The sequence below is a fragment of the Zingiber officinale genome, chromosome 9A, assembly GCF_018446385.1.
Source record: "Zingiber officinale cultivar Zhangliang chromosome 9A, Zo_v1.1, whole genome shotgun sequence".
NCBI lineage: Eukaryota > Viridiplantae > Streptophyta > Magnoliopsida > Zingiberales > Zingiberaceae > Zingiber > Zingiber officinale.
In genome coordinates, this window is record NC_056002.1 from 128,429,455 (window position 1) to 128,501,543 (window position 72,089).

Sequence of the window (72,089 nt, forward strand, 5' to 3'; positions counted from 1 at the left end):
GAGAAATGCAACGCAATGGCCGCCGGAGAGATCAAATCGTGGTCGTCGGCTTCAAGCTAGGGCACGGCGTTGGCTGTAGGGTGTCGCCGCTGCTACGTGTGACGGTGGCGGCGGCAGAGGCGGAGCGACACAACAAGAGGGCGACAGTAGGTCGGCTAGGGCACAACGTCACTCGGCTGTGGAGAGGGAGAAAATATTCGGGAGGCAGAGGAGAGGAGAAGTGGCCGAGGGATTTCAGGTTTCGGCGAGGAAGAAACCGCCGGGGCCGGCGGTTAAGGCACGGAATCGCGACAGGGAAGAAAGACGAGCGGGGTTCAGCGAGAAAAGAAAAAGGAAACAAATTATAAAAAGAAAAGAAAAACCAACTTTTCCTCACTTAAACGGGGTAACCCAAAGAGGCTTTCCCGGACCCCTTTTTTTCCCCCGTTAACTCGTCCGTACGAGCTCCGAAAATTTCCCGAAAAATTTCCAAAAATTCCAGAAAAATTCCCTTATTAATATTCGCTTATTTTTGATATTTTACATTCTCCCCCACTAATAAAAATTTGGTCCCCAAATTTCGTTATCTACCATCAGCAAATACTAATAACAGGTAAAGCGTATAAATGCTGAACGATAAATAAATCACATACCTCAAGTGAAAAGATGGGGATATCGAGCTCGGATAGTATCCTCAAGCTCCCAAGTAGCCTCCTCATCTGAATGATGCTGCCATCCAACTTTAACCAGCCGGATAGTCTTGTTCCGTAACTGACGCTCTTTCCGGTCCAGAATCCGCATCGGAATCTCCTCATAGGTGACGTCAGGCTGAACTGGAATTGAGACATCTGTCAGCACATGCGTCGGGTCAGGTACGTATCTCCTCAGCATAGATACGTGGAATACATCATGGACGTCTGCCAGGGACGGTGGTAGTGCTAACCGGTAAGCTACCGCTCCGATCTTCTCCAAGATCTCGAAAGGGCCAATGTACCGCAGTGCTAGCTTACCTCTGAGGCCAAATCTCTTCACCCCTTTCGTGGGTGAAACTCGCAGAAATACATGGTCACCAACAGAGAACTCTAGTGGTCTGCGTCTCCGATCAGCATAACTCTTCTGACGGTCCTGCGCCTCTGACATCCGCCGTCTGATAGTACAGACCAACTCTGCATCCTGTTGAACTCTATGAGGTCCCAACAATTGGGTCTCTCTAACCTCATCCTAGAGGACGGGTGTCCGACAAGGTCTACCATACAACACCTCAAACGGTGCCATCTGGATAGCCGAATGAAAGCTGTTGTTGTAGGCAAACTCTACCAACGACAGATGGTCCTCCCAACTACCTCCGAAATCCATAACACATGACCTCAGCAGGTCCTCTAAAGTCTGAATAGTCCGCTCTGACTGTCCATCTGTCTGTGGATGGAAAGCTGTACTGAAATAGAGCTGTGTGCCCAAGGCCTGCTGCAGACTCTGCCAGAAATGAGACGTGAACTGTGGATCTCTATCCGAAATGATACTCAACGAAACACCATGTAGTCTGATGATCTCCCGACAATACAAATCTGCCAATCGATCCAGGGGATCAGTCCTCCGAATCGCTAAAAAGTGCGCAGATTTGGTTAATCGATCAACGATTACCCAAATCGCGTCATGACCTCGTCGTGTCCTCGGCAAACCCACCACAAAGTCCATGGTAATGTGATCCCACTTCCACTCAGGAATAGAAATCCGCTGAAGTAATCTTGCAGGTCTCTGGCGCTCAGCCTTCACCTGCTGACAAACAAGACATCTAGCTACGAAATCCGCGATGTCTTTCTTCATGTCGTTCCACTAGTAGGAACGCCTCAAGTCTCGATACATACGGGTTCTGCCTGGGTGGATCGTAAATCGAGAGCGGTGAGCCTCCTGAAGTAGCTCCTGTAAGATCGGATGAGACTGAGGTATGCACAATCTGCCTCGGAAGTATATAATACCCTCCTCGTCTCGTGTAAACTCGGTCTGCTGCCCGGAAGCTATCTGACTGCCAATGAACTGAAAATGTTGATCACCAGCCTGGGCCTCTCGGATCCTCATCCTGATCGACGATTGAGCAACCATGGTAACCAGAATACCCTGCTCTGTCGGTCCCTGCTCCTCAAGATCTAACTCAGAGAAACCATGAACCAAGTCTGTAACTGAAACTCGGTGGCAAGCCAAAGTCCCTCTGGACTTCCTCCTGAGTGCATCTGCAACCACATTAGCTTTCCCCGGGTGGTAGCTAATGGTACAATCGTAGTCCTTCAGGAACTCCATCCATCTCCTCTGTCGGAGATTAAGTTCCTTCTGAGTGAAAATATATTTGAGACTCTTATGATTAGTGAGAATCTCAAATGTAATACCATATAAATGATGCCGCCAAAGCTTCAGAGCAAAGATGATGGCAGCTAACTCCAAGTCATGAACTGGGTAGTTCTTCTCATGCTCCTTCAACTGTCAAGAAGCATAGGAGACTACCCTGCCGTGCTACATCAGAACAACGCCCAAACCCTGAAGAGACGCGTCGGTGTAGAGTACAAATCCATCCTCTCCAGAAGGTAAAACCAAAACTGGAGCCGACACTAATCTCCGCTTCAGCTCCTGAAAGCTGGTCTCGCAATCCTCGGACCACATGAACTTCACGCCCTTCCTGGTAAGGCGTGTCAGCGGCATAGCAATACGCGAGAAACCCTCGACAAAATGTCGGTAATATCCTGCTAGTCCCAGAAAATTACGGATCTCCTGTACTGATTTAGGCTGCTCCCAACTGGTGACAGCCTCGATCTTCTGAGGGTCAACTGAAATACCTCTGCTTGAAACCACGTGTCCCAGAAAATCGACTGAAGATAGCCAGAATGCACACTTGCTGAACTTCGCGTACAGCTGATGCCGTCGAAGAGTCTCCAAGACTGTACAAAGATGCTGTGCATGCTCCTCCTCGGAACGAGAGTAGACCAATATATCATCGATGAAAATGATAACAAACTGATCAAGATACTCTAGAAAGATGTGGTTCATCAAGTCCATAAACACCGCTGGAGCATTGGTAAGCCCAAATGGCATTACCAAAAACTCATAATGATCGTATCTCGTACGGAAAGATGTCTTCTGGATATCTGAGTCTCTGACCCTCAACTGATGATATCCGGATCGCAGATCAATCTTAGAATACACTGATGTACCTCTGAGCTGATCAAACAAATCCTCGATCCGTGGTAAAGTATATTTATTTCTGACGGTAACTACATTCAACTGTCTGTAGTCAATACATAACCTCATAGTCCCGTCTTTTTTCTTGACAAACAGAACTGGAGAACCCTATGGTGAAACACTAGGGCGTATAAATCCCCTATCCAAAAGCTCCTGGAGTTGAACCTTCAGCTCGTTCAACTCTTTTGGTGTCATACGATACAGAGCTTTCGATGTCGGCGCGGTTCCCGGAATCAGCTCAATAGCGAACTCCACTGGCCTTCTGGGAGGCAAACCAGGTAGCTACTCAGGAAATACATCCAGGTACTCACGGACCACAGGAACGTCGGAGAGCTGCGAACTACTGCTGTCTTCAGTACTAATCAGAGATAATAGGAAACCATGACAGCCGTGAGACAGCAGCTTCTGCGCCTGAATCGCCGAAATAATCGAGATGCCGTCATCTCTGATGCAGTGAAACTCCATGAGGGTTGGTTCGGAGGCCGGAAGGTGACCACCCTCGTCTGGCAATCAACGGTAGCATAATATACTGACAGCCAATCCATGCCAAGAATGATATCAAACTCGACCATCTCCAATACTAGAAGATCTACCGTAAGTATCATGTTGCCAAAGTCTAACGGGCAACCTCTGACCTCCTGGGTGACGTCTAAAGTATCACCGGACGGTAGGGAGACGGTCAATTGCTGCAGTCTAAAAGTAGATAATCTACCAATCTCCCACACAAAGGTACGGGATATAAAAGAGTGCGAAGCTGATCAATCAATATATCGAAAATGCATAAATGGAAATCGTACGGAAAACGGATCCGTCGGCTCACTGTGCATCCTCTCGTAATCGCATGAACACGTCCAATCTCCGGAGGAGGAGGTGGTAGCCCGGTCTGGCGAAGCCTTGGTCTTGGATAATGTGCGAGAAGACTAAGAGGACGGTGGTGATCTTGTCTGGGTGGGATGAGTCTGCATCTTGGCCTGAGGCCGAGGCATCCGATCACGCCTGCGTCGGATAATAAGGTCCTGGAACAGAACTCTAGGGTGCTATGGAAGCACTGGAGTACTCCTGTCCAAGCATGCCAAATGTCGCTGCTGCAGGTGAAGCTATCCCCTGCTGACGATGTGAAGATTGGGCTTTCTTCCCTCCTCGATATGCTCCTGACTGACTAGACTATCCCCTCTGACCTGACCCTCCGGAAGCCATGTGCTGAGCCTTCAGCTGACAATCTCGGCTCTGGTGCCCAGGCAGTTTGCAATAAAAGCAAACTGGCTGTCCCATAGAGCAAGCTGGGGTGAGGTGATCTCTGGATCCACATCTGAAACAATGAGTATCACTGAGAGGTGGTTGTCGGTTCTGCTGAGAAAACTGGGAACGTCCTGAAGAAGACCGCCCTGACCTGACCGACTGCGACTACTCTGCTACTATCCTGTCGCCGGTGTCTGCTGGATCTGTCCGGATGCCTGACCCGTATGCTTCCTCTTCCTATCCGGAAATGCTCTCTGCTGAGCTAACTCTATCATCAAAGCTGATCCAGTGCATCTAAGTAAGATACGATCCCTAAACCGGCAAACTGTACTTGCAGATAACCATCTAGTCCCTGTATAAACTGCATCATACGAGATCTGTCCTCCGCAACTAACTCTGGACAAAACTTAGCCAACCGGTTGAATTCAGTATTATACTCTGTCATCGAGCGATTGTTCTGACGCACACTCATGAAATCCTGCCGGCGAGCCATCTGATATGATAGTGGGAAAAAACGGCTTTCAAAAGCCTCTCTGAACCTGGCCCAAGTAGCGTTCCGCTCGCCGATGATGGAACGCTGAGTAATCCACCAGGCGTTAGCCTTATCCCGTAAGTGGAAAGTGGCCAGCTCTGCTTTCTCCCACTCGGAGCAAGCCATATAGAAGAAGCTCTGCTCCATAGTCTCTATCCATGATAGAGCCATACTCGGATCAAGGTCTCCTCGGAAGAGTGTGAATCGAGTCTTCATCGACTCTGCTAATACTAGAATCCTAGCTCGTGCTGCGACAATGTCAGTGAGCTGTGTCGGGACGACTGCAGGAACTGGCGGAACCACTGGAACTGGTGCTACAAGTGGTACTGCGGAATAAACCGGAGGAGGAACTCCCGGTGCTGCTGTATAAATTGGAGCATAAGCCGTCAGTGGTACTGCCGGGTGAACAAAAGTGGCCGCAGTTGGAGGTACAGTAGGTAATGGTACCGGATGTGGAGTAGCTACTGCTACTGCAGGCACTGGGGGCACAGGTGCCATTGGTGTCGGGTACACTGTAGGTCCAGGTGGCGGTGGTGCCAGGTACGCCGTAGGCTGCGCTGGAGCAGATATCGGGAACGCCAATGGTACCCCTGATGGTACCGGAACTACAGTAGGGATAGGTACACTCGGCGTAACCGAGGTAGTTACCTCTATAGGAGCCATCGGGGTCTGAGAGCCCGATGCGCCCGCAATATGCTGAGTCTGTCCCTGACTGACAGGCTCATCAACAGTAGGCATCTCTGGCATATCCAGAGATCCCGTGGTCCTCGTACGTGGTCGTCCAGCATCATGTCTCGCCGCAATATGCGTAGATCTCCTCATATCTGTTAAGTTATATTACAGATATTACTACCAATATAACAATCATAAAATAAACATTATACCTATTTGTTGTCTGGAGATGTTCCGTCGTTGTCCAGTCCCCAAATTGACCTCAAAATTCCGAACGAGAAAATCGTCGGAAATCCATATAAATCTAAAATGGAAATCCGAAACATAACCATAACGAAAATCCGAAAATGCCCAGTTTGACTCGCAAACTTTGCTCTGATACCAAATAAATTGTCACACCCCGGAGGAATCCCTGTCCGAAGAAATTTTGGCAGCATCTCCCCTGTACGGCGGACAATCTGAAACTTTCTACATCTCCATATACCTCAGCCACATGCGGCTGGAATAATAACAGAAAATAAAATACAACACACGGACATTCCACGCAGTTTAATAAGCAATGATAAGAAGACTCAAAATCCACCCTACTCAACTACACTCATAAAACACAAATCCGACGATAAGATCAATTTACCTCTTCTGCCGTCTAGGCAGGCATGTAGTAAAAGCAAAACCAAACCAAATCCATCGACATTACAAAATCCATACCATATCCATACCATCAAACAAGACAAATTTAGCATAGTCTATGTAAGAAAACCAAAAGACCAATAATATCCTCGAGGTCTGTAGGGACTAACAACTAGAACTCTCTCCTGACAGCATCAACCTGAAAAATAACAACAATGGAGGCGGGGTGAGTCCAACACTCAGCAGGTACAACTGATATGCAAAGTAGGGAAATAACAGCTAGCACTAATCATGCGTACAGTCTCCTGATATAAAATGATGAAATGTAACTGAAATAAACAGGAGAAAAATTGTACTAACCAGGACCTGGGTATAAGGACAAACAGTCCGAGTGGCATAGAAATCCTGTATGCATGTCAAACATAGGCGTCTAAACAATATACAGCATATAAATGCAGCAAACACAAACACAAGCAATAAATGCATCATGCATAAGATGCCAATGATGCGTCCTGGTCACCCCTAACGCCAGTCGATCATCTCACACATAATAGTGAGGCCGAGTGGGTAGCGCTGTGACAACCGTACACTCTGTCGTCACTACTCCTGATGAGTGACCGAGTGGACGGGATGCTGTCGGAGTACACCTATCCTCCTACCCCAAATCATAAATGGGGGAGCGCAATGCTCTCAACTCCCGGTACACGATGACGGGGAGGAATCCCTGCCGGCTAACACATTGTGTCACACTACCCATGAGCGGACCAACGGATCCAAACAAAGTCCCTGCTGCAACACACTCTGCCTGAATCGACCACTAACCCATGAGTGGTGGTATGTGTAGATCCATGTAACTGGCGATGTGCTCAACAATAATGGAGCGGACTATCGCACAGCATGCAATCATACAAATGGTGCATAACACTAACCACAAAAATATCCTGAGCTAATCCTCATATATATAAAAGTGAACCATAGGTCAACGAATCAAATCAAAGGTACACAGAAGGTATAAAACCTAGGTCCTGAACATGGTGAAGCATGGTATATCACTACCCCTATAAACATGTATCAACAGGTAAGGAATACATGAGATGCAAAACAAGCAATCAACCAATCATGTAACAGGTATCGGGTAGTGATTAACTGAAACAAATAAGAGAACATAATTATTGCTACTTGTTAAATTCACTACTATGCATATCAAAGACATAAAGTCAAAAGTACCCGCCTCCAATAGGAATGTCCAAATCTGACATCGAGATACTCGTCTCACGTCAAAGTCCTGTATCGAACATATAGATATATTTTATTTAGCTACAATTCTTATAAATAGCTAAATAAAACCTCTAACCCTAAATTAGGGCAAAAATCCTAATTAACACAGTAATATAAACCTAATCCACAGTCCAACTCATAACAAATTCAATATCTATACCAGATCTACAAAACAAAATCTCACCTGTTGAAACACTTACACTGATCGGATTAAAGATGGATATCAAGGAAACAACTAGGCGTTCCGTGCTGTGGTGGTCGGAATCCAGCAACCCCACACCACTGTCCACTGCCAATTGGACAACAAATTCCCGATCTAACAAATTAGAAATCCTTACAGTATCATACCACAATCTACATCACTGCTGATGTTAACAAAAATCCTTACCTAACTTCCTCTTCCTCTTCTTCGATGATGGTAGTGCAATGAATCCGACTGCCGGAAGAATGAAGAGGGGAAGGCAATGGCGTTGGGTGGCAGGTCGTGGTCACAGAGATGCTAGTCTCGGACTGCTCTGCTTCTGTCCACAACCCGGAGAGATATCTAAGGCACAGGGAAGACGGAGCAGAGATTAGGGCAAGGGAGGCAGTGGCGCTAGGCAGAGAAATGCAACGCAATGGCCGCTGGAGAGATCAAACCGTGGTCGTCGGCTTCAAGCTAGGGCACGGCGTCGGCTGTAGGGCGTCGCCGCTGCTACGTGTGACAGCGGCGGCGAAGCGACGCAACAAGAGGGCGACAGTAGGTCGGCTAGGGCACAACGTCACTCGGCTGTGGAGAGGGAGAAAAGATTCGGGAGGCAGAGGAGAGGAGAAGTGGCCGAGGGATTTCAAGTTTCGGCGAGGAAGAAATCGCCGCGGCCGGCGGTTAAGGCACGGAATCGCGACAGGGAAGAAAGGCGAGCGGGGTTCGGCGAGAAAAGAAAAAGAAAACAAATTATAAAAAGAAAAGAAAAAACAACTTTTCCTCACTTAAACGGAGTAACCCAAAGAGGCTTTCCCGGACCCCTTTTTTATCCCCGTTAACTCGTCCGTATGAGCTCCGAAAAATTTCCGAAAAATTTTCAAAAATTTCAGAAAAATCCCTTATTAATATTCGCTTATTTTCGATATTTTACATTTATAGCACTGGAAGGTAAGGAAAAATATCAGTGGACGAAAAAGGAGCAGGTCGACTACGTGGCAAACAGCAAAGCAGAGTTCCATCCGTTGAACGTCCTTCGGCCACAAGAAGTCAACCAGATCAACAACTACGACTCGGCAAAGGAGCTTTGGGAGAAGTTCCTTGAGCTATACGAAGGGATGTCCGAAGTCAAGCTCGCGAGAGACGGGACTTACTTCGCCACCACCTATGGCTTGAAGAAGACAAAATAATTGCACATCTCCACTCGAGGATTAAGGAGCTCATCACCGGACTATCGAATCTCGGAGAAAAGGTATGTAACCGAGATTCGCTAAGGTACGCGTTAAATGCATTCCCTAGGAATACGAAATTGACTTCACTAATAGATTCTTTTTATATCTCTAAGGACATAGAAAATACTACCTTAGAAGAATTATTTTCTACGTTTGAAGTGCATGAATCGAAATGTGTAGGTACGAAGGAGCCGAAGCACAACATCGCCCTTAAGGCAGCAAGAGATGAACATGAGTCGGAATCTTCTCTCAACGACGAGGAAATGGTAATGATGGTAAGGCACTTTAAAAAGTTGTTTAATTCAAGTAAAACTAACCATCCGCAGGGTAGAAAGAAAAGGACGATTAGATGCTACCACTGCAACGAAGATGGGCACGTCAAAGACAACTGTCCCAAGCTAAGGAACAAGGACAAGGACAAAGGAAAGAAGTCTGTCCAAACAAAGAAGTTCAAGACACTAAAAGTGACGTGGGACGATACGTCGTCCAAATCGGAAGTCGAGGCCTTCTCCGGACTTGCATTAATGGCAAGTCATCAAGATGAGGACTACGATTCAAGCCCGTCCGAAATGAGCATCGAGAGCATCGATTGAGGGGGAGCTACGTCGGAAGAAAGCAGCAGTTCAAGGGGAGCCACAGATAACGAGAACGACAAGGTAAGTCAGGTACGATCTCTTCCTCCTGATAAATTATTTAAGTTTGTTAAAATATTAACTAAAGATTGCTGCAAATTAGAAAAAGAGATTAAAAATTAAAAATTAATTCTAACTAAATCTTGCCCATTAGAAGAGTTTGACAAAGTAAAATTAGAAATTGATAATTTGTAAAAAGAAATAAATAACTCAAAAAATCTTGCATGCTCATCTAATACAGGTTTTAGAAAATTCATTAATCTAAATTGGTATTTTAGATATCACAAGGGACAAATTAAAAATATTTCAAAGAAATATATCCCTAGGAAATACCTAATTAATCCAATTGGCCAGAACCTATATTGGGTTCCGAAATCTTATCTAACTTAAACCTTAACTTAGACTTAGCGCTTTCAGTGAGAAAATTAAATATTTAATTTCCTTATGAGACTTTGTCTAGAAGTGGTTGATGATCCTAGTGCCTAGTGCCTCACCACATCCTGGAAGCCAAATATTGAAATAAAGTGTTTAATTGACTAACTGATAAAGCATTAAATTGAAATTAGATAATACTATAAAAGGGTTACTCAATTTTTTAAAATTTACCAAAAATATTTTTTGAAAACTTAGAAAAATTCTCAAATTTTTGCAAAGTTGTCTAACTTAGAAATTTTTGTTTAACTTAGACAGTCTTATTCTCTACTTGAAATTTCTTTTACTTAAAAATTTTTTTAAAAAGGTTTCTAGAAGTATTGCAAATTTTTTTGTGATAATAAAATTTCCAAAAAAAAAATTCAAAGTTTTTTTTAAAATTAGTACCCTTAGATTTTTCTTGGTACGCCATTTTTATGTGATCAAAAGGGGAGTAGGAAAAGATTAAGTTTAGGGGAAGGTAGATTCAAATTTTTTATTTTTTGTACTTTATTGCAGAATTTATTATTTTAACTTTATGTCTCTTTACCCTAGCTTAACTTGGGTTGCTCGGATAAAAAAAGGGGAGATTGTTGGAACCCCAAGGTTGTTTTAATGTGATCAACCAAGTTAGGTTAAGTCCTGTGGTGTTTTAACCTTGTGTCTAAGTGTGCAGGAACTTAGGAACACAAGAAGTCGAGCAAAAGACGCAGCTAGCGAGAAGGACGACACGGGAGAGAGCCGACGGGCTCGGTGCGTCCGAGGGGCGAGGTGCTGCGGAAGAGTACGTGGACGAATGAGAAGGAAGCGTGTAGTGTTTCCGAGGGACGAGAAGCCGGAGCGGAAGGTTGCTCGAGAAGGTCGAAATTGGATTCGGATGAGCCTTATTTTGGTTGGCCAAAATCACCCAAGCGAATGGAGCCGGAGCGAAAGACTCGAACAAAAGCGAGCGGAGCCGAAGATGGAGGCTTGGAGAAAAGGTCAACAAAATGTTGACTTTTTCATTCGGGGCGCCCGGACCAGTCCGAGCGCCCGAAACCTTGTTTTTATCCACAATGATGTGGATTTTGACCGTTGCGTTGGGGATAACTTTTTATCCCACTCCAGGCACCTAGAACCCTTCCAGGTGCCCCAACCAAGACTATAAATACAACCTTGGTCTAGAAGCTAATCAATTCAACAAGAAATTGTAACAACACTTGTGTGCTTCTATTATTTTGTTTAGCTTCCTTCTTTCTATGCCTACACTGTTGTAAAAGAGGCTTCTCCACCTGAAGGAGAATTTAGTGTGATCATCTTCCTTGGATTAACAACCTCTCCGGTTGTAACCAAGTAAACTCCGGTGTCTCTTTTTTTTTAAGTTCAGTCTTTAATTATTTATGCAAGTGTTATTTTAAAAGTCCAAGAAGGATTTCATTTTTATATTTGTATAGGACTATTCAACCTCTCCGACAGCCAGCCACCAACGGTCCCCAACAAAGATAAGTCGCGAGATGTAGGGAAAAGAAATGACCTTAAGTGTTCTGACAAAATTCTTCCTTTATCTCCTCCAAAGTTGCTAAGGTTTGGATAGGGGGTGTGGGGAAGCCGACGACATCAAGGTGAGGGGAGAGGGAAAAGTTAAAAAGAAAACCCCAAGGCATGTATTTAAAAAGGTAAGCCAGGTTGGGTTGCTAACAAATTGGGCCGATTTCATTAACATATTAATTACTTAAACCTTTTAGTATCAATTTGAAACATAAATCTTGATTTATTTAACTGGTTTTTTTAATCACTACAATTCCCCCCCCCCCCCCCCAAATGAATTCCGTCATTGAAATTTTTAAAACTTATTGAATAGCTCCAAGTAACGACTCCTCATGTCAGACTTGATTTCCCAAGTGGCCTCCTTGTCGGAGTTATTTAGTTATTTGACTTTGACCATCTTGTTCTGCAGCTTCCTCTCCTGTCTACCTAAGATTTGCATAGGCTTCTCCTCGTAGGACAAGTTTATAATAATTTATTTTAATGGCATCCTAATGTACAACAGAGAGCATCACAACCACCTTGAATATATTCTTATCCTATGAAACTCTTTAGATTGGAAAGTTAATTATCAACCCAAAGAAATAATATCCTTTACAATCGAAGATTCACTTCATAGGTGGGTTTATTCTCATCTTAGAAAAATAAAATTTTGGCAAACTTGAAAACATTTGGGCAATCAAGGATTGGCCTAAACCTCGTACCCTTAAGAAAGTTCAAAGATTTCACAATTTTGTGAAATTTTTTATAGATGTTTTATTATGAACTTTTGTATCATTATGACTATCTTCACAAATTGCCTTAAAAATAGGGAACTTGGCTAAGTTCAGCGTATTAGCCTTTCAAAAAAAAAAACTAAATAAAAGATAACTACGGCTCATATCCTTAGACAACCTTCTTGGTCATTCTACCATTTGAGGAAAATGTAGGAATTAGAGGTACCCTAAGATAAGAAGGGAACCCTATTGCATCCTTTAGCAAGAAACTCAATGTAACTCGGCGGTCTTACTCTAATAAGTTTTACATTATCATCAAATCTTTAAGGCATTCGTAATGCTATTACCAAATAAATTCATATTGTACTCTAACCATAAGACACTTATGTACATCTAATTACCATTGAAGTCATAAGCTAAACACTCTCATTGAGTTAAATGTTGGTACCCTAAGGTTGTTTTGATGTGATCAAAATTAAGTTAAGCTCTGTTATGGTTTGATCCCTATGTCTAAGTGTGCGGAAGCTTAGGAGCACTGGAAGTCAAGCAGAAGATGCGGCTAGCGAGAAGGACAGTACGGGAAAGAGCCGACGGGCTCAGTGTGTTTGAGGGACGAGGTGTTGCAGACGAGAAGCCAGGGAGGAAGATTGCTCGAGGAGAAGGCCGAAAATTGAGTTTGGGTGAGTCCTATTCCGTTGGCCGAAATCACCCAGAAGATCAGAGAAGCGGAAGAGCTAGAGTGGAGCTATGGAGCTACAAGAGGCGCCTTCAATAGGAGTTGAAGGCGCCTCCCCGACCTTCAGGCAAAAAGCGCCTTCAATAGCTGAAGGCGCCTTCAACCAGCCATGGAAGGCGCCTTCCATGGCCATGGAAGGCACCTTCGACCAGGCAATCTGGTCGTTGCAGAAAAGGATAAAGTTTTATCCTTTGTCTCGATGGAGGTGCCTTCCAGCCCTATGGAAGGCTCCTTCAGCCTGTGAATAAGATTTTCCAGGGGCAATAAAAAGACCCCTGGACCTAGGAAAGAGACAACAACTTTTGTATTCATTTCCTAACAATAGTTTGAGCTATTAACAAGTGTAAGAGGCTTCTCCGCCTTCACCGAAGGAGACTTTTTAAGAGCTTTCATTTAGCTTGGATTAACAACTACCTAGGTTGTAACCAAGTAAATTCTGGTGCTTTCTTTAGTTTCTTATTATTTAATTTTGTTTGCTATTGCTGCTAACCTAAGTTGAAAGATCGAGAAGGTGTTTAGTTTTTCTGTTTCAGGCAACTTAGCCCTCTCTAGCCGGCCTACCCGGACCAACAAGTGGTATCAAAGCCTAATAGCTTCAGGAGGACTAACCGCCGAACGAAATACACGAGATGGTCAGTTCAAGCATCCACCCACTAAAGTTCAAGGGGGACTTCATCAACTTGAAAAAGAAGATGGAGGTATTTTTCAAGACTGATTTTGACTTATTTTTAATAATGGAGTTTGGTTTTGTAGCACCTCAAGGTAAAGATAAATACCACTGGACCAAAAAGGAGCAAGCTAATTTCGTGGCAAACGACAAAGCAGAGTTCCATCTGCTAAGCGTTCTACCGCCATAAGAAGTCAATCAGATCGGAGCCTACGAGTCTGCAAAGGAGCTCTGGGAGACGTTCCTCGAACTACACGAAGGAACCTCAGAGGTGAAACTTGCAAGATGGGATCTGCTCAGAAACCATATCAGCAACATCAAACTGGAACAAGGCAAAACAGTTGCACACCTTCATTCAAGGATCAAGGAGCTCATCACAGGACTCACGAATCTCGGAAAAAAGCTAAGTAACCGAGATTCGCTAAGGTACGCGCTTAACGCATTCCCTAGAAGTACTGAATGGGCATCATTAGTATATGCTTATTACATATCTAAGGATTTAGATTCAACTACGTTAGAAGGATTATTTTCTACCTTTGAAGTCCACGAAACAAGATGTGCATATCCGAAGGAGCTGAAGCATTATATTGCCCTTAAGGAAAAGATGGACGAACAAGACTCAGAATCCTCTCTCGTCGACAGCGAAACGGTAATGATGGTAAGATAGTTTAAGAAGTTATTTAAAACTAGAAAATCTAACTATCTGCAGGGTAGAAAGAAAAGGACAATCAGATGCTACCACTGCAATGAAGAAGGGCATGTAAAAGACAACTGCCCTAAATTGAAGAAAAATGACAAAGGCAAAGACAAGAAGCACATCCAAATGAACAAACATAAGACCCTAAAGGCGAATGGGACGAAACGTCATCCGAATCATATGTCGAAGCCTTTTTCGGACTTGCGTTGATGGCAAGTCATCAAGAAAACATACACGAAGAAAGCTCGTCCGAAATGAGCATCGAGAGCATCAATGAAAGGGGAGCTACATCAGAAGGAAACAACAGTTCAGGGGGAGCTACGGATGACGGATCGACAAGGTAAGTCAGGTATGTTCTCTTCCACCAGATAAGCTATTCAAATTTGTTAAGTTCTTATCAAAAAATTATTGCAAGTTAGAAAAAGAAAACATAGACTTGAAAATACAATTGTCCAAAGCATGTCCGCTAGATTTATATAATAATTTGAAAATAGAAAATGACAAATTGAAAACAGAGATAGAATATCTGAAAAATCGTGCATGCTTATATAATAAAAATATTAGGAAATATAAAAATCTAAACTGTATCTTAGATTTCACAGGGGTCAAATCAGAAAAATACCCAAAAGTTACATACCCCCAAAATTTCTAATTAATCCAGTTGGAAGGAACCTATATTGGGTTCCAAAGACTTGTCTAAATTAGACTTAGGGTTTTTAGAAAGTACATTAAATATTTAATTTCATTATGAGCCTTTGTCTAAAAGTGGTTGATGATCCAATAACTAAGAAGGTCAGTGCTTCGCCAAAGCCTGGAAGCCGATTAACGAAATAAAATGTTTAATTGTCTAACTGATAAAGCATTGAATAACTATTAGATAATGCTTTACATAGTTGTCAGCATTTCTTAAATTTTTTTTTTTTGAAAAAATTTTTGGAAATTCCTTTTGCAAAACTTAAGTTTCTAAATCATTTATGTTGCAAATTTTTCTAAGTGATATCAATTTTTTTTACAATTTTCAAAGCACTTGATAAGTTTTTAAAATTATTGAAAAATCATTTTTAATTACCCTTAGATTTTTCTGCACCTCATTTTTATGTGATCAAATGGAGAGAAGGGAAGATTAAGTCTAGGGGGAGGTAGTTCAATTCAATTCAAATTTTAAATCTTTTTGCACTTTATCGCATACTTGTAATTTTATTGCTTTATCTTTATATTTGTTTACCCTAACTTAACTTGGGTTGAAGAGAAGATTAAGTGTAGAAGGAGGTAGTTCAATTCAATTTAAATTTTAAATCTTTTTGCACTTTATTGCATACTTGTAATTTTATTGCTTTATCTTTATATTTGTTTACCCTATCTTAACTTGGGTTGCTCATATCAAAAAGGGAGAGATTGTTGATACCCCAAGGTTATTTTGATATAATCAAGCAAGTTAAGTTAGGTTCTGTTATGATTTGATCCATGTGTCTAGGTATGCAGAAGCTTAGAAGCACAGGAAGTCGAGCGGAAGACGCGACTAGCGAGAAAAACGGCACGGGAGAGAGCCGACGGGCTCGGTGCGTCTGAGGGATGACGTGCTGTAGAAGAGTACACCGGCGGATGAGAAGGACGCGCAGCGGTCCGAGGGACGAGAACCGGGGAGGAAGACTGCTTTAGGAGAATGCAGGAAATTGGGTTCGGGTGAGCCCTATTTCGTTGGCCAAAATCACCCAGAAGATCAGAGCAGCGGAAGAGCTAGAGTGGAGCTATGGAGCTGCTAGACGCGCCTTCAACAGGAGTTGAAGGCGCCTCTGCGACCTTCAGGCAGAAGGCGCCTTCAACCAACCATGGAAGGCGCCTTCCATGGCCCATGGAAGGCACCTTCAACCAGGCAATCTGACCGTTGCAGAAAAGGATAAAGTTTTATCCTTTGCGTCGCTTGAGGCACCTTCTAACCCTATGGAAGGCGCCTTCAGCCTACGGATAAGCTTTTCCAGGGGTTATAAAAAACCCCTGGACTTAGGAAAGAGACAACAACTTTTGTATTCATTTCCTAGCAATAGTCTGAACTATCAACGAGTGTAAGAGGTTTCTCCGCCTTCACCAAAGGAGACTTTTTAAGAGCTTTCATTTGACTTGGATAAACAATCACCTAGGTTGTAACCCAGTAAATTCTGGTGCCTCTTTCTTTAGTTTCTTATTGTTTAATTTTATTTGCTATTGCTGCTAACCTGAGTTGAAAGATCGAGAAGGTGTTTAGTTTTTCTATTTCAGGCAACTCAACCCTCTCCAGTCGGCCTACTTGGACCAACATTAAATTCCTCCCAAAGTATAATATTGTTAAATAATATCAACCTAGGAGGTATACCAAACTTGTATGCATATTGAGTTGAATCGTAGCTACCCTATGTAGGATGGAAGCCATTGCAATAAAAATTTATCCCTTAAGGATAAGATTTAGGGTGGTTTTCTAAGACATCTAAGAGAGGATTGTCATAATTTGGTCGATTTGTTGATTTTGTGACTAAAGGTGATTACCTAATTAAGAGCACACATCTATGTATCTCCAAACATCACTAAGAAATTTTTTTTCAATATTGGAGTTACATAAAGATCTTGATAGGGCATTTTGAAAGACACAATATCAGACCTTGCTTTAGATAAGTTTTATTAATCATACTTGAGGAAAACATAGATAGGGTTGTATTATAGTATCATATGTTATAGATAGCTAATGCAACTAAACAAAACATAGGCCTTTATACACAGTACTAATTTTTTACAAGTCATGGGAAGTATGACGTTTGTTGTAGGGCTACCTTGGACCAATTGAAGTTGGGACTGATTTTCTAAAATGACACATTTCATTTTCTGCAATAAGATAATCGATGCATCTCATACACTTATTTTATAAGAAAATTGTTAAACTGCATGGGTTACCAACACTAATTGCACATAAAGATGTTATGTTCATTAGCGATTTGAGAAGCCAATATGGAAATAGTGGGACACAATTCACATTTTATTTACATTTCACCCGCAAATAAATAGTTAAATTAAAATACTTGATAATATATTAGGAACTTTTCTTACAAGACCTAGAGGGAAAATCGAGGATTTAGGATATGATCATCATTGACAAATTGACTTCTTCAACTATACAAAGAATAATGCCAAAAATAACTTAACTTCATCAGCCATGTAAAGAAATTGTCAAAATCAATTTGACTTCATGTGACTCTTCATCAACTAAACATAGTTCAATTTACCTTCTAAGTTCAATGAAACTTTTTATGACAAGAGTCATTAGTATAGAAAAGAATAAAATCTAATTGTCTTATATTTAATGATGTGATATAATTGTAGAAGAAGGTAGAAATATGAATCTAAGTATATAAATAGGGACCTTGTATGATGATGAAACAATGTAGTATACATTTCTCTTCATAGAATCTTTCTTTCATCCTCATACTTTATTACAAAGTCTCTCCTATATTCTTATTTTCTCATCCTAGTTCCACCTTCTTCGGTAGAAAGTGATTTGGTGGCAAGAAGTGGTTCGGATTGGCGCATGACTAATAGAGAGGTATTTTTGGAAAGAAATGCATGATAAACATAAAACTATGGCGTGTGATTTAAAATTTCTGAAAGATAAGTGTGTTATTCCGTAAAATGTCATTTTTTTTATTAGTTAGAATTTAAGATTATCCAAAATCGAATTGGACCGATACTATAAATTTAATCGACCTCTGAACCAAATAAACATAGTCAAACTTATTAAAAATTCAATTTAAATCAATAATATTATTTTTATTTGAATTAAGAAGAATATCTGAATTATCTAATTATATAAATAAAAAATTTTAAATAAAAAATAATTAATTGATATTTTCTATGGGAAAAGAATTAAAAGTTAAAGATCCATCTCAAGGCAATGTCATCTCTAACTTTGAGCTTATTTTCTTAATTTTTATCTGCGGCTTAATCCTGAATTACAGTGTATTTATAAGAATTTTTACTCTAAATAAGAAGTGTAATTATATAATGTTGGACTTCTAGATTATCCATCCTGAGCACTTTCTATTTATCTAATTCATCAATTTTTTCCTTAACTTTCACACTAGAGGCAATCATAAAGTCCATCAAGATAAGAGTAATAATGATCTTGTGCCTATCTGTGCACAAAGGCAAAATTGGCATCCTCTCCTTCGACTTCCGAACAAACTCTAATAAACAGGACGAATTTAAAAACTAAAAAGAAAATCCACGCAGACAGTTTTTTCATATTTATTTCATTAAAAAGGGATGAATTACTCATCCTTTCATTTATTATAATAATGAACGGACGAAAAGTGACTTTTCATCCGCAGATCAATTTTTATATCCACCAAAATCAAACGGAAGCATGTTTCCAGTCCTCGTATCTCCGTCCTCAATTCGTGAGACACGAGTGGCCGCAAACCACGATGCATGGCCACCTCATGTGACTATGCGCGGCTGCACAGGTGGCCATGCATGGCTGCCTCGTGCAGGGCAGTCGCTACACCACACGGCCGCTTGCGCAACCTACCCGGGTCGCGCAAAGTGGCACCGCACGGGCGACATGCGCTGGCTGCCCCCATACAGCAACAAGCCACAGGATTGATTCCATACTACCTGTACAGATATGCTCCCACCTCTCACTGTCTCTCCTATATGGTTGGGGTTGGGGAAGGGTTAATGTCCCATAAAATTTAAGGGTCAATTATCAGGACTGACGAACTCATCTCATCTGTCATTTGTCTTTCAATTATCATAATTTATTTTCTCTGTATTAATTTTGAAACGAACTGACGGAGATATTGAGATGAGCATATTTATCTTTTTCATGGTATCTTTTGCCCCATGAAGAATCAACCAATGCACAGATGGATGCACGTCCCCCGATGACTTAACTTTCCGCTTTCTCAAATCCTCTTCCCTTCCGCAGATTCTTCTCTTCCCCTCCTTTCCTTTCTCTTCCGCCTCATTAATTTTTTTCCTTCCTCAATCCACACCTCCGAGTATCTCGCCTGTCACATTTCTTCCCCCTCACCAAATGTCTCATGTGAAATCCACATCAACCTAACAAAGGCCATTCTACCAAAAACACGAGTAAAAGCTAGCGAGTTTGACGCAAGATACGACCAATGGACACATGATTATTAGAAAAATCAATGAAAAAACAATTAAAATCACTTAAAATGTCTTCCCTGACCTTCGCTCAAGTCTAACCTGGACGGATCATTATTATTAGGTCTTGCCCACCAAGGATTCACATTTTTGCAACACATCCATCCTGTGGCGAAGGGCACCTCTTCAGGTTCTCCAAGAACTCTTAGCCATTCCCTTAGATTGTGAACAGTCGTCTTTTCACCAAAGGCATCCCTTTCCAACAAAAGATCTATGAAGACACCCAACCTTTGAACTACTATTAACCAACGAGAGCCGAAGTTTTATCATCACAAGGGAAAATGTAACTTTATTCAGAGCCCAGCTACACAAGACTATGGGAACTATTACTATCAGCTTAGCCAATTGATAGTTGATGTCTTGCTATAGATAACACAACAATCTTTCCATGTAACAGCCTAATTTGATAACATGATAAATTATGCATAAGGGTTGGAATACCAAACCAAGTAGAATACCTACTAAGATGCCAAAAAGGTGATGGAGAAAGATACATGTTCAAGACAAACAATTATTGGAATGTTAGGGAAAAAGTAAAGATTAGCTGAAACGACGTGGTGTTATTTTGTTGGAGGAATCAAAACTCATGTTTATTGAAAACATCACTTTCAAACTTTGACAGAGACATCGTATACTACCTGTTACACCCACCCTGCAAGATATGATGAGGTAAAACATACCCACCTGTAAAGAAATGCCACAGGTCATGTGCAATTGCAAAAAGAAAGCAACAAATGGCATCAGCAGATGATCAATTAAGCACATCCTAAATTGCAAGCACACATTCTGCACTCTGGCTGTATGGTCTCCGACTTGGGTGTCCAGAAAGCATTGTACCTTGGTCTCCTGAGCCTGAGCGAAGGTGGTAAGCTAAGTAACTCAAAGTGGTCATATTGAGCAAACAATAAGAAATATGAAAATTGCATTTGCCGAGAAGAGAACAAAGGAGAACATCCCTCTTACACAGAACAAATCTAATTTAATCTCTTCCTGTGCGATTGATCAATGCTGATACAGCACGGCTTTCCAGCAAATTCAACACAGAACACCAGGAGCATATCAAAATGCAAGCTTGTAATTGCTAGTATAATTAAATACAAAATCGTTTCTGATTACCAAGTTAATTGGGCACCAGTTCGTCAAGAATAAATGCATTTCCATGTGTAACATTAGAGAAAAAAGAATTGCTAATGGGAGATGCCAACCCTTATTGCACAAGGCAATGGAAACATGGGAAGGAAGAAATAATAGGAGGGCCAAAATGGATCTACATTGTTTCAAGGATGGCATCAATCCAATTATAGTGCCAACCCACTACTCTTCATACTAAAGAATGAATGATATAATAACAGTCAATTTGTGAACTTACCTGAAACAATTGTACAATACCAACTCTTGGAGCCTATCTTCTCTACAAATTTCTCTGAGGTCAAGAATCTGAAGAAAAAACAATCTTTGTGTTGCTGGATGACTTCTGCGTGTTCAAGAACCAACAATAAAAGAAACTTCTTTTCTGACTTTTATTGGGGTGACTCTTGACAGTTGGAAGTATCTGCTGATGTCTTGCTGCAAGTTGCAGCAAAAAAAGAGGCAGCCATGCTTGTTTCCTTCTCTCTGATTCAGGTTTACTACTGCCAGTTTGCATCTCAAACTATGGATTAACATTGCATTCCTCCATATAACGCTCATCTCGTGTAAGGTAGCTCTTCCAGTATTTCTTGTACTTTGGAATTGCTAGATCGAGCCAAGGCTTCATGTTTCCATTATAATGCAATGCTGCAACATTCTGTACAGTCTCTTCAGAGACTCCATAATCATGGCCAAGTCCTTGCTGGATTAAAGTATTATCTAGTGTATATATGTGACCATGAAAAGCAAGTAAATTCACTGGAAGTGCAGCAGCTCTCCACTGTGCATCATTTTTCTGTTTCAACTGCCATATGCAATGAAAGATAGATATAATAATTACACAATGAAATTAAGAACCCCACTAGTAGGTCTTGAAACCAAAATCTGGTCATCCATAGAAATAAATATTATTAAACTATTTAATTATATATTGAAATTTCAATTAAACCAATATCTAATCCTTAGCAATTACCTTACGGACAAGACTTTGATAAACTCCAGTAATATCTAGTTCTCTCCATTTCTCCAAGTCAATTTTGTTTATACCAGACATCCAGGCACAGGAATTATTGTCATACCCAGTAGCACCTAGATAAGATCTCAGCTGACCCAATTTCACTTCACAGAATTCAGTCGCAGCTATTACTTTTCCACCCATATTAAGATTCCACAAAAAGGAAATGTCTTTCTGAACAACCACATCATCATCCAAAAGAATCACTTTCTTTAAATTCTTAAACACGTCAGGAAGAAGAAAATGGGAATGACCGAATACTGAGAGGTATTTTGTGTTCATCTGCAAAGGGGATGGTTGTGTAGTAGTGTGACTGGAGATACGGAACTCCTCCGGCATTGAAAGCTCTCCCAAACCCATGTTGGAAAAATGATTAGACTTGAGCTCATCAAAGTTCAGAATGTGAATGGTCACTTCCCTATATGAGTGTCTGGCAAACCAATGTTTCATAGAGTAAAAGTTTTGTTTATCAGTCAGCACGTGGAAGACCATGCTATTGGGTTCCTGTAAAATAATTAATGTTCACTAATGTGATGAAAGAAAAAAAAAAAAAAAAAATCAAAGAGAAAGAAGGAACACAAGGATTAGAATTTCATACCTCAGAATTTATTGTGGTAGAGTTGATAGTAACTGATAGTGCTAGTACATTTCTTGAAAAGATAACATAGTGCACATAGTTTGAATTGTCAATTTTATAAGCAGAAGAATGCTGCATATTTACTGATGGAGATTTGAAGAACTCTACAGTCAGTCTCATTAGAAGGCAATGAAAAGTTTTGGACATGGTCTGGACACCAAGCTGATAGAGAAATGCACTTTGTTTCATATGAAAATGAGCTTCATCTTCTGTCAGATCAAGTATCTGTCTAAGTTTTCTATCAACATTATTACAATCAACACGGCATGACTTGGATTTTGCAATAACATTGTCCATGTTCTTAATCTTCTTCCCCACACTTAAAAGAAAAAAAACTTTGATTACTGGCTTTAGATGACAGAAGAAAGAAATGAAATGCAAATGTTCATAAAATTTCCAACAGACTGATCTAATGAAAGCAAAAATAAGGATATTCAATTCAACGCAATCTATTGGAATCAAGAAAACATGTCAACAAGACTGTACATAAATGTTTTAACCTCAAATTATATGGGTTTGACTTTCATCTCGGTATTCCTAATACCTAAACTAAATGCACTGAGTTAATAGAGGGTTGCCGATTAGTCAGACAAGCAAACTTGTTGAACTGGCCTCCATTTCATTTGGAGCCCTAATTTTTGTTTGTTCTTTTTTTTCTCTCTTTTTTTTTTCGTCCTTAAGCTTTCATATGTGTGTCATTTGAGTAATCTTATCAGTATAATTTAACAAAAATGAACAACAACCACCACCAAGATTTATCCCACTATGAGGGGTTGGCTATATGGATCCTTTTACGTCATTGAGCTATATCTCCTACTATATCATCATCTTTACTTAAATAAATTTTATCATATTTTATTATTGCTAACCAAGTCTTTTTTGATCTTCCGTTTCCTCGTTTGATATGTGTGTTTATCAAAGTTTTATATCGCCTAACTGGAACATTTATTAATCGTTTAAGTACATGCTCGTACCATCTTAAATGTGTCTCTCGAAGTTTTTCCTCAATAGATGCAACTCCGACTCTCTCTCCTCTCATTTCTTATTCTGTCCATCCTCGTATGTCCACACATCCACTTTAACATCCTCATCTCTGCAACTCTCATGTTCTACTTATGTGCTCAAGTCAGGGCCCTACATTCAACTCCATATAACATAGTAGGTATAATTGCAGTTTTGTAAAACTTTCCTTTAAGTTTTAGACGTATTTTACGGTCACATGAAACATTCAACACTCTCCTCCATTTCAACCATCCTGCTTGTATTCTATGTAAGATATCTCTCTCAATCTCTCCATTGTTTTGCAAAAATGATACTAAGTATTTAAAGCTCTCGATTCCGAACAACCCATCATCTCCAATCTTAACAATTGTCTCATTATGTCTAATATTGCTAAACTTAAATTTCATATATTCTGTCTTTATTCTACTAAGCCTAAAATCTTTCCTTTCTAGTGTTTTCCGACAAGATTCTAGTTTAGAATGTACTCCTTCACATGTTTCATCTACTAAAACAATATCATCTACAAACAACATACACCACGACACTGTGTCTTAAATGTCTGTACTGAGTTTGTCCATAATTAGTTTAAAAAGATAGAAACTTAGAACGGATCCTTGATGTAACCCTATCTTTATTGAAAATGCTTCAGTTACTCCGCTTGTATTATGGAGATATCTAAATTCCTTTTGGTTCTACAATTGATATCAGAGCTCGAACTACTAGAAGGTCTAACCGCCGACTATGCACAAGAGCTATGGTTTAATTGAGTCATGTGAGTAGAATATTGACCTCGAACAAAGGAAGTGAGGGCTCCCGTGTCCGAAACAAGAGGACCAAACACCAGGCAAGAAGTCCTAGTTACGGCTAGGCAAGGAAATCCTAGTAGGTCGGGTGAACCAAGTGGTAGGAAGACCTGGTGGGTCGAGGATCAGATGTGAGAAATCTATGGTCCTTCGTTTGAAGGGAGGATTATTGAGTTGCAAAGTTGCAAACAAAGTCCCACATTGAAAATACATGAGAAAGATCATAAATTTATAAGGGAAAGATATCTCTATTGGTATGAGTCCTTTTGGGTAGAACCCAAAAATAAAATCATGAGAGCTTAGGCACAAAGTGGACAATATCATGTTATTATGGAGATATCTAAATTCTTTTTGATCCTACCGAAACTCTATCATAAACTTTTTCTAAGTCAATGAATACCATGTGTAGATCTTATTTTTGCTCTCGATATTTTCAATTAGTTGTCTAGGAAGATACATAGCTTCTATTGTCAACCTTTCAAGCATGAACCAAACTTAATTTTTTGTCACTGTGGTCTCCTTAATTTTTTTCTATTACTTTTTTCCAAAATTTCATGATATGACTCATTAGTTTAATACCCCTATAGTTTGCACAATTTTGTACGTCTCCCTTATTCTTATATAAAGGAACTAGAGTACTTATCCTTCATTAATCAGACATTCCCTTATCCTTATATAAAGGAACTAGAGTACTTATCCTTCATTAATCAAACATTTTTTTCGTTTTCAATATCATGTTAAATAATTTTGTAAGTAATGCACTACCTTGTTTCCCTAAATACTTCCATACCTCAATCGGAATACCATCTAGTCCAACGACTTTTTCATTGTGTATCCTATTTAAACCTTATTCTACTTTTAAATTTTGAATTCTATGAAAAAATTTAAATTTATATACTCATTTAACCTAGTTAAATTACCTAAGTTAAGTTGGTCACCTAAACATTTATTAAAAAGTTGATGAAAATACCTCTTCCACCGCTCTTTTATTTCTCCATCATTTACTAGTATCATGTTACATTCATCTTTAATACATTTTATTTGGATAAGATCTTTTGTCTTCCTTTCTCTCACTTCAGTTATTCTATAAATGTCTCTTTCCCCTTCTTTTGTATCTAATTTTTGATATAATCGTTCAAAAGTTTTATTTTTTTACTTCATTCACTACTTTCTTAGTCTCTTGGCTATTGCATATTTTTTTAAGTTTTCCTCGTTCTTAAAAATATATAATTCTTTATAAGTTGTTCATTTTTCCTTCACTTTCTCTTATACTTTCTCATTCCACCACCAAGATTCCTTATTTAGTGGTGCATATTCCTTTGACTTACCGAGTACACTCTTAGCTACTATTTTCAACTTTAATATCATTTTATCCCATGTCGTATTAGAGTCATCATATATTTCACCTAATACTTGTACTTCTACCTTCTCTTTAAATATATTTTGCTTCTATTTTTTAACTTCCACCACTTAATTCTATAAATCGTATATATTTCTTTCTATTGATATTATGCTTGAGGTGTATATCTAGCACTACTAACCTATGTTGGGTAGTTAAGCTTTCTATAGGGATGACTTGCAATCTTTACAAATCTTTCTATCCTTCTTCCTAACCATAAGGAAGTCAATTTGTGATTTATTATTCCCACTTTTGAACGTGACTAAGTGTTAATGTATTAGCTAATATATGGTCATATGCTATCGCAAAATCTAATATAGTTTTCCCTTCTTCATTTCTCGTTCCAAACCCATAACCCCATGTACCCTCTCATATTCCTCATTTTTCACTCTGCCATACTCATTTAGATCACCTCCTATTAAATCATTTTATTTGACAGAATATTTTATAATACTTCATCTAAGTCGTCCCAAAACCTTAATTTGGTAGCTTCATCTAATCCTACTTGCGGTGCATATATGCTAATTATGCTCATAATTTCTTTCACCACTATTATCTTAAGGGCTATAATTCTATCCCCTTTTCTAACTATTCCTGCAACTTTATCTTTTAACGAACTATCTACAACAATACTCACTTCATTTCTTGCTTTACTCTTTCCTGTATACCATAACTTAAAACCCGAATTCTCTATCATCTTTGCCTTCTCACCGACCCATTTTGTCTCTTGTATACACAAAATACTAATTCTTCTCTTAATCATTGTATCTATTACCTCTAATTGATTTACCAGTGAGGCTCCTATGTTCCATATTCCAAATCTTAGACTATTAGTTTTCTTATCATATTTATTCTTATCCAACTTATGGTATGAGAACTCTTGCCTATTTAACACTACACGCAAATTCTCATAGAGATATAGTGATCCTTGCCGATACGTTACAGTGACCCTGCAATGCGAACTCTTATATATTTAGCATTATACCCGAGTTCTATAGACGTAGCGGTCCTTGCCGATATATTACAATCAAAGCCTGTAACGTGTTCCTTCCAGGGAACAACCTAACATTAGCACAATAGTTTAATGGACCAATTCATTAAACATTTATCATAGTTTTAAGACTGGAGAACAATCTAACGTAACCCTCATTCTTTATCCGGACTTAGGACCGGCTATGACTGGTTCGTCATGGGAGTTAATAGAAATGAACCAAAAACAAAAAAAAAAGATATCAAATTTTCACCTCCTCTCTATTCCACTATCGACTTCCTCTCTCTTCCTCAACATCCTTTAACTTCCTCCCTCATTGTTTCTCTATGTATTGCAACTTCCTTGTCACTCTTCCTCTACTTCAACTTCAACTTCCTTTGCCTCCAGGATCGTCTCATTCCTTGCCTCTCTACTCTCATCAAATCCAAGATTCCTCATTATCACTTGAAATATTGCTTTATGTAAATCTCTTCTCATTGTCTCATTCCCTCCTCCACCCTTTGGTCCTCATTAGGACCATGTGGCCTTGGTCCTTGTCCTCGTTAACACAAAGATACCCTTGCTACTCTCTCATAGTTACTTCATCCACCCATCCAACCTTGCCTCTACAAAATCAACATTGCTTGCCACCTCAAATTATCCAACCTCCACATCACCTTCAGCATATTGTTACTGCCGAGCATCCTTATATGATCATGATGAAGAGGGGAAATGGGTCTCACAATTGAGGGACTATGTCAAAATTAAACCACATCATAAATATTGTTATAATCTGGATTTTAGCATATTTAATAATTTTTACTTACATTTAAATGATATTTATCTGGATTTATCTAGGGAATTTTAAGGCTGTTTTGAAATTTAAAGTTATTAATGTTGGATCTATCGATGGAATTTTGAGCTCGTGTTCGGTTCATTAGGATTTTGAGCCAGCTTTTATATGATTCAAAGTTGGCCCAATTTGGAGTCTGATTGGTTGAGTTATGATCGAACCAAGGTTAAACTAACATTAATTTTGATTTGATTCAAAGGGAAGAAGTTTAGAGGAGCTATGCCTGAATTCCTTATGTGACTCTCATAGGCATCTCCACCCCTACAGCTTATCTCCAATTTGGCCAATCAACTTCAATCCCTCAAGCTCCTCTCCTATGTCTAACGAGTCTCTTCTCCATCCCTAGCTCAAGCTGCAAGCCAACTTGGGCATTTGGTTCCACTACCTCCAATTTTTAGTCATCCCACCTCCTACTTGGGCATTTGGGCATAAGTGTGTGTTTCCAAGTTGGCGAGTGTTTTTCCTTGCCTTCTTACCCGATCTTCTTCTTAATCTTTTTTATGTAGCCAGCCCTAAATTATGCTTTGGCAGCTGAAAATGACAAAATTGCAGCAGCAACTTATCAAGTAGCGAATATTCTCTCTTTTGGTTAAGTTAAATTCTTCTTTAGTGTTTGTTTTTCATGGGATTGTTAACCCTAACGATGCCCTTGCACCCTAGCTTGATTTTTTCAACGATTATTTGGATTTTTTTTTTTTTGTTGGTTTTATGACTACTTAATTTTTGAACAGAAAATAGAAGAAAATTCAAGCATGTTTCTCGCTTGAGGAAAGTTTGTGTTGAGTTGTTTGCAAATAGCTTAGCTAAGATGGGCAAATTGAGCCTTTGCATATTTGAATTATCTTATGGTGCACAATTTAACTCATAAATTTGGAGCAAATGATAAATTTTGTAAAAGCTGAAATTTTAAGCTGGTGAACAATTATGTGTATCAAATAGCATTTTGTATACTTGCTAAAAAAAATTATATCTGCTAATGCTAAGTAGCATTGGAACACAAAGAAGATGCTATCGAGAATATAAAAGAAAAGGATGTAACACCCCTTAGGGGCTTAGTTGAGTAATTTGAGATTTGAGTAATATAAAATGAATACCAGGCAAGCACGTCTTCCTCCTATCACCGGAACTGAAGTGGCAACTACCTCACAAAGACCCGGTGTTCCTCTTGTGGAAGAACAAATTCGAGACTATAGACGTACCGCCCGTGCCAGATATGAAGCTGAGAGAATAAGTCGAAGTATCGCCAACCTTGGAAGATCTATAGTAGGAAGGCAACCTAGGGAACACACCCTAGCCCTACTAATGAACCCTGAAACTGAACTAAGGCGATCCATGCATGAACGCGCAAGAACTGTACCTGCGGAGGTTCTCTACATGACCCGAAGAGATAATATACATCATAGGGTGTATCATTATAGATCTGAAGAGAGGATGCTGATCACTGGCTCAGACCAGCAAGACCGTACCTTTATAATGGAAGATTCTTATGAACGCCTAGCTCAAGCAGAGTTAGAATATATCCATCTTGGGATATTACAGGTACGTTTCCAAATCCTCCATAGACGCTATGCAGGGACTATGGCTCTCATAGTATTCAGGGACACTCGATGGAATACTGATGATAGAAGCATTATTGCTGCAATGGAGATTGATCTCGCTGAAGGACACCAGTTAATATATGTTATGCCTGATATTATGTTAACAATCAAAGATTTCTTTAGGCATATTCAGATCTCCATTCAAACCCATGGATATGAGTCATGGGAAGGAGCAGAAGCCAATCTGCTTGTGACAAGAAGTATCACCGCAAGATTATCAAATACTCCGAATGTAGGATTCGCATTCCGAGTTGAAAAGGTTGCGGAATACCTCCGGTCAAAGGGGGTCAAAGCAATTGATGCAACCAAATATTCAGCCATTAAGTTCCAAGGCAGTCAGTGGAACTTACGACCTTCAAGGGTAATTCTCCCTATGCAACCATCATCTTTATTATCTTCAACTAACTATGATGGCAGTACTTCAATACAATTTGGAGACTATCAACCAGCTGCTTCATCTAAAGCACCTATGTACAATAAGGAGGATGATGAGACTGATGAAGAACATATAATTGGTGTTATTACTATTATTGATGATTCGCTGGATGACTACCCAGTCCTTATAGCTAATGACTTGCTCCAAGATTATCCAGCACTCGCAGCGTTCGAAGATTCTCTTCTTCAAAGCATGGTGGGAAGTGAAAGTGAAGAAGAAAGTGAAGAAGAAAGTGAAGCAATTTCAAAGATTTTTGAGGAAACAACAATCTCATCACCAAGAAGTAAATATAACATCAATACCACTCTTGATGATTATCCTGAACTCCAAAATATTGAAAGAATTCTCTCCACTGGAGAATCAGCAATAAGTCAGTACAGACCACCTCAAGATGAGGAAATGGATATTCCAGGATATGCCCCAGCTGGAAGCTCAAGAGGATGGGCAGGCATTGAAGAAGCCAACCTAGCTGGAAAGAAGCCAAAGAAGTGGGAAAATAACTCGGAATGGTTCCAACTACCTTCGGCTAACGCAAAAAGAGGTTCGGTATTTGTAATGCCTTATGATTTTGACCCAAAAGTTTTTGACAGATGGGAAAGCTCTACCCTCATCCACCTTGCGGACAAAAATTTTGAGCTCCCAGAAGATAAAATTCTATATATTGAAAACCTTCTTGGGGAATCAGAAAAGAAAGCATTTGTAACATGGCGAATGAAATACCAAGAAGAATTTGAAGATCTAAAGAAACAAGCCATGGGCAATAACGGTACGCAAAATGTTCTTAATCAAATGAGGCTAATCTTCTACCTTGAAAATCCAAAGGTAGGAACAACTGGTGAACAAGACAGCGCCTACAAAACCTTGAAGAGCCTGGTATGTAATGAGATGACTGACAAGGCGGTATACCGATACATGAATGACTATTTCCACTTGGCATCTAAAAGTGGAAGAATGTGGGTAAATGAAGAATTATCAACAGAATTCTTTACAAAACTACCAAGACCCCTGGGAGACAGGGTTGAGAAGGCATTCAAAGAAAGGCACCCTACCAACACAATAGGGGTGGTACCAAGAATAGCCTTCACCAGGCAATTCTTGAAAGATATGTGTCAAGAAGCCCTTTTTCAAAGCCAGCTTAAAAAGATGAATTTCTGTGGCAATACACCTGTTCATGGTGTATATGGAAGGAATAAGGAGAAAACAGGTAAAAAGTTTGGTGCAAGAAAAAGCACGACTTACAAGGGAAAGCCTCATGATTCCCATGTAAGGATTGGTAAAGCAAAACACCTTGCTTTACGTAAAAAGAATTGCAAGTGCTATGCATGTGGCGAAACAGGCCATTATGCGTCTGAATGCACAAACCCTAGAAAAATAATGAAAAGGGTTGCAATCTTGGACTCCTTGGAGTTACAGGAAGGTATGGAAGTGGTCTCTGTAGGAATGAATGAATCAGATTTATCTGATATTTATTCTGTTTCTGAAGGAGAAGACCTACCTTATCAGTTTGAAGAAATTGATATTTTTATGCTCCAACAAACTGATATGATACAGGAAACCCTGAAGATAAGAAGAACGCACCCTCTGGCATTTCTACCTCAGAGAAGGACTGAAGGAGCGGCTGGCTATGACCTAGCAACATGTGAAGGTTGTGTTCTAACGCCACATTCTCATGCCATATTAAATACTGGCATCAGTGTCAAATTACCAGAAGGAACTTATGGAAGGATAGCTCCTAGATCTGGCTTATCAGCAAAAGGCATATTCATTAATGGAGGAGTCATTGACGCTGATTTCAGAGGAAGCATTCAGGTGATCCTATTCAATTTCTCATTTGAGAACATATTATTCAATATTGGTGATAATATAGCACAGCTCATTATTGAGAAAATAGCACTCCCAGAAGTGGAAGAAGTACAATTCTTAGATCAAACACAAAGAGGATCTCGAGGTTTCGGATCAACAGATAAAAAGAAGGTACCAGTAGCATTTAAACCAGTGCCTATTCCTATCAATATGCTCCAGGTTATAGAAGATGAACCTTCTGAATACTTAATTGGAGAATCTGAATGGCGATCTCAAATGCGGGTCTCAAGAAAAGAATACTTATGTCAACATGACTGGAGTTATGATGAAATTACTGCAGCTGATTGTAGAACTAAGATGTGTTCTTCTAAGTTGTTCTGTAAGCTCTGCTATGCCTGTTGTATCAGAGACTTTGTCAAGCTTGATTTTTAGTTGACGTACTTCTCTTCTTAGCTGGATAACAGAATAAAGAACAGAATTAAGCTGCCTGGATAATGAAACTAGGCTTTGTGAAGTTTCTTTCTCAGAAAATCCGACACCAATATCAGACCACCCTGTAGAAGTAGAGATGATAGCTTCTTTATACTCTTCAGAATCTTTTGGTAGGTTCATCCAATAATAACTTGCTTTAGGTGGTTGATCAATTCTTCTACTTTGTCCACTTTCTTTGATAACTCTTTATTAAGAGTTTCAGTTTGCCTTTCAATATGCTTTGGCTGTTCACTGAGCTTGATGACTAATTCTTCAACGTCCTTTTTGGAGAGGGGACGTCTCTTCAGATAGTCTTGCCTCAGTTGCAATATTTCTTCCTTCAGTTGATTTTGTTGTTTTAGCAACTGTAGTAAATCTTCTCGTTGTTGCCTAACAATCTTTGAAAGACGGCTGATTTCTTCTAGCTGTGAGCCCTGTTCCTGGATTTTAGTTCTCACGTCTAGAGTATGAATATTATTTTGCTTACTTAAAGCAAATAAAGCCTTATTGCCAAGGTCCACCCTATAGGCAGTAATTTTTAAATTATAGGCTAAATCTTTTTGCAAAGAAGAATCTAGATTTAAGTAGTCTAGATCTTTTCTGTTTTGCCAAGAGTTTTTCCACAAAAGAAATTGATTTTCAAATTCTTTCAGATCAGTGTTCATGTACTAATCAGAGCTAACCGTAAATGATAATGATAAGATAGGGTTTATGCCTTCCTAGGATACTTACATTTCACCTAGTTTATCCTTTTAGTTTGTACGTCTTACCAGGTACGTGGTCTCTTAAGAATTAACCTTACTCTGCCTCATGCTTCTTCTTACTTTTGTAAATACTTCACGTAGCTTCATCACCTCAGGAGGATATTAGAAGATTTTTGAGTCTGACACGGTCTTCACGCCACCTAGGCTTCAAGCGACCTTTAGCAACGACTCCCCTAACCTTCCCAGCTCCACTTTAGGTTTTCGGTGAAGAATCATTTTTCTTTACTTCATAAGGTAGAAGCATGATTCAGGCGTAAAGCAACCTTCAGAGAACTAATACCTGTTCGACTTATAAAACAATTAAGGTTAAACATTGGTTTATGTAAGCAGAGCCTAATTAGGCCCCTATCTTAAGGTTTTACCCCATGTATTCCATAACCTTAGCTCTGATACCAAAAAGAGATAGTAGTGAAACTAAACTTTTTCACAAAGGAAATTTATTTCACACAAACTTACAAGCTGCTAGCGGAAATTTACAGGATCTTGTTCCTTACTCGCAAGGCTGAAAACAATTCAGTTGCTTTCTGAAACTTAGGAGTGAATAGGCAGATAGAGATCTTCTTCGATGCCTGTTACACTGAGAGAGCTACTCCTTATATACATCAAGGAGTGGAGGTTTTGCTTAGTTAGTAAGTAAAGAACCACCAACTAGCTGACTCAGCTCTATCACACTTAGTGTACGACAACCTACTTTCGGTGCACGTTCTAAAAGTAAAGAGGACACGTAAGTCCTTTGTTACAAAAGAAAAAGTCAGGATAAGATTCCTGAATTATTGCTTCGACATTTGTTTGTGGGGGGGGGTCCACCACGTCCGCTTTAGTCCATGTGCTGGTGGAAGAGTGAGGAATCTTCCGTAGGATCGTCAACTTCTGAGTTGGCTTCATCATCATTGTTGATAACTTCGGGTTCTCCTAACCCTGGTTCTTCCCATACTGGATCGTTGTTATCCCAGTGGCCGTGCTGTTCTATGTTGACCCAATTAATTGGTTCCTGGGCCAAAGGTGCCTCCATGTTGAGCCTTTGTTGTACATAATTTTCTATCAAGTCAGCCCAATACCAACAATGGCATGTATCGGTGCTACACTTGTAGAAATGTCGTCCAGGATTTCTGCTAGTGTGAGAAACTAGCAAGGCTGCATCTCTTCCGCATGCACACTGCAAAGAGAGTTGGTTATTTATAATCACATTAACAAGTTCATTACCCTTTTTGCTGGTCCTTAATGCGTTTGAGATGTGGGATGCCATTCTTGCTTCTGCAATAGGATTAGGTTTCTGTAAAACCTCATTAATAGCCTTTGTTAGTGGACGTAGTAAGGTGTGCTCCCATTTGTCCACCAGAATTGTAGTTATCAGCCGAGAGAGTTCATCAGCTAAGACATTGTCTTTTCCACTTATATGTTCAAAGGAGACCTTTATACCAATCCCTGAAATATAATCTGAAAGGGTAAGCCAACGTACCCGGGATGGTTTGTGATCAGAAGCCTTTTCATAGAATTTAACTATGGCATGGCTATCCGTTCTGATAATCAACTCAGATTTATCAAGATAATAAATTTTGAATTTTTCCAAGCTGTTGATCACGGCTTGAACTTCTGCATCTATAGTGCTTTTCACTGGCAAAAATCGCCCTGAAGCATATGCACAAATTTTTTCAGAAGTCCTTGGCTCTCCTTTAGAAGTCTTCCATTTACATATACCGCCCCATCCCTCCATGCATCCATCAGTTTCAAGGAGGATAATTGCATTTGTAGGGGGAATTTCCAGATCTGGCAGGTTTTTAACTTGCTGTTTGATCTGCTCTATAATTTTCCAGTCTTGTGCATTCATACGCCTTTCACCTTTAGCAGACGTCTTGGAGTAAAGTGGTCCTAGCGTCTTTCCCAGATTAGGGATATACGCTCTTGCATAGTTCAGGATTCCTAGCCATCTCCTTAATGCTCGTATTTCAGTCAAGCTTTCAGATTTCGTCTCTAGGATTTTCTGGATGATATGTGGCTGTAGCCTGACTTTAGAATCCCCAATAGTGGCTCCCAAGAAATCCACTTGTTTAACTCCGATTTTATACTTGGTTGGGCTAAGTATAAGCCCATTCTGCTCACAGATTGTGATGAAGGCCTTTAAATGCCTTTTATGCGCCTCATAAGTATCTGAAAACACAAGTATGTCGTCAATATAAATAGCAATAAATTCTTCAGTACCTCGGAAGCAATTGTCCATCTTCCTCTGAAAAATCGCAGGCGCGTTCTTAAGACCGAATGGCATAACAAGCCATTCATACAATCCATCGATTGCCCAAAATGCCGTCCACGGGATTGACTCCGGTTCCATCATCACTTGGTGAAAACCGCTCTTCAGATCAAATTTTGAATATATTTTTGAATGACCAATCCGTGCAATAATTGTATTAATGCCAGGTAAAGAATACTGGTCTTTTTCAGTATTGTCATTAAGTCGTTTGTAATTGAAAACCAAACGTTCTTTACCTCGTTTTTCTAGGCCAGTAACAGGATCAACTTCCGTACCTGATTCCACTATTATGGCTGTAGTTCTGTGTTTACTGGATGATGGTCTGATTACCTTGAGATCTAGTAACCTTTTGACATGTCTGGCCATTGTTTCTTTCATCTTGCTTGTCACATGCTTGAGAGGTCGATCTTCTATGATCAAATCTGGATTCTTGACCTCTATTTTGCATTTCACCTGATTCTTTTCCCAGAATTTTAATGGTTCTTCCCCAATAACGCCAAGTTTTCTCAACCTTTCAAGTTCTCGGGGATCAATAAATTCTTGATTAATGATGCCCTTCTGTGGCATAGCTGCACAAATATCATAATATTCAGTTAACTCAAGATCTAGTTCTTCAAGTAGAGTTACCTGGTGTGCAGTGGGAGGGGTTGAAACCGTGGTAACCAATTTGTAAAAAGTCACCTCCCCTTTCTCTATTCTCAGTCCTCCTTCCATTGCTCGAATAAAATTCATTCCAAGAATGAAGTTTAATCCTTCCGCTAAAGAGGGCATAACAAAAGTTCTGGGTAGCCTGAAGTACTGCTCTCCTACCCAAATTTTTCCTTCCTTTAGGATTTCACTTACTTTTGTTGCACCATTAACACCTTGAATGAGAGCGTCCACAGAGGCTTGTTGTCTAAATTCCTTGGGAATTCTTGTTCCATCACAAACACAAGTTGCAGCTCCAGTGTCCAATATTGCATTTAGGACACAATCTTGACTGTTGATTTCTATTCTTACCTTGATGTTTAAAAGATTATTCCTCTGTGGTGCAGCATTAACATAATATTCATTGAATGTTAGTACAGGAAGAGATGAGGGAACGAGTAACCTGGTTTTGAGATCCATCAATTCCTTTTTATTTATCTCCTCGAGTTCCAACAGGAGTTGCTTCTCTTGTTTCAAAGCTTCAATCTCCTTTTGCTGCTTTTCATTTATTAGCTTAAGGAATGTATTTTCTTGCTGGATTTCTGATAATTCCCTTTCATATTCTGAGGGGGCTTCCTGTATAATTGCTAATTCCTCCATACCTGAGATTTGCTGTCTCAAATTCTTGACTTCTGATGAAATCTAAACTATCATACTAATATTTGCTGGAAATTTTTGTTAAATAACATAAAAATGGAGTTTTGAAAACCCCTAAAGAGCAATAACAGAAATTTTTTTAAGAAACACATTGAGAGTTTAGAAGATTATCCTAAAGGTAGAGTTACTTTGGATGGTGACTATCACCTGATTGAGTTGTTCCTTTTAAAAAGAAAGAAAATGAGTTGAAACATCTAATGATCCCTGTGTTGCCAACTCATTATCTGTTTGGCACTACTGCTTTCATTTGCTTGTCATTCCCCATTAATCCTCATGAATCGTATTCCAAATGTGATATACGGATTGAAAATTTTCCCTAGTTTAAAACATAAAAAGCAGTTCATAAATACCTAATTATAATGTTAACAAATAGGCAATCCACAACAAAGAATCGTATTCCTTGAATTCGCTGGCTTAAAACAGGGGGCTCACTCAGGTATATTTGCTATACTTTCATCAGATTATTCCTCATGATGGAAGACTCTTTTTTAAAGCCCATTCCTACAAAATATCTTTTTGTAAAGTCCATCCCTATAAAGTTCCTAAAAGAATAAACAAGTTTTAAAGGAAGCTTCTACCTTCAATACTCAAAAAAGAAGATTATGTAAAGATGAAGATTGAAAGAGAAAGAAAGATTGGTGAAATAACCTGACAGATTTTTGTTTGTGGCATTGTCAATTCAACCATTCCAACTTCTCGATGTCACTGAATTCACATAAGGCTATAGGGTAATCCAAACCTAAATTGGCATATTGTAACAACAATGAACTCGTAGCTGCTACAACTGAGTTGTCACATAGTTATAGCAACTACGGTTCCGTAGCTGCTACAACATGGAAAAACAAATTTTAAGACTAAAATTGTTTGGAACCTCCAAAAAAGATTTAAACGATATTTTTTGAGCCTGAAACCTAGCCGTTACGATTCCACCACATAACAAGTTGTAAATAGCTAAACGAGTTTCGATTTAATATATTGTGCATCCCGTGGTTCAACCTGAGTCAAAAGTTATGAACTTTCAAAGTTTAGTTATGGCGCCTGAAAAAAATAAGAGAAAGATAATAATGAGAATAAGCTGTTACTTTATAGTAGAGGACAGATATGTCATTTTACAAGGGTGAGGCGCCCTTTTGATAATAAATCAACATAGGGGCGCCCTTTTGATTTTTGCCATAGTTTTTTTCTAACAAGAAATTCCCCTTCTATTCACTATGTAAGATAAAAAAAAAAGTGAGATTTCTTCTCTCTTTGTGAGTTATATAGCACTTAACTTCGTCATGTTCATCCTAATTCTATATGGTTTAAGGGTTCGATTTTGGTAGTGCATCAATTGGTAATAGAGTGGTATTGTGTTTCATGATTGCATCAAGTATCAAAATTCAATTTCTAGTTCAATTTTTGATATTTGCCTTCCCTTCCCCTAAATCATATACATCTGCTCATCACATATCCATCCGCTCACCACTATCTGCATTTATGCCATCTTCCATCTGGTACACATCCCCTTCATTTGCATTATCCTCACTTGCCTACATCTTTTCCGTCACTGTGCCTTTGATTCCATGTGCGTCCAGTGCGTCCAGCTGCAGTGGCTAGTCACCAATCGCTACCAACCTCCACTAGTTGCATTTTTGATTCTTCTAACTCCATGTAATTGCAGGCCACCAGCAAGCTCCTTCCAAGCTATCAATACTAAATCATGGCTTAAACCTTCGAGTCAAGATCTTCCTCAAACTTGCTTCTTGATCATTCAATCCTCCTGGTCAAACAAGATGCCTATCACGCCACCTACTTTCTGCTACCATACACCCTACTAGTCGAGACCAATCTTGTCTTACCTTTCAGATCCTACTGACTGATCCACTTTCATGGACAACATTGTTGTCCACACCTAACCTATGCCACTCGATTGCAGCCATGAGGCGTCGTTGTTGTGACACCAACATCATCTGCCCTCTCCAGCCTGTCATTGTGTGCTCCAGCACAATTTGCTGCATCACATGGCCTTGATCACTGACAGCCAGCGTGCTAACCACTCCACATAGCATGCACATGACCTCAAAGCCTGCAGCCACAATGAGACCCAATGCAACCAGTAAATTTGATCAGATTCAAGTTTTTACAGATTAATCCACTAATCTGTAAATTTACAGCTTAGTCCCTTTTCTAAAAAAAGGTCAAACAAAGAAGGCAATCTGTTTTGCAGTAACCAGTGGCTTCTATAGCAAGAAAAAAAGAATGACTATAGCTCTTGAGAAAGGAGCCAGAAAAGGGATTCTTCTGTGGAAAAGGAAAAAGCGGAAAGAAGGGATGGTGGAGTTTGAATCTAATCCAAGGCTTTGATCTGGTCCAATGCACAGATCTAATCCAACATTAATGAATTCATTAGAAAATTGAACACTACGGGCCATCATCAATCAGACTCCACCTCATGGCAACTTCAACATCAGAATTAGTTTTGTACAATCTGGTAAAATCACATTTTCTCTACGAAAATTACTTTTATATATTTTTTTAATGAATTTAAATTTCTTATATTTAATTAAAATTTCTCACAATTTCTATATGGCATCATGCATTCATAAAATACAAAATACCATCATAGTTTGCTATTTAATTCAACCAACAATCGTCAAAAGAAATCATATGCATCTATTATTTCCACCTTAGTCTGTCATTAATCATCATAGAATATATTTTCATCATAACTTTGCTACAAGATATCATAGTTTGCTATTTTTTTCGATTGGCACCATGCATTCATATAATACAAAATACCATCATAGTTTGCTATTTAATTTAATTGTCAATCATCAAAAGAAATCATATGCATCTCTTATTTCCACCTTAGTCAAATATTTAATAATCATAGGATGTTTTTTTTCATCATTAATTTGTCTCATTACTTTATAAGCATCAGTCCTTAGAATTGGCATGATAAGAGAAGACACCATAACTACCATAAAATACATGAGAGATGAGATACATAAACCCCATTATCCATGGAAAACAAGCTTAGATTCATTAAAAGTAGAACGGACCTACCATAATTTTAGTAGATATTAAGTACAATTTGTCAAATTCATACTTGCTGAATCTGTTAGAGAGATAAGACGACATCACATATCCACACAAATGAGAAGAAATTGAAGGAAAAATGTCTTCCGAATTTTAAGAAATGAATGTCTAATAAGTATATAAGCACAATAAGTAAACCAAACTCAATGCAATATCTAAAGCATCTAATTCATTCAATTATTGAAATTTTAGTTAAAATAAGAATTAAGCTCTAAAAGACCTCGAGTTTGACTCGACTCTAAGATGGTTCTTAGATGACATTGTAGAAGAGCTCCCTAAAGATAAAGCATCTTAGATAAACTCCTATGATGCAAGAACCTCCTGTTGACTTACCCTTTAGAGAGAACCTTGACCTAGACTTGGGTTTACAAAGTATAAATTGTTCAATGTTTCCAAGAAAAGACATGAGAAAATTGAACGAAATGAACATCTTGAATTACGAATGCCTAACTCGAATTTTAAAATTAGCAAATTAATTAAGATTTTCATTGGCATGTTTCTTTCATAATTACAACTTTCATGTTCATCGTCCTACTAAGTTTTCTTATTTGCTTCTATCTACCAAACTGAGAGCTCCATTTTGCATATTGGAAAATATTTGTTGATATTAGGAACAAAATTGTATTGTTCATTATTACAAAGAGTCTAATGATATGGTAAATTTTCATGTTGCATTCATTCATGAATTTAATTGTTCTCTTAACATTTTTAGAAGCATTCATATCCTTTATGTCTAATTTATTTGACCAGAATGTGAAAAATTAATAATAATGCTTGTTATCTTATAGACCTATTTATGTATTAGTTCAATTTTCAAATTGAAAGGAAAGGTTAATTTACTATGAAAAATTCGAGCATCAATCTTCGTATATTTACTTTGTCACATATTCTATTTCTATGGATTCACACTTGACGATATCACTTCCATGTCTAGTGACTATTATGCTGAGATGGACATCGTCTTCACCGCCATGCTAAATTGGAGCATTTTCTCATTCATTGGAAAAGGTGGCCAAAGGGAAGGAAATGAAATCACAATTTAAAAGGAAGAATAAAATGCATCAATTTATTACTTGATGAAGGGGATGTCCAAAAAAGGAAAATAACAGAGAAACATTGTTTAATAGCGTTAATTAATTGTTCCTAGTGCTTGACAAAGATGACCCAGAAAAAAAGATGTCATTAATTCACCTAGAACAAGTTTTTTTCATTGGGGAGAACAATGCAAACAAGGAATCAATATTAACTTGATTTTGAATTTGTAACTGATTTTGGTAAATCAATGTTAATTTTAATTTGTAGTTGATTTTGACCAATGCCCTCTTTTAGGTGTCCAAAAGTTTGGTCACTTTTTATTTGGTAGAAATAGCTTTTAGTTTGGTAATAGTTTAACAAGTATCTTTCAATTTGATAAGAGTTTATTAGGATTATTATGTTTCACAATTAGTGGTACTTCTTTTATATTTATTGTATATAATATTCAGCTTTGATTAATAGGATATTCCTTTTTGATTCTTTGTATGTGGTTCTTTTTCCCTTATTGAGATAGTTATCACTTTTAACTCATCAGCTTCATTCCAATTATCTATGTGATTGGATGGATTTTAATATTGCATCAATTAGTACCAGAGTAATGCCACGCTGATTCATTTTATCATCAAATGAAAATATTCATAGGTTCCAATATCACATGAAAGTACTTACAGTGGTGGTAGATCAGGATCAGAAACTGCTTCACTAAGCATTCGCTCATGATCTTGAATATTCATTTTCAGTTCCCGAGCAAGGGTTTCCTTTCCCTGAATTTTTGCAATGCTTGGGTAATAAGCTCTTGCCACAAATAACTGATCCTTGAGTCTCTTCACAATAGAATCTTTCATAACTTCTCTATGTTTTCTGGACCAAAGGCAATAGCTTCCAAATTCATGTTCACAGGATATGTCAGTCTCATAAGCACTAAAACCTCTGTCAGGGTTCTGCTTTCTATCTTCTACACCAGTCTGGAAAATACAAAAAATAGGTCATGCAAGAACAGTGGAAATAAAAGCACCAGGTAAAATGCTGAACTTGTTTGTTAAAGTATGCAACATAGCTGTTTGTTAAAGCATGTAACATAGTTGAATTTAACACAGTTAGATCAAGGAGAACATAGTAATCGTCATACTGATTTACTACATGCAACAAGAATATTAAAGTAGACAATTTGGTGGATAGAAAACAACAATATCAATAATAATATGAAATTTTTTAAAGTGTTAAGAACTATTACTTTAGTACTGGAAGATGGAGGCTTTCTTAAAGGACCACTACTATCAACAAGACCTGCAAATCAATAATAAAGATCTCTATGGTACAGAGGATATGGATGTCCAGATGTGTGAAATAATAATCCGCATATAAACATCAATACAGACCTTTTGTCTTGGATTTGTTGTCCTTTGCAGTAGCCTGAGATCTATCATTCTTGGATTCTAATGTGGACAGTGGGCTGACAGTTTTGTTGATTCGCTTGTTCAATTCCTCAGGAGGCACACTATCAACACCCTAGTATATGCAATTAAAACTACCCTTTAGTATGTCTGTCAATAAGCCACTCATATAAAAACAATTGGCAAAAGCTCAAATTAACTTCAAAATGAAAACCATCTCAGCCAATATATGAACAAGGATCCTTAAAGAGTGTTAATAAATTGCAAGAAAACTAACTGTTACAGTAATGAGAGAGAAAAAAAAATACACTTTTGACATTATTATTCCTAAATTCCCTAACCAGTGCCTACCAAGTTTAAGTTGCCAACAATGTCTCATTCATTCACCTCCACTCTTCCTCAGGTTAATTCCTAAAAACAAATAACCTGTTTGCAACTCCCCTAAATATCAAAGGGGAGAATCAATCAAATTGCACTTGATAGGAATAAATATCATGGTAAAAAACATTGCAAAGGAATATATTAACCAACTCAAGTCAAGCATGTTTGTCCCAACTATTTGAAATTTATATGGATATTATCACGTCATTGGCCTATATTAAGGATATATTAGAAAAAATATCAAATAAAAAAAATCATTTTTCATGAGGATATCTAAAGGGTTTTTTAATTCCTCACTTCCCCTTACAACTTCCACTTTAATTGTCCAACATCAATCTATAAAATTCATAGCTCTTGAGCATGCGTATACCATCTTTTATTACTAATTATCATTACATATTAATGTTTTTTGAGTTTATCCTTCTAATAATGGTGCCTCGCATTCAGTATAACATTCTCATAAGCTTTCCATTGTTTCAACAATCTAGTCTTTATATACTGTCTTCAACATATCTTTAATGTTAAATAATAGATCATGATATTTAAAAGTATAATAGGAATGTTATATCCATCTAGTTTAACTATGCCTTGATTCTTTCCTTATTACTGGAAGCATGATCCATAAAATTATTTTGTCTGTTATCACAGTGAGTAGTTAAGGACAACAACTACAAATTACTAAGGTGAGACATGACATACGAGGCTCCTTTGAAGGATACAACTACTACTCTCAGTAGAGATGAGATGCAAGTACAACCATATGAGGCTCTATTGGAACAATTACACCGAGGCATGGCGAGGCTGAACTTCTTGCTTTAGTTTTATTGAGATCTAGCATAGGACTCCCTACTTCAATTGTTGTAATTTATGTTGTTAGGAATCGACATAAACACATGACTAGCATCACCTCTCATTTTGAACAGGGACTAATAGCCAGGCACAAAACCAAAGTTACAAGACTTAAAACTTAAACAAAACTACATTTCGCATATCCAATTTCAGTTCTAGTTCCCTTGAAGCATTTAGTTTATGAAGTCTGTTTTCCCACAATTCAAACTTCAAACTTAATGTATTTCCACTCATGAATTAGCATAATTGTTTGCAAATGAGGTTTATCTTGATTATGATTGGAGAGTACATCTATATTCAAAAGATAGACTTAAATTGATGTAAACCAATAAGAAAATCACTTGTCACATTCTCAGTAAATTAGACACAATAACTGCAACAACGTAGAAATCCTTTATCACATCAATATAATACAAAATCTTCATTTCTTCTCTAACAATTCATGTAAGTTAGTTGTGTAATTAAATAAGCAAGATCTATGATGAACTTCAATATATGAAACTAAATTGATTTTTCAAGATATTTGTTTCATCTCTTATTCTATATCTCTTTCTAGAGTCCTAGGGAAATGAATATCTTGATCTTATAATAGAATACTACTTTCGATCATTTTTATTTTCATTTTACCTATATGCTGTCATTCAGCTCCGCAAATTGACTGACTGTTTAAAATCTCAAATTGTGCCAGTTGGAATGAGTGAAATTTTTATTCCACCTGTCTATCAACACATGTGAAATCCTCAATGTGGCTCCTTCGAAGAAATAATCGTGTCAATCTCGTCTACATGCAATTTCGTTTTGCATCTCCTTAGATTTCGTGTGCGATCTTGCTCCATCTACTTTGTTGCTCCTTTGCATCAAAACTCGCATCTTCTCCTGACACTCTAGCTCCTTTGTCTTCTTTCAAGAAGAGTAGGTTAAGAATCTTCGTAACCCTAATTTTATCCTCCAGCACTAACTCGCATGATGCTCCTCCACTCTAGGTAACTTTCCTCGTCTTATACTCTTCTTTCTCTTCCTCCAACACTAGTACCCCCTTCTCCTTTAGCACATCTATGACACAAAAATTGGCTCTTATTCTTCTTCCTCTTCCTCCAACACTAGCACCCCTTCTCCAACACACCCGCTAACACCAATATTAGCTCCTACTCTTCTTCCTCTTCCCCTGACACCAAGGCCCTCTTCTCCTCCTCCAACACACCTCTGACAATGATACAAGCACAAACAATACTTTCTCCAGCCGGACAAAGAGCTCAGCTCGGCTCGAGGTTTTAATCCCTCCATATACCTATATCATTTTTCAGTCTCTAAATCCAACTTTACTATGGAGAGCTCATTAAGAAGTTTCTAAAAACAAATTTCATCTTTCCTTAATTGTATTATCATCAACAAAAAAATTTGGTTTTTCATCTTTTATGCATCTAAATATTATCTAAGTTTACATTTTCTCTAGCATCAGGAATCTAATAAATATTCCTCTCCATTTTCAGTTATTTACCATAAAACTAACTTATCATAAGTTCCAAACTATCATATGCTTCTTCTTTTTGCCACAATTAGGTAAAATAAGGTGTTCTCTCTTAGATTAGTTTGTAGAATATGCAAGCATATTAAATTAGGTGGATATCCTTAGCTGAATATAAAGCGATAAATTATCAAAAATATTTGAGAGATGTTTTGTAAGAAAGTTATATCATAGTTGTAGTAAAAATTATAGCAAAATGTGACTATGCTCACCCATGCGCCCCTCACAGCTCGTCTTAGGTTATGTGAAGGGAAGAAATAACGAGCTCAGCTTATAAATCAGATCATCCCAAGATTTCCGTGTCCCCTCGCCGATCGGACGGGTATGACATCCTTGTGATGTGCAATCTAGCCCGTCTGATCAGTGAGGGGACAAGGGGACACAGGAATCTTGGGACAGAGGATCTGATCTCGTAGCCGACCGCCAAGCGGTTAGGGAATAAGAAAATTACGCTCTTCAGATCAAGTATGTTGTACCCAAGACAGTCCTAAAGTCACGCAACTCCAATGATCCAATTCCATTGTTATCAATTAAGCATTTGTACTCTGTTGTAAAATAGTTCATGACTAAAGGGTCCTTATATTTAAAATCAATCACAACAGTAGGAAGACCAGCTAAAAAGAATATCTGTTGTAAAAATTAGTTCATGACTGAAGGATCCTTATATTTAAAATCAATCACAACAGTAGGATGACCAGCTAAGAAGAATATATAGTACCTATTAAAGTGAAAGAACCAGTATGCAATATAAATTAAGTTAATGTGTTCCAGAAATTAGTTGAAATGTGCTATAAGTAATGTTGTATAATAGAATGAAAAGAATATTAGTGGAACTGATCTAGTCCCCAACAACCTAGTTTCAAAACTTACGATTGATGGAGATTTCAGACCTGGCCTCTGGATTTCCAATTGTTAGACAACTGGAACGTCAATTACACTGATTTTTCAATACTGAAGATGGAACAATCAGGATATATTTCAAGTCGAATAAAAAAAAACCAGTCCACAATTAAAAATTAGGATGGTGCACTAACTTCAAAATTCCAAGCGGATTAAAGATCCTCAAGCTGGAATTCTGGATTCCATATTTATACCTACTGATAAATTCTGTCCCGAATCTCTAATAGTTGAAACAAGTATCCAGAAACTATGGAACCTGCATCCCATAGTCTTAGGAACTTAATTCAATTGACTAAGGTTAGATGCAGATGCGGTATAATATCCCAAAAGATTTAAAAATAAAAATTCATTTCATAAAAGAATATGAACCTTAAGAGGATGAACAAAGATAAGGCATAGCTAAAGGAAAAAAAAAAAACTGAAATAAGACATTAAAATATTGCTCTAAAAATATAGCAGCGTTGGTGAACACAAAACAATGTCATAGACTCTTAACAATACAATCAACAGAAACAATATTGGATCTGTCAGAGGAGATTTTCAGATTTTATATATGAAAATTTCATGAAGCAAAATCCAGTCGTCTGAAGACAAAGACAAACACAACAAGAGAAAAGAAAGCAAGATTCAAAAAGGATATTGGTCAACTTTAGATTTAATCATTTTCAGAATGACAGCGTATTAGCGTACAAAAAGAGCACAAATTTCTAAAGGCCTTTATGAAAAATTTAATCACTATCTTCTTCCTTACCAGTGAAAAAACAATTACCATAAAACAAACAGACTTTTCATCAACATCGTAGGTCATAACAGCAAGGTAGTGAAGATTGAACAAACATTGGGGAACTTGATTTTACAATTAAAAAGATATGAAAGTAACTAATAACAAGGTGAAGAAATAATCTCCATGCTTACTGGATGATGGAAACTCTTTCTTAACTAGGCTTACAGTTAATGATAGCAATAGGATGCCTATTATGAAACTTATAATTAAATCACGGAGGCATAAGCTATAACATATAGATAAATATCCATTACTCCACGGGCTAAAAGGATGCCAACTAGATTTATTAGAAAGAAAAATGAAGGGTTTGATGCATTTGATGGTGCTATAAAGAGAAAAAGCTATTCCATCATCTATTGCATACAACATTTTTATTTCCAGTTGCAAAGAGAAAAACAAAATCAGAATTTTTTTTACCTTATAATCCAACGTTAGAAAAAGAAATATTGTTTTTATATCATTCAAATAGAACAGAATAGGTTATAATATTTGTCCCAAGCAATCCACTTGAGCAGTTGGATTAAGGTTAATTTGGAATTTCCAAAAGGATATTCCTAATTTCATCCTTTATCTTCAAAAGCATCCCTTTGTTCAGATGACAAATATAAAGAGCATAAGTTAGCTTAAGTTTAATGACTGAAAAAGGGTAGTGACCAAAACTGAAGCATTGTTGTTCTTGTGTGTCAGTGGACAGTACCTCTTTACAAAGAAGAACTAAACAACTGAAAAGAAATTGTGGAAACCTGAAATGAATACAACTTCTTTAAGCATAAATAACAAAATCGTCAGCCACTTGTTTCTTGAAAGGATGGTAAATTAAAAAGATAGATATGAAAGAAAGAGGAAAAGTGAAGGGGAGGGATAAAAATGAAATTATGCTTTGAGTTGTTTTCTTGAAGGACGTATAGAGGGAATGGATGACTTTTTATTGATCCAATAGGTGTTAATTAGTTTTCCACTAGGTTTTAAATGGATGACTTATGTTGGATAGATGCTCATAATCATCTCTTCAAATATTCATAATCCCTCTTCATCCGTCAAAACAAAAAAAAACAACAGAAAGATGATCGAAGCTCAATTTGTCCAAATCTATCTTTTCGATTTATCATTCAAGGAAACAGACCCTTCATCTAACAATCTAAAGAATATTTATAAATAATGAATAAGGACCCCACGATTTAAAAACTTGAAAAAGAATCTAAGAGAAACCTTCGGTAAGACCGGTGCAAACTTGTCCTTGTGGTTAGGAAGTTTCTGCTGATCACCCTGTCACATTCACCCATCATGGAATTATATTAGTTGAAAAGTAAGAAGAAAGATACAGAATACCAACTAGGCTGGAAGAGAGAGACAAATGAATCGTAGTCTACTTAAGAGACGAAGTAGAAACTAGAACCTCCGAAGGAAACCGCTCTCGTCCACGATCAACGTTGCGGTAAGTCTCAAAGCTACTTTCCTGGACATGAATGAGAAAGAAAATGATCGAATCAACGAGTCAATATACACAATCCCAGTCAAAACAAAGCATAGCAGATTACGGTCCTTACCTGCTGGGAGCGATCATCCGCCATGTATCCTGCAGAAGATGACAGATGAGGAATAAAAGACGTCGCATTAAAACCCAGAAACAACACAATGAAATTAAATATATATATATATAAAAAGAACACGAGAACAATCAACGTCACGGTCCCACAACCCAATTACGGATCTCTCCAGCGCCACAAGCTTCTTTCGAATCAAGGGCCCAGCGGCAAAAATCCGCGTTCCGCAGCGCGCTACAGGGGGCGGACGGGACGCACGACATCTGAATGGAACAATTAGGGTTTTAATAGAAAGGATCTCGCGGGGTGACGCACCGGAAGGGAAGCTATTGTGGAGGCCGAGGAGAAAAGCGAGGGGGACGAGCAGCGAGAATACGAACAGTGCGAACACGGCCGCCACCTGCCCTTTCCACCTCCGCTTCGCCACATGCTGCGCGGCGGCAGACACTCCACCGGAGCCGTACCCTTTCATATCGCTTCACCTCCACCACCCTCTCCCTCGTCTTCTCGCCCCCACTATGAAGGTTGAGTCCGCCGCTCTCCGGCGTCTCTGATCAGGGATGTGAGTGCAACAGAATCAAAGAGTGAATCTCTCACTTTCGTCATCTCGCACCATCCCGATCTCCGTCAACAATTGTTATTTTGGTTTCTGTTAAGATGCGGGCCGCGATGCAGATAAGTGAGGACGAAATATAATCATCATGTCCTGCCACGTGGGTTAAAAATGCCAGGGTCGCAAGACTCGCAGCTAGGGTGCACGCCAATGAACCGAATGAATCGAATAATATAAAGATATTAATATTTAAATTTTAAAAAATATATGTAATATTTGAATTTCACATATATAATATTAGCACACAGGGTATTATTATCATAAAGTTCAGGATTTAAATTTCGATATAATTAAAATAAGGGTTAATTTTAAGCCCCCTTAAATTGTATAGTAAGTTACATTTTACCCCTTTCTATTCAAAAAATCATACTTAACCTCCCTTTTGACATGAAGTAAAAAGGGAAAAAAATAAATGACCAAAATAATCCTAACCTAAATCATTCCAAAAGAAAATGAAAAATAAAAAAAATCCCACAAGACCGTTGAAAGCTTAACCTTAACCAAATTTGATTTATATATATACTCAAAATTTCACTTGTTCCTAGAAAAAATATCCTCACAAAATTCATACATCACCAGTATAAACAATAGAAAACAGAACTCTAAAAGGGATAATAAGTCAAAAACTCATTTTACCAAATAAAAAAGAGTCAAAATTCTAAATTAATGAATCAAAATTAAATGAAGATGGAACAAAATTTATCATTAAAAATTAAAATGAAGACCTTTGATGATTTAGAAAAAAAAACCATCCTTTTAATTTTTATCCAAAAGTAAATTTTCATTTCAAAGCAACTAAAAATACTTTTCGTTTCAAAAGAGTGTTGTTTTGAAATGAAAATTTACTTTTGGGTAAAAATTAAAATGATGATTTTTTAAAAATCATAAATGATCTTCATTTTGATTTTTTAAAAATCATAAATGATCTTCATTTTGATTTTTAATGATAAACTTTGTTTTATCTTCATTTAATTTTGATTCATTAATTTAAAATTCCGAGTTACTGTTTTTCTGTTATTTATGCTAGTGCATATATAAATTTTATAAGGATATTTTTTCTAGAAACAAGTAAAATTTTGAACTTATATATAAATCAAGTTAAGTTAAGATTAAGCTTTAAATAGTTTTGTGGAATTTTTTATTTTTATTTTTCTTTTAGAATTCTGATTTAGGTTACTGTTATTTTCGTCATTTACATTTTTTTTTTCCTTTTTACTTCATGTCAAAGGAGGGTTGAATGTAATTTTTTAAATAGAGAGGGCAAAATATAACTTGCTATAAAATTAAAGGGACTTACCGTTATTAACCCTTAAAATAATTGTTTGATCCATTTGATCTACCTCCCTTCCTTGACTTCCGTGTCGACTATATTTGCTCATCTGGTTATTCTAGATTGGAAACTCTAGATTTTTATTAATCATACTATTTAAGTTAGCATGATTCATAACAAAATTTGATAATTGTTCTTTGGAGAATAATTTCTTATATTGTTTTTTTTTAATTTGGATCAATTAGTCATTTAGGTGCTCATTTTAATTAATTGAAATAAAAATTAATATTTATTTATTTTTTATTATAGTTATAATAATCGAACTTCCAAATATCATCAAATTGAAATTACATCGCATAAATTAGATTTTATTATTCCTTTAATTTTAAGCAATTTTATTTTGGTAAATATATTCTTTTTTTATTATTATTTGAATATAACTATGTCAGGCTAAAAATTATAATTGTAGATATAAAAAAGTATGAAAAATAGATCTATTTAATTTCAAAATGTGCACTGGATAGATTTATTATTAATATTAAAAATCAAAATTTAGAAAATAATATAATTAAACTTTTAAATATAAACTAATTGAATTTTCACTAAAAGATAATCCTTTATGTTATCAAAAACTTCCTGATGATCATAAATCTAATTTATCAAATTTTAATATTAATGTATGAAGAAAGATAATAGTAATTTAGAAAAAGAAAAAGATAAATTAATAAATCTTGAAGATTTTTTTTAATAATATTAATTAAACTATTACTCAAAATATATACGATCCAGTAAAATAGAAAAATATAAATATATAGTTATAAAATTATAATTGTAGATATAAAAAAAGTATGAAAAATAAATCTATTTAATTTCAAAAATGTGCACTTGATAGATTTATTATTAATATTAAAAATCAAAACTTAGAAAATAAAATAATTAAAAATTTAAATAAAAACTAATTGAATTTTCACTACTAAAAGATAACACTTTAGGATAAAAAAATTATCAAGCACTTTCTAATGATCATAATTCTAATTTATCAAATTTTAATATTAACGTAGATAGATAATAGTAATTTGGAAAAAGAAAAAAATTAATTAATAAATCTTGAAGAAATTTTTTAATAATATTAATTAAACTATTACTCAAAATGTATACGATCCAGTAAAATAGAAAAATATAAATATAAATTTAAGAAATTTATTAATTGAAAAAGTCTAATAAAAAAAATTAATATCTCTTTTCTAAATAATGAAAATTATAGATATGTTTCTATAATTCATTACATTCAAAAATTGTCAAATGGAGAAAATCAAGATCAAACCCTCTGTCATAAGATTCTCGTGTCCCCTCGTCGATTAGACAGGTTAAATTATATTTCAAGGATGCAGTGCACATCATGAAGATGTCATGATGGTCTGATCATGGAGGAGACACGGGAACACGTGAATCTTGGGACAGAGGATATGATTTAAAGAAAAATATGATCAGAAATGAATAATATATTCAAAATGATTAGATAAAGTATTTTTTTTATTATAACTTATTTAGTCAAAAACTATTTACAATTTAATTAGCAAACAAAAGGTGTCAGATTGGAAAAATTTAGTGCTAAGCTTTGAATTCATGAAACAAATAGTAAAGATATTATAAATATAAATATTAAGTTTGATATTGAAATGAGATGGCTTAAAAATAAAATCATTCATCAAAATTTACAATAAAAGATAAACAAGAAAAAAGGACATGAAAGAATCTATTAATAAGAATTATTGTTATAGTTAAAAATCTTATAAAAAATAATTTAGTATTTCGTGGTACATATGAGAAAATATATCAATATAAAATCGAACAAATTTTAGGGTTTAATTGAAATGATTACAGAATTTGATCTTATAATACAAGAACACCTTAAATATATTCAAAATGGTAAAATTCATAATCTTTATTTTGGTCACAATATACAAAATGAGTTAATAAATATATTAGTAAAAGAAATAAAAATATTATAATTAAAATAAAAAGAAATGAATTTTTTTTCTAGTTATATTTGATTGTACTCCAAATATAAGTTATCAAAAACAAAAGTCTCTGCAACAGTCCTGGACTTCTCGGGCGCCTAGAGTATACTGACGTGGATTTTGTGCTGATCCTCTTCGACAACCTCTATACTGACATGGCAACTCTTTCCAGGCGCTTGGATTAGATCTGGGTGCTTGGAGTCCAGGCGCTTGGACCCGGTTCAAGCACATGGAATGGTCAACTCAGAAGTTGTCAATTTTCTCGTTCGGTCACTTAAGTGATATTTTGGCCATCCAGAGTTAAAGTCACCCGAATCCAACTCCAGCATTCTCTTCGAGCAGACTTCCTCCCTTGCTTCTCATCCCTCAAATGTGTTGCATACATTATTCTTATCCATCGATGTACTCTTCCATAGCTCCTTGTTCCTCGGATGCAACGAGCCCATTAACTCTCTTTTTGTGTCATCATTCTAGCTCGTTGTATCTTCCACTCGATTTCTTATGTTCCTAAGTCTCTGCACACTCAAACACAAAGATCAAATACACAGGGCTTATCTAAACTTAGTTAATTACATCAAAACTAACCCCGAAGTACTTACAATATAAAGCTATTCGGTTGTTGACGTGGCATGATTCTCGTCGATTGGAGCCTCTTTGGTCGCCTAGAAGTTGCTGACATGGATGTAACATTTATTAGATAGATAATGTCGTTCGCGGTCTCCAGTTGACTAAAAGCCCTCTAGTGTCCTTGAGCTAGGTCAAATTTCATCTTGATAGACTCACTGGATCGATAGATCTCATCACTACCCGTCACTTGGAAACAATCTAGTCGCCCAACTCCTCACTTTGATCACCTAGTACCTCCCGACTCTATCATACAAGAGTTTGTTGGTGCAACCTTAGGTCAAGGTTGACCTGGTTGACCCGACTCGAGTTGACCTGACTCGAGTTGTATTTTGATATTTGACAAGAACAGAAGTGTCACGCCCCCAAAGGAGTCCCTGCTAGACAAAAATCTGACAGCATCTCCCCTGTACCGGTGACAATATGAAGCATCACTACAAACAAAATATACATCAGCCACATGCGGCTGGAATATTTATATACACAACCACGCAGTTATAATAACAATCACAATCACGCAGTTATATATAAAACAGCTCACACGGCTGTACAAAACAAACCAACACAGCGGAAAAACGAAAACGGAAAGTCCACACAAGACAAATAGATATAATGCATGCCGGCACGGCTTAAATACAACACCAAAAGAATAAGATAGTCACATGGCTAAACACAAATACAATGCTACGAATAAGAAAAGAATATATAATAGAAAACGAGCACAGTCTTCGGATGTGACGTAGGACCCGGCAGACAGGATACTCCGAGCGACACTCCAACCATCTACCTGAAAACATAAATGTATACATGCGATGGTGAGTATAGGTAACTCAGCGGGTAATAGACAAGATAGTGCATGGTCAATAAACAAACATGGAGATCACAAGTATACAATCTCAGTAGGGAATAAGAACATGATCATACTATCATAATCAATGCATCTGAACATACCTGACATAATAATCTGACATAAACTGTACAAACCCCAACTAACATAATGACAGATACATACCCAATCTGGAATCGACACATGGTACAATGATCAGTAAACTCACCGGATCTGCAACAGACGTACCCATGACACCTGTGCAATATAAATACGACTGCATATACATGTAAAATAAATGACATGTATGCAGCATGACAACCATATGCAACAACCATAGCTCAATCAAATGCAATAAATCACAATCACATGCAACTAGTATCTACTAGGCATGTATGTAAATGCAGATGCACCGCGCATCAAATGCAGGAATAATAACTGCGTATGCATGCTCCATGGTCACCCCGACACCTCTCCAGACACCACGACCCCAGTATGACCGAGAGGCTTGGGTCCGTGACAACTGTACTACCCTCCAGCCCACTATATAGTGGTCGAGGCGGACAATCCACTAGTAGCTATCTAGCTATATAGCATCAGGGTCCCTGACTGCTCACAACGCCGGATCTCACTAAACCTCGTGACCGGGTAGCACGACAGGACGAGCGGCAACTGCTCTAGCTACCACTACCCATGAGTGGCCGAGTGTGCGGCGCTAAACCAAACCAACTGATGACTCTCTCACCACAAGGGAGACAATGGTCATCAGATGCAATGAATGATGAACATGATATATATATATAATCATCATCCATGCAACAACCTCAAACCTCATAAATACCTCCAACATGAGTATAATCGTCATGATACCTCCACGTATCCCACCAAACATATGTACCCACTACACATGTATAATCAACCAAAACTCCAATAATCCCACCAGACACATGTACACAAAATATAAGTACAATCAACATGTATCCTCCAATAAAAACACAACAGACATGTGTATATACCTCAAACATACAATCAACACAACTCCTCCAAAAGTACATGACAAATACGTATGTACACACCCCATGTAAATGCATGGTCAACAAGATGACTCCCATAACACATCTCCACCTATGTACAGTCAACATCATATACCCAATCAGCATGGTAATACCAACAACCCGACAATCCCTACAAGACATACTCTACACGTGTAATCACAACAGAGTAGATATCAAAAGTGAAAACTGTATATGAATTACATAGATCATCACAAGGGTCAAGCATAAGTATCATGCAGGAAAAACAGCAACCGATCATGATATAAGATAAAGCAGCCTAATTCATCCAATAATAACCATGCACTAAGTACAAGAAAATCTACATAAAGGCCAAGGAAGAACTACCCGCCTTTATTTGTCGACCGTGTCAGATAGACCAATCCCACATCGAGACACTCTCCTTGAATCAAAGCCCTGCAATCACATAATATATTTAGCTAATTACTTAGGTAGCAAATAGCTAAATAAACTCCCCAATCCAATTAGGGGAAAACCCTAATCAAACATGATTATGGATTAATCCCCGGACATCAACATCTAGATTAAATGCTTAATCTAATCCGATACATAATGTAATAAATCCATAGCACAACTTACCTACTTCCATTGCACTCCACTATTAGCTTGGGGTCGAAGCAACCCACTGTTAGAGATGGTGGCCGAAACCAAGTTAAGTCGCTGCCCTTTACATTCATCATCCCAACAACAAACATCCTACTATCAACTATGTTACCAATTAAAGAAACCAATCACTAAATAACCATCATGAGTCAACCACATACCCTATAGCCAAGCCTCTCCAACCAGCCCCCACCTTTCCAACAGCCACCCAAAACCTAGCAATTAATCAACCAAATCAACAGGTTAATTCAACTGTCATCCCACTTATTGAAGCAATTAGGTTTTTCATAAATCCTGGAACTTGGAGACAAAGCTTACCTCAATTTCATATTGACAACAGCTGCCTCCTTGCAAAGAAAACCAATTGCAACCGTGAGGGACAAAAGCTGCTGACCTCTACCGAAATTTGGTGCTCTATCCTACTGTGAATTCGTGGAGTAATCCTCCACACCATAGGGATCCCCACAGCCCAAGATCTGCAACCTAATACACCCTAATTCAAATTTAACACTTCCACAACAGAGCACAAGATAAAGAGAGGAACTCAACATCGGTTTGAAGCAGAAGACCTGGTGGCTGCAGTTTTTAGGGGCTCTGCCCGGGAGCTTCACTACAGTACAGAAGGGAAGATCCGACACTAACCCTAGAGATAGAGGGTTAGCCGGAGTAGAGGATCCTATGGCTACAGCTAGCCATCGGCAACCAAGAATCGGAACCGAGCGCCCATCAAAGGAGAAGGTCTGGTCCCTGACAATAATCTGCTATGGAGGAAGAGATCTGCTGGTCGGAGCCACGGCACACAAGGGACGACAGTGGATCGCCGCCTAGGGTTCGGGTCTCCCCTCCCTCCACCGAGGGATTGCCCACGCAGAAGCGACGATTCAGCTGGAAGAACGACCGCCGGAGGAACTCCATCGATGGAGGAGAAGGACACTCAGCCGTCGGCGATCAACTCCCTGTAGCGTCGGCATCGTGGAAGAGCCCACCCTTTGTTGGCGTCGGCGATCGACCGAGAGAGAAATCACAAGAGGGAGAGCATCAACCGCTTACACGCAGACTAATGGAGTCGCTGCCCTAGCCTCTCGTGAAGGAAGATGGCCGGCAGTCGCGAGCTTGGCGTCGTTGCGGCGAGAAATCGCCGGAGAAGGGTTTCGGGCAGAGAGAATCGGGGAGAAGAATAAGGATCGGGAAAAATTTAATGAAATCCGAAATTTAATCCTAGGTTTGATTAATTAAAACCTAAGTCCATTCCCAAAACAACTCCCACTTAAATGGGTATCCAAACAGGCCTTATCCATGCCCATCGATCGATCCCCTCAAAACCCTCCGTACGAGCTCCGAAAAATTCCCAGAAAATTTCTAAAAATTTTAAAAAAATCCAATAAGATTTTTCATCCAATAATATTTATTATTTAAATTTGCGATATCTTACATTCTCCCCCACTAATAAAAATTTGGTCCCCAAATTTACTGGTCAATTTAGGGATCCTCATCCAATGATAACCTCCAAACATGACAATCCACCTCCAAGGGAATAGCGACAACTCTGTGAGCCATGAACTCCCACTACTCCCACTCCGCATCTACCCAACTATAGATAAATCAAACACCTCAAAAATCCAAAATTCCACTATCAATAGATCCTCCAACACCTATATAGATCGCTCAAACTATCCATCAGTCTGAGACGAAAATCTATAATAAAGTGAAACTCCTAATCCAAAGTCTGCTGTAACCATAATCAAAACCATGACATGAAATCACTGATCTCCATCCAAAACAATACTCAGAGATACATCATCCAGTCTGGAAATCCCTCTAGAGTATAATCCTGCTACTCAATCCAAAAGAATCTATCCTACAAATCAATAGCTAGGGAGTAAGACGTCGCCCAACAATGATTACCCAAGCCATTATATCCTCTCCATGTCCTGGGTAATCCCACAACAAAGTCCATCAAAACATGCTCCCAACTCCACTCAAGTATTCAAATCAACGGAGATAATCTTGCTAATCTCTGATATTCAGCCTCCACGTGCTGACACACTAGACATCAAGCTACAACATCTGTGATGTCTTCCTTCATGTCGTTCCACCAATAAGAGTGCTCCAATGTCTCCACACACATCAGGTGTCACTCGAATGTATCGCAAATCCAGATCAAGGTGTTTCCTGCAGTCACTCCTCCCGAATAAGAAGTGACTCGAAAACACACACAATCTCCCATAGAGATCTATGAATCTCATTCCATCACACGATAATTCGATATACTGGCATGAGACTGCTCCGCTCATACTATATCGGAACTACACCAACTCCCAGATACGATACATCTATGTAGAGTACAAATCCGTCTACACTAGAAAGCATAACTAAGACGGTGCAGTTATCTAAACTGATCTCACAAACATCTATCCAGGAAAATTCCATACTCTTCCTAGACAATCCGGTCAACTGCGTAAATGCTGGAGAAAACCCTCAATCAATCTCTAGTAATATCCAGCCAAACTAAAGGAAGCTGCGAGTCTCTGGTATAAACTACGACTACTTCCAACTGGTAACAACTTCTAATTCCCATGGATCCACTAATATCTCTCTACTAAAGACAATGCGTCCCAGAAATCTCGCAGAAGACAATCACAATACGTACTACTAACTTCACATATAGATGTTCCCGTCGAAACATCTCTAGAACTATGCAAAGATAGTGTACGTAATCCACCTCGGATCGAAAATATATCACAACATCGTCAATAAAGACAATGAAAACTGATCTAAACACCCTAGTAATACCAAGTACATCGAGTCCATAAAAACGTCTAAGGCACGGTATGCCTAAAATAGTAACACCAATGACCTATAATGTACGTATGACGGGCTCACTCAATCGTACGATCTCCAATAACTATATGACAGGCTCACCCAATCGTACGATCTCCAATAACTCTGTGATCTGATCACCAACTACAAATCACCAAATCCATAAACATCACAGACATACCACACTCCATGCCATTATCAACCTCAAGTACCAATTAGTATATCCTCAAGTCAAATATCCACTAATAAATCATCAAAAGATAACATATCACCATACATGATCTCCTAATATTCACCAATCAAAATCATCCTCAACATCAATCAATCATACCAGATAGTCTCCTATACAAAGATAGAGTAAAAGGAAAGCATCCAACCCTCAACACCTACTGCCAACAAACTAAATGTATCCATAAAGTCTGCCAAATCTCATCATCTCATCCTTTCTGATAATCAAATATCCATAGTAAAAGAATATCAATCCAAAGTCAAAGGGTCACACAATCTCCTGACTAAGAATCTACCCATCAAGCAAGTATCTCCGCAACCCTCATCTATAAATGTCCCTCGACAAATACCGATAAAAGGTCAAACCCTCTAATATGAGATATAGACTACAAGATCTGGTAAAATGATCACGTGGTCAAAGTCTTGAACCACCTAACAGAGACAATGTTAGTTGAGTCGTCTAACCATTGTCTTGTACCCCGTCATACTGTGATTGCTCCACCTGAGGTTCAATAACCTCCAGTATCAAGCAATGAACACCAAAAATAGAGGAACACTATAACCAAACAGCTGATCAAAATATCCGTCAATCGACGCTCTACCCCTCAAAGATCATCATATGAAATTATACCTAGTTATGATCAGAACTCCTAGGTATTACTCAACTAATACCCCTACCTCCGTATCATCACAGGTCGTAAATCACTAGGTACATCAAGGATATCTAACTACATCTGACAGCTCTATGAGTCAGGATCTCTCATGGAGCAACGTTAGACGAGTCTACTAGTCATCCCTTAAAATCCATCGTGCTGACGGAAGAAGTAAAGAACTACTCTCTCTCCAAACATCTCAAGGAAATCACTAAGTGATGACCTGATCTCCAAAAAGCATTCCCTGCTTCTTCCTTCACGTGGTACCGGGTCACGTAAAGGTTAAGTAGCTAACTTCAACTCTCTCATGTCAGTACAAATCATATATCCAAATGTCCTCTCCAACTCATACACCCTAGTAGTGGATCCATCTCATAAGTGTTAAGCAGGTAGCTTTACACTTTTCCACATCAGTGGACGTATCATATCTGAATGTACCTTTTAAGTCATCCTATCAGGTACAAACAGTCCATGGTCAAAGTCCCCATGGAATAGGATACGACAACCCTCTACAGGCTGACCAAGCCGACAATGGTATACGGCTAACTCAGTCCTCCCCATGACGGTACAAGTCACGTACTCAAGTGAGTCTCCCAAATATCTAACCCAACACAAGTAACCCCAAAGATCAGAATCTCTAAAAATAGAGTATACCCTAATGATCGAACTGCTAAATAAATCGATCGTCAACTAACTGATCTAATAAGGATAAATCAATCCTCGTCAAAAGCAACTAAGGTAAAATCGATCCACCACTACCCAAGTCAACGAGGGTAATCTACTAATCTAACCAACAGGAGTAAATCAATACTCTACTAATCAAAACAACAGGCGTACAAAACCAACTAAGATAAGTCAATCCTCAACTATCCAAGTCAACAAGGGTAAAACGGTCCTCTACTAACCGAACTAACAGGTGTAGATCAATCCTCTACTAACCAAACTAACAAGAGCACAAAACCAACTAAAATCAGTCAAACCACAACTACACAAGTCAACGAGGTAAATCAATCATAGACTGACTGAAGACACAGGAGTAAACCGATACTCTACCAACAGAGTCAACATGAGTATATAGATACTCCCACTACCCAGCTAATAATAACAAAGACAGATATGTGACTCTAACTCTCAACCATATAGTAATAGCATACACTAAAACCACTGATAGTATGATATGACCAATCCTCTGAGACTGTAAATCCTTGATCTCCAGTAGGGTCAATCATGATCAGTGATTGACCCAACAAATGCAATGCAAGCTACAAACAAATAGGCAAGTACTAACATGAGAGTACTAACACATGTTATGACTATCAGAACAACAATGCATATACTAACAGAAATGTATGATCACAATATCTAAACATACCTCCTATGGCCTGGAGATGTCCTGCTGCTGCCTGGTCCCAAAGCCCAAAAAGTCACATCAAGAAAATCGAATCACGAAATCCAAAAACACGAACAACAGGCATCGTACCAGCTCTGATACCACTAAATTGGTATCAAATAAATCTCGAAAAATCCAAAACAAAAACAAAACAGGCATGTGTATATACCCCAAACATACAATCAACACAACTCCTCCAAAAGTACATGACAAATACGTATGTACACACCCCATGTAAATGCATGGTCAACAAGATGACTCCCATAACACATCTCCACCTATGTACAGTCAACATCATATACCCAATCAGCATGGTAATACCAACAACCCGACAATCCCTACAAGACATACTCTACACGTGTAATCACAACAGAGTAGATATCAAAAGTGAAGACTGTATATGAATTACATAGATCATCACAAGGGTCAAGCATAAGTATCATGCAGGAAAAACAGCAACCGATCATGATATAAGATAAAGCAGCCTAATTCATCCAATAATAACCATGCACTAAGTACAAGAAAATCTACATAAAGGCCAAGGAAGAACTACCCACCTTTATTTGTCGACCGTGTCAGATAGACCAATCCCACATCGAGACACTCTCCTTGAATCAAAGCCCTGCAATCACATAATATATTTAGCTAATTACTTAGGTAGCAAATAGCTAAATAAACTCCCCAATCCAATTAGGGGAAAACCCTAATCAAACATGATTATGGATTAATCCTCGGACATCAACATCTAGATTAAATGCTTAATCTAATCCAATACATAATGTAATAAATCCATAGCACAACTTACCTACTTCCATTGCACTCCACTATTAGCTTGGGGTCGAAGCAACCCACTGTTAGAGATGGTGGCCGAAACCAAGTTAAGTCGCTGCCCTTTACATTCATCATCCCAACAACAAACATCCTACTATCAACTATGTTACCAATTAAAGAAATCAATCACTAAATAACCATCATGAGTCAACCACATACCCTATAGCCAAGCCTCTCCAACCAGCCCCCACCTTTCCAACAGCCACCCAAAACCTAGCAATTAATCAACCAAATCAACAGGTTAATTCAACTGTCATCCCACTTATTGAAGCAATTAGGTTTTTCATAAATCCTGGAACTTGGAGACAAAGCTTACCTCAATTTCATATTGACAACAGCTGCCTCCTTGCAAAGAAAACCAATTGCAACCGTGAGGGACAAAAGCTGCTGACCTCTACCGAAATTTGGTGGCTCTATCCTACTGTGAATTCGTGGAGTAATCCTCCACACCACAGGGATCCCCACAGCCAAAGATCTGCAACCTAATACACCCTAATTCAAATTTAACACTTCCACAACAGAGCACAAGATCAAGAGAGGAACTCAACATCGGTTTGAAGCAATAGACCTGGTGGCTGCAGTTTTTAGGGGCTCTGCCCGGGAGCTTCACTACAGTACAGAAGGGAAGATCCGACACTAACCCTAGAGATAGAGGGTTAGCCGAAGTAGAGGATCCTATGGCTACAGCTAGCCATCGGCAACCAAGAATCAGAACCGAGCGCCCATCAAAGGAGAAGGTCTGGTCCCTGACAATAATCTGCTATGGAGGAAGAGATCTGCTGGTCGGAGCCACGGCACACAAGGGACGACAGTGGATCGCCGCCTAGGGTTCGGGTCTCCCCTCCCTCCACCGAGGGATTGCCCACGCAGAAGCGACGATTCAGGTGGAAGAACGACCGCCGGAGGAACTCCATCGATGGAGGAGAAGGACGCTCAGCCGTCGGCGATCAACTCCCTGTAGCGTCGGCATCGTGGAAGAGCCCACCCTTTGTTGGCGTCGGCGATCGACCGAGAAAGAAATCACAAGAGGGAGAGCATCAACCGCTTACACGCAGACTAATGGAGTCGCTGCCCTAGCCTCTCGTGAAGGAAGATGGCCGGCAGTCGCGAGCTTGGCGTCATTGCGGCGAGAAATCGCCGGAGAAGGGTTTCGGGCAGAGAGAATCGAGGAGAAGAATAAGGATCGGGAAAAATTTAATGAAATCCGAAATTTAAACCTAGGTTTGATTAATTAAAACCTAAGTCCATTCCCAAAACAACTCCCACTTAAATGGGTATCCAAACAGGCCTTATCCATGCCCATCGATCGATCCCCTCAAAACCCTCCGTACGAGCTCCGAAAAATTCCCAGAAAATTTCTAAAAATTTTAAAAAAATCCAATAAGATTTTTCATCCAATAATATTTATTATTTAAATTTGCGATATCTTACAAGAAGAGTTGTATTTTGATGGGAGATTGTTGGTGCAACCTTAGGTCAAGGTTGACCTGGTTGACCCGACTCGAGTTGACCTGACTCGAGTTGTATTTTGATGTTTGACAAGAACAGAAGAGTTGTATTTTGATGGGAGATTGTTGGTGCAACCCTTGGTCAAAGTTGACCTGGTTGACCCGAGGTGAGTTGACTTAGCACGGAGAAGTCCAAGTATGGGAACTTGGCATGTGGAAGTCGGAGAGGGCTCGGTAGCTCGTTCTCCAGACTATGGTCAGAGAGGGCTCGGTAGCTCGTTCTCTGGACCGGATGTGAAAGTCGGAGAGGGCTCGGTAGCTCGTTCTCCGGACTAGGTCAGAGAGGGTTTGGTAGCTCGGTCTCTGGACCGGACGAAGTCGGAGAGGGCTCGGTAGCTCGTTCTCCGGACTAGGCCAGAGAGGGCTCGGTAGCTCGTTCTCTAGACCAGGAAGGCAGATAGAAAGTCCTGGTGAGTGAAGCCAGGCAGACGGAAAAGTCCTGGTGAGTGAAGCCAGGCAGATTGGAAATCCTGGTGAGTAAAGCCAGGTGAAAACCCTAGTGAGTGAAGCTAGGTGAAAGTGAAAGTCCTGGTGAGTGAAGCCAGGCAGCTGGTGAAAGTCCTGGTGAGTGAAGCCAGGCAGTTGGAAAGTCCTGGTGAGTGAAGCCGGGCAAGGAAAAATCCAGATGGATCAAGGCTGATCAGACATCTGGTGTTGAGAAGGTCAAGTAGGTCAAGGGAGTGACCAGATGCTAGGCATGATGTACCAACAGGTCAAGATTGACCGGATGTTGGTTCGAGAGACTTGGGACTTGGTGTTGAGGAAAACTAAGCTCTGGATCGATCAGTGGATCGATCCATTGATACCATGGATTCCTGATCGGTCAGTAGACCGATCCAGTGACATCAGTAACCACACAGTGAGCTTCTGTGTGTTATCTGATCGGACTGAAGACCGATCAGGAGGCCGATCAGAAGAAGGCAACAGAGCTGGGAAAGGACAGCTGATCGGTCTAGGGACCGATCAGCATAGAGCCTGATCGGTCCCCATGACCGATCAGCAGCACCCTGGACCTATCAGGGTGGAGCCTGATCGGTCCAGGCCTAGCCGTTGTGGCTCAACGGCTAGGCTATTTCGGGCTTCTGTGTTCTGGCCTTTTTGCCTTGCAGGTTCGCAGGTTGACTCGGGATATCAGAGGTTATAAAAGGAGATCGAGGACGACTCTCTCTAACTCTTCTTCTTCCTCTCTGTTTTCTTCTTGCTGCTGTAAGTTCCTCTGCGAGCTTTGCTGAGCTCTTCGTTCCTGAAGCTTTTTGTGAGCTTCCACTCGGCTGGGACTTCAACTGGACAGTTGGTGCTGTGGTTGGATTCCCGTGAAGTTGCTGCTTCATCCAGTCGACAAGAAGGCAAGCTAGGGTTATTACATTTTTGTATTGTACTTAGTTTCCTTGCTGTATTCTTGTACTCCTGTTCATCTTGCTGTTGCAAGACACTGTGGCGAGGTTTCTCCACCCAGAAGGAGTGATTATTAGCCGGGTTTCCTGGGTCTCATCCACCGACGGATTGATAGGCTTCGTCCACCTTACGGACACGCCGAGGAGTAGGAGTTTCATCTCCGAACCTCGTTACATCGACGAGTTTGAGGTTTGCTATTCTCCGTTGTCGTTTCTATTGTTTATTTCCGCTGCGCTAACCTTGATTTGTAGAAAGAAACGAACGATTTGGGTCGGCTATTCACACCCCCCCTCTCTAGCCGCGTCCATCGATCCTAACAAGTGGTATCAGAGCGAGGTGGCTCTTCGTTGGATCAACACCCGGGGGAGCACGAGCTAGAGAATGGATCTATTTGGAGAAGATGTCACGATTCCACCTTTCTACGATCGCGACGACTTCGCATTTTGGAAGGTAAGAATGAAGTACTTTCTTATGACTAACCTTGAAAATTGGAGTTGTGCTCAATTAGGTTTCAAGCCTCCGATGGACAAGAAAGGAAAAACCCTAGAGAAGAAGGAGTGGACCAAGGAACAAGGCCACCAATCCCTAGTCAACGATGAGGTATTGAAAATTTTTTAATTTTCTTTACCTAATGATGTTTTGTGTAGGATAGGTGGATATAACGATGACAAGGAGTTGTGGAATAACTTGGCAAAGTTCCATGAGGAGAACTCCACTTCAAGTCATGAAGAGGAGTCAAGTGAGCCAAGTAGCTCACATCATGGAGGCATGGATTTAGAAGTTGAGGGCTACTCAACATCTAAGGAAGAAGAGGAGGAGAGTCCCTCTTCAAGATCGGAGCAAGAATAAGAAGCTTCTATCTCCAGAAGGGATGAAGAAGAAAGTCTTCATCCATCCTCAACCCTAGGTAACTCAAGCATTTCAATTTCAAATAAATTACACATAATGTGCTTTGAGTGTAGGGAGTATGGACATTACAAGAGTAAGTGTCCAAGGAGGATTAGGAAGACTCTACCGGCACCAAAAGTCAAGGAAGCTGGAGTCCCGATATGCAAGGGCAAGGAGCACGTGGTGTGCTTCCAATGCAAGCGAAGGGGACACAATAGGAGCCAATGTCCGAGGGGGAGGCAACCTCACAAGGACAAGAGATCGAGCACATGTATAGGGGGAGCTAGGGCAAACCCTAAGGTAATCTCTAAGGCACATTCTTGCAATTCTAGTAGGATGCATGCTAGTAGCCTTATTGCTATTGTCAAGAATGATAAGCATATTAATTATAGGAATCAATACATGAACTTAGGAGCCAAACATGTTAACCTAGATAAGGACAACTCTAGAAATGTCAACCCTAGGATTAACTCATCTAAGGTTAAGGAGAACTTAGATAGGAATCTCAAAACTACTAGACATATGACTAGGAATACCTCAAAGAAAAATGAAAAATTAAAAATTGAGGTATTAGAGAAGGAGAATCAAGTCTTGAGGTCAAGACTTGATACTTTGGAAAAGACTCTTAAGAACTTGGAGAAGTCATCTCTAGGGTTTAAGGGTCAAAAACCAATGTCCAAGGACAAGAAAGGTTTGGGTCACAAACCTAAGTCCCAAGTGGTCAAGCCCACTTATCACAATGTTCCATTCAATTATGGAACAAGACCTAGGGCTAGAAAGACCATCACCAAGGTCACAAGGGGAGTCACCCCTAGAGTGGATCTTGATGAGTCCCAAATGACCAAGGCTTTAAAGCCTAGGAGGGTCATTAGGAGGGTTGCTAGGGAAGTCATCCCTAGTGAATATTTAGTGAACCCAATGAGCTCCAATAGGTATTGGGTTCCTAAGAGCGTGATTTCATCACGCTAGATGAGTTAGGGTGTGCCAACCTTACTTGAATAGGTAGTTAACCTAATCATGGCAAAAGGTGGCACTTTAGGATTTTTCAAGGTATAATCAAGCCTTGAAAATGAAATTAAGAATTATTCCTAAGGTGATTAGAATGTGCCAATCAAATTTGAGAAGTTTTCTAGAGTCAATCTAATTGGCACATAGTGATCTAAAAATCTTTGGTATAAGATGCTAGGTCTATTACACTTAGGAATATAGAACCTATGGCAAAATGATCAAAATTATCAAAAATGGCAACTAAGGCTAGAATTAGGTATTTTCTATACCTTTATGTGCTATTTGCCATATATTGTTTGCCATATGCCATGTCATGACATCATATTTATTTTATGATCATTTAAAATATCATGATAATGCTTAGGTTAGTTAAATGTCATGCTTTATTTAAGTTTCATACTTTATGTCATGACATCATGACATTGACACATGTTTCCATTTATGATACAATTATATGTCATGTCATCATCTTGTGCATTAATGATCAATGAAATTGATTTAAGGACTAAAACACAATTTGATATGAAGATCAAATTGTTATTTAGAAAAATACATGAGAACTTAGATTAAGCTAACCTAAACTCATATCTCACATCAAAATTGACTTGGATGTGTTTGATACACCTTAGATGTGTGTGAGATATTAGGATTGTGAGTTAGGATCAAGGTGCATAGTTATTGTACCTAGATGAGCCTAATTCTAATTGGGGATCATAGGGAAAGCTTGTGTACAAGTCATGTACATTTAGCCCTAAGATTGTGGTCCCAAATTAAAGGGTTTAAAATCATTTTAAAATTGATTTGAAAAACCTTGATGAAGCTTTTCTAGTGATAGCATTCATCATTGAGCAAAGTGATACAAAGATGAATTAACTTTGAGCTATTTCAAAGACTTTTGAACTTTGTATCAAGATTAGAAAATGGAAGTTATTTTCATAGAAAACTATTTTTCCATGATAGTATATGTTATGAGGAATGTATCCTCAAAATTTTACAATTTTTAAAATTTTCTGTGATTTTCTAGAGGTTTCAGAATTTCGGGAGAAGAAAAATTCAGAAATCAGAGGTCGTGGACCGATCAGGAGGTTCCCTGATCGGTCCAGGTCTGTGTGGATCGGTCACTGGACTGATCCAGAGGGAGCCTGATCGGTCTGGTGACCGATCAGGACGTGCCAAATTTTTCGACTGTTTTGTCTGAAATTCAGCTGGGAGTTGGTGTTTTTGGATCTGTAAAGGCTTGAAACTCACCAAGACATTGTTGGTGCAATGGTCAAGGGGGAGTTGACCTTTAGGGGGAGTTTTACCTATTAGTCAAGGGGGAGTTGATTTTTAGGGGGAGTTTTTACTCTTAAAGACTTGAGTGATATGGGATTATCACTAAGTTAATTGTTGACCTTAGTATCAAGGGGGAAATTAAGGGTTTCAATGAAAGGTATGAGACCTTCATTAGAAAGAAACTCTTGACCTTGATTCACTCTTTTTGATGTGTGTCAAAAAGGGGGAGAGTGTAGGTTTGGGGAGAATGTTCAAGGAAGAACATTAGAAAACCTAAGTTACGTTATGGTTTTGTCAAACATCAAAAAGGGGGAGATTGTTGGTGCAATCTTAGGTCAAGGTTGACCTGGTTGACCCGACTCAAGTTGACCTGACTCGAGTTGTATTTTGATGTTTGACAAGAACAGAAGAGTTGTATTTTGATGGGAGATTGTTGGTGCAACCTTAGGTCAAGGTTGACCTGGTTGACCCGACTCGAGTTGACCTGACTCGAGTTGTATTTTGATGTTTGACAAGAACAGAAGAGTTGTATTTTGATGGGAGATTGTTGGTGCAACCCTTGGTCAAAGTTGACCAGGTTGACCCGAGGTGAGTTGACTTAGCACGGAGAAGTCCAAGTATGAGAACTTGGCATGTGGAAATCGGAGAGGGCTCGGTAGCTCGTTCTCCAGACTATGGTCAGAGAGGGCTCGGTAGCTCGTTCTCTGGACCGGATGTGGAAGTCGGAGAGGGCTCGGTAGCTCGTTCTCCGGACTAGGTCAGAGAGGGCTTGGTAGCTCGGTCTCTGGACCGGACGAAGCCGGAGAGGGCTCGGTAGCTCGTTCTCCGGACTAGGTCAGAGAGGGCTCGATAGCTTGTTCTCTAGACCAGGAAGGCAGATAGAAAGTCCTGGTGAGTGAAGCCAGGCAGACGGAAAAGTCCTGGTGAGTGAAGCCAGACAGATTGGAAATCCTGGTGAGTGAAGCCAGGTGAAAACCCTAGTGAGTGAAGCTAGGTGAAAGTGAAAGTCCTGGTGAGTGAAGCCAGGCAGCTGGTGAAAGTCCTGGTGAGTGAAGCCAGGCAGTTGGGAAGTCCTGGTGAGTGAAGCCGGGCAAGGAAAAATCCAGATGGATCAAGGCTGATCGGACATCTGGTGTTGAGAAGGTCACGTAGGTCAAGGGAGTGACCAGATGCTAGGCATGATGTACCAACAGGTCAAGATTGACCGGATGTTGGTTCGAGAGACTTGGGACTTGGTGTTGAGGAAAACCAAGCTCTGGATCGATCAGTGGATCGATCCATTGATACCATGGATTCCTGATCGGTCAGCAGACCGATCCAGTGACATCAGTAACCACAAAGTGAGCTTCTGTGTGTTATCTGATCGAACTGAAGACCAATCAGGAGGCCGATCAGAAGAAGGCAACAGAGCTGGGAAAGGACAACTGATCGGTCTAGGGACCGATCAGCATAGAGCCTGATCGGTCTAGGGACCGATCAGCATAGAGCCTGATCGGTCCCCATGACCGATCAGCAGCACCCTGGACCGATCAGGGTGGAGCCTGATCGGTCCAGGCCTAGCCGTTGTGACTCAACGGCTAGGCTATTTCGGGCTTCTGTGTTCTGGCCTTTTTGCCTTGCAGGTTCGCAGGTTGACTCAGGATATCAGAGGTTATAAAAGGAGATCGAGGGCGACTCTCTCTAACTCTTCTTCTTCCTCTCTGTTTTCTTCTTACTGTTGCAAGTTCCTCTGCGAGCTTTGCTGAGCTCTTCGTTCCTGAAGCTTTTTGTGAGCTTCCACTCGGCTGGGACTTCAACTGGACAGTTGGTGCTGTGGTTGGATTCCCGTGAAGTTGCTGCTTCATCCAGTCGACAAGAAGGCAAGCTAGGGTTATTATATTTTTGTATTGTACTTAGTTTCCTTGCTGTATTCTTGTACTCCTGTTCATCTTGCTGTTGCAAGACACTGTGGCGAGGTTTCTCCACCCAGAAGGAGTGATTGTTAGCCGGGTTTCCGGGGTCTCATCCACCGACGGATTGATAGGCTTCGCCCACCTTACGGACACGCCGAGGAGTAGGAGTTTCATCTCCGAACCTCGTTACATCGACGAGTTTGAGGTTTGCTATTCTCCGTTGTCGTTTCTATTGTTTATTTCCGCTGCGCTAACCTTGATTTGTTGAAAGAAACGAACGATTTGGGTCGGCTATTCACACCCCCCCTCTCTAGCCGCGTCCATCGATCCTAACAGAGTTATCCCCAGCTAGTCACCTGAACTCCCTTTTGATCGCCTAAAATTGTTAAAACTTGCTTCCCTGCATTGATTTTATGTAATGAATATGATATAAAATTTAAAGTTACTCGTACTTATCTTTGCTAGATGTTCAACACCCAATTGACTCATCTACTATGAGTTTCCAAGATTCAACTCACAAATGACTCTACTTTGACTTATTTGCTAAGACTTTAGCTGTCAGCTAACTGCACTTGGACCTAATCCACCTAATTCTCAACTAGGTCTTATCTGCTTGGTTCTCAACCAAGACTTGTACTGCCTAGCTTTGCTAATACTTAGTTTTCGCCTAATTTTCAATTAGGACTTCATTGCATGGTCCCACTAGGACTTGGCCAATACATGGTTTCAAACTAGGACTTTACCAACTGTCACATAACCTTCACCTGTACACTTGACATAACTTTCTCAAATCACAACAAGATTAACTTTAACCTTAGTCACACATCAAAACTTTGATTTAAAGTGATGCTCTCAAATCACAATGGCGTTATCATTCTAGGCGACCATAATCATTCTTGAAGAAGGAAGACTAGGGAGAACATGGAAAAAGATAGTTTGATGAAGTGGAAGCAGTTGTAAAGTAGCGAATAAGGATGGTTATAGATAAATGATGAGAGATGAAAGGAAATAGGAAAAGACGAAGTGTCGTTTGCGGTTTCATCTGATTTAGCTTTTAACTTTAATTATCATCATCGAATAGAATTTGCGAGGCTGAGGCGTCATTGAGATACGTATCATTTAAGTGGTATGTGAAATATCTTAAATTAGCGGCAAAATTTTCTAGAATTTGCAAACCACGCGCCACCTATTTATGTTTGTTAATATACAAATGTGTACCCTATTTTATACATGAGTAATGATATGCAGAAGAAAAAAATCTCAAGGGAAATCTCAGGGATAGACACATAAAATCATGACCCTCAATTTTTAGTTTTATAGACCCATCATTTTATGTGTCTATTCTTGAGTTTTTTTTAAAGATTTTTTCCTCTGCAAATCATTTTTCTTTATACATAGCGTGTTCTAAGCAATTGATCTATGAATGTATCTTTTAAACTAGTTTGTCTAGTTAGTCGAACTATGCCCTCCTTCAATTAGACTTGAGTGAAGGTCTTGTGATGCAAAGGTCCCATACTCCATGTGTAAGACCCTTGACCTAGTTAAAGATACATTATATGTGGCATCTTTCCAACCCAAATGAAAGTAGTAGAGGTTGACTGAGCCTAGGAAGGTATTCAAATGAAGTTGGGGTTGCTCCAAGAGAATTCGGAGTCTTTTCAAGGAACTTGATAGCACTCAAGGTCACTCGACTTACTTGATAAGGAACTCGGTAGTACTCAGAGTCACTTAGCCGCCACTTGGCCAAACTTAGAGCGGTTGATCAACCGTTTTTCCTTGAAGCATCGAGTTTAGAGTCACCGCTCGACTGTTGACAAAGATTAGGGTTTAACGTCGCTTGACGATTGAAATGCCTAGACACACGCGATGAAGACGAGGGTTTACGGTTGCCGCTTAACTGCTAATGTAAATGAGGGTTTAAGGTCGTCGCTTGATCGCTGACGTAGACGAGGGTTTAAGGTTGCTGCTTGACCGATGACGTAGACAAGGGTTTAAGGTCGCTGCTCAATCGCTGACGTAAACGAGAGTTTATGGTCGCCGGTCGACTGCTGACGTAGACGAGAGTTTAAGGTTGTCGCTCAACTGCTGATGCAGATGAGGGTTTAAGGTCGCCGCTCGATAGCCCATGGAGCTACACTTAAAATTTTTTCACAAGAACATTAAGTGGTTCTACTCGAGCAGAGCAGAAATGACGGTGCCAAAATGATCCTGTCCGAAAGTGGGAAGTTGGAAAGCTTGGGAGGTGGCATCTTTGCCGACTTGATGTTGACCTTGCTCCGCTTTGCAAAACAAGTAACTTCAGTGCCGAGCCAGGAAGGGATCCCCGGCGTTGGCCCTCCAACGCTTAAGTTAGTCACCAGAATATGGAGAAAAGTGAAGCAATTGTAGAACTATGTGCAAATAGTAGATCACGCGTATCTCTGTCGGTGATGGACCCCCCTTTATATAGAGTCTTGGTGGGCGATGTATGCGCTTCTCGAGGCATAGGTACATTCTCCAATTCATCCTATGAAAGGATCTGTCAATAAAGTACCTCTAACACTATACCTTAACAGGGTATGCATATTCCTGACGATATAGTAGAAGCTTCCACCGTATGATCTACCTGTTGACCATGCCTCGTGTTAGTGGCACTATCTCCCAAAAAGATGTCAAGAGAGACTGCGGTGGTCCCATTGCTTGGCCGAGTGAGATAGTCGCTTGGCCGAGACCCCGCTCCGTTGTTGGCCAAGTCCTGTTGCTTGGCTGAGCGGGGTAGCCGCTCGGCCGGGACCCCTCCACTCTGTCGATCTCAGTTGTCCTTCCATACGGTGATTGTTTAGTAACATGAATTCCTCCTCCGTTCGAACAAGTTATTCGGTTTCCTTTGATGTCCTACTGCTCCGTACTGAGCATTGACTATCTTATGTATTATCTCGAGATAGATGGGTGGTCTGCTCAGACATGTCTCCCACCGGTTTGGCCCTCATCGACCCGACCGATTATTGTAATTGTCCTCCGTTCGACCCTTTATCACCTGACGTTGACCACCTTGACTTTGACCTCCACCTTGACAATTGACCCCGTGCCAGGTAGGTCTCCCTCTATCGCTGCATCAATTGATTTTATAGGTTCTTAAGCTCTTAGTTTTAGAAGATGATACTATGTTAGTTCCTATAATTTGTAGGCTTTAGATTTAGTAGCTCCTTATGCTCTTTTATGTTTTAAGAAGGTGAAACCATGTTAGTTCCTATAATTTGTAGGTTTTGGATTTAATAGCTCCTTATGCTCTTTTATGTTTTAAGAAGGTGATACCATGTTAGTTCCTATAGTTTGTAGGTTTTGGATTTAATAGCTCCTTATGCTCGTTTATGTTTTAAGAAGGTGAGACCATGCTAGCTCCTATAAATTTGTAGGTTTCGGATTTTATAGGTTCTTAAGCTCTTAGATTTAGAAGATAATACCATGTTAGTTCCTACCATTTACAAGGTTCAGACTTCATAGATTCATATGCTCTTTTATTTATTTAGAGGATAATACCATGTTATCTCCTAGACCTTGTAAGTTTCAGAATTTGCTTAGTGTGTTTGTGCTTACTCTTACTTAATATCATGATAGTTTAGCATGTTATATGTACGATATGAATTTACATGCCTATGTTTAGATTTACCGTTATACCATGTT

At 39.1% G+C, this 72,089-nt stretch overlaps 1 protein-coding gene across 2 annotated transcripts; it reads right to left on the minus strand.

The window, feature by feature from the left end:
* Positions 1-20,174: 20,174 nt before the first annotated feature.
* Positions 20,175-48,168, minus strand: LOC122020145 (probable galacturonosyltransferase 7). 2 transcript variants are annotated; one of them, XR_006122128.1, is made up of 11 exons: positions 47,824-48,168; positions 47,512-47,540; positions 47,361-47,420; positions 47,174-47,230; positions 41,511-41,640; positions 41,366-41,418; positions 40,801-41,096; positions 22,289-22,646; positions 21,649-22,194; positions 20,917-21,480; positions 20,175-20,399 (listed from the first exon to the last, which is right to left on the minus strand). XR_006122128.1 is itself a non-coding variant. In XM_042577927.1 (10 exons), the coding sequence occupies exons 1-10, from the start codon at positions 47,978-47,980 to the stop codon at positions 21,199-21,201; spliced, it is 1,968 nt and encodes a 655-aa protein (XP_042433861.1). In that variant the 5' UTR covers positions 47,981-48,168; the 3' UTR covers positions 20,605-21,198. The 2 variants fall into 2 exon arrangements, 1 of the variants encoding a protein (XP_042433861.1); XM_042577927.1 differs by lacking the exon at positions 20,175-20,399 and having other exon boundaries at positions 20,605-21,480.
* Between the last annotated feature and the right edge of the window lie 23,921 nt (positions 48,169-72,089).

Coding starts and splice junctions, on each gene's coding strand:
- LOC122020145 (XM_042577927.1), bottom strand. CDS start 47,980: ATGAAAGGGTACGGCTCCGGTGGAGTGTCTGCCGCCGCGCAGCATGTG. Junction 47,421..47,511: donor CGGATGATCGCTCCCAGCAG/GTAAGGACCGTA, acceptor ATTCATGTCCAG/GAAAGTAGCTTTGAGACTTA. Junction 47,231..47,360: donor GAGAGCGGTTTCCTTCGGAG/GTTCTAGTTTCT, acceptor TGAATGTGACAG/GGTGATCAGCAGAAACTTCC.